At 46.1% G+C, this 72,089-nt stretch overlaps 1 pseudogene across 1 annotated transcript; it reads right to left on the bottom strand.

Moving 5' to 3' along the window:
• Positions 1-310: 310 nt before the first annotated feature.
• Positions 311-56,138, bottom strand: LOC308436572 (annotated as a pseudogene). Its single transcript has 3 exons — positions 55,999-56,138; positions 55,371-55,524; positions 311-690 (listed from the first exon to the last, which is right to left on the bottom strand). The product of its transcript is annotated as an uncharacterized misc_RNA (transcript).
• Positions 56,139-72,089: the final 15,951 nt, after the last annotated feature.

The raw sequence follows: 72,089 nt of genomic DNA on the forward strand, positions 1-72,089 counted from the left end.
CTAGAAGTCTTAAGATGCCGGAAGGGTCTCTGTGCTAGGTGTCCCTGAAGGAATGAAGCTAGTTCCCAACCCTGTTGTGCTTTTGTGAGGCCTAAACCTGGTCATTTCCCAGCATCTCTAAATTTGCATAGTGCTCATAGTTCTGGCTCACAGGACAGGAAGGAGTGCTGCGTGTGAAGTATTTGCCGTTTTCTTCAAATGCTGGGTTCTTTGCATACAGCATCTTTTGGGGGAGGGGACCACAAAGCTACTTTTCATACTTTGGGGTGTGCCCCGCAGGAAACACTGGGAAGGGGTAACCCCCTCACCCTTAGGAGTGGCCCAGAGGGAGAGCAGCTCCAGAGGGGAAGGAAGCACAAAGGGAACCCACTGCAGACTCAGGGCAAAGGGGATGCCATCGGTGCGGAACCTGTGAGCACTACAGGAGGAAACTGGAGCACGGTGGGACTGGATCCAGGCACACAGGTGTTGGGCAAGAGGGTTGGACACAAAGCCACAAAGCTACCTGGGTTTCTCCTCCTTCTTGTTTGCCTTTTTCTGCTTCTGCTGCACAATTCCCAAGTTCTCTGCTTGTGGGGGTGGGGGGCAGAGGGCAGTAGAAAGCCAATCATCTCGGCTCTTTCCCTTAACTGAGTCACTCTGTTCCTTCATGTTCTTCCGGCGGGCAAGCTCTCGCTGGTTACCACATGGCTCATGGCGTCAGCAGAGGCTCCAGCCTGCCTCCGTTGAGTCCCCTCGATCGGGCTGACCTGCATAACGGATTCTCTTCAGAGCCCTGAAAGGTAGGCATTGCTATTTCCTCAGATCCTACAAATACAGAGTCCAAAGGAAATAGCGTCTTCCTGGTTCTATCACTAGAGAGAGCTTCATACAAACACGCTCCTACTTCTAGGCCACGCACGGTCCTAGACCACTGTCTTTCTTGGTGACTTAGCTGACCTGACTCTGACAACTCAGGACAATGAGTGATGCAGCCTGCGGTGGAGAGGGAGCCATGAGGTGACTTTTTAGAGCAGGTCTGATCATGGATTGGCTGGAGGGATACTCCAAGAAACAGCTCAGAGAAGGTTCCAGATCTGTCTGTCCTCAAAGACTTGGTCCTCATTGTAGTGATGTGAGAGGTGGTGGGACCTTTAGGAGCCAAAGGCCTAGTGAGAAATCCTTTGACCCTCGGAAGGGATTCTGGGGGTCTGAGCGACACCTGACTTCCAGTTGGTAATGCTCTCTGTATTGGCTGCCCAGAGGTCTTCCCCAAAGCCAGGTACGTGGAGATGTATGAGTGAAGACTCTGCTCTTTAACAGCTCAAACCCTAGCATGCAAGTGAGTGTGTGTGTGTGTGTGTGTGTGTGTGTGTGTGTGTGAGAGAGAGAGAGAGAGAGACAGGGAGAGAGGGAGAGAGATACTTACACATATAGGGAGAGGGGAGGAGAGAAAGATATACAAATACATACAATGCACACATACATCATATACATAAACATATACACACATATACATACACACACATGTACATCATACACATACATATACAAACATACACATATACATCATATGCATATATACACATACATACACACATACATATAGGGAGAGAGGGAGAACGAGATACACATTTAGGGAGAAAGGCGGGAGGGGAGGGTAGAGGGGGGAGTTTGGTTCGAACATGGATGTAGAACTGGGGTCAGAAGGGTCCCTGGTGGCTGCTGAGGAGGCACGTTGGCCTAATACCAATAAAAGTGCTTGAACGTTTATGCCAGGATCCTGGTGTGTGTCCTGGGGGTGGGAAAAGAAGACACCTTTGAGAGACAGAGAGTGGAGAAGGAGAGACTAAAGTATCTTCTGCTCACAAGGAACAAAAATTCCCCAAATGGCTCAAGAGTGAAGGGCAGCTCATGAATCGAGGGTGTGAGAGACAATTGTCTGGGCCTGGGATCATGTCTGTACCTACCTCACGTCTGCATCCCCGGCTGGCATTTCTTCCCCTTTCAGAACACACGCTCCTCTGGCCCTCTAGAATTTTCACTTTTACGGCGCCGCTGCTTGGACCTTAAAGCTACAGGGCTTTAATTCTAATAGCAGTCTGAGGAGAAGAGCTCTCAAAGCTGCAAGACCAAGGGAAAAAGTGGTGTTGCTGGTGGCTGACAACCTGACAGAAAGACACTTGCCATGCAGTAGTCATGTGAATCAAGAGCTGTCCCAGAAAGGGTGTGACCAGCCCAGGTCTAAAATAAGGAGTTGACAGAATGTGGGGGTTGACCACAGGGCCGAGATGTTTGTGCAAACATGAGTCTGTGAAGGTTTTGGGGGTGAGATCTGCATTACATTGTTAGACTCTGAGGAAAGAAGGTTGCCTTCTGCATTCAGGGTGTGTTTAGCCAATCAGATGAACATCTGACTGACTGAAATGAAAGGGCCAAACCCTAAGCAAGAAGGAAATCCACTAGCCAAAGATGGGGTTGAGCCACAGCAGGAGCTTATATGGGGGTCTCAGCTCAGTGCCTTCAATTTCAGGGTTGCCATCCTCCACGGTTGTGTGGGCTGATTTCTTCAGATACACCTCTGGAGGCTGAAGAGATATCTCAGCTCGGCCATCGGTCCGAAGAGTGCTGACTCAGCTTTCCTGCTAGGACTTCCTTTTATGGTGAGCCCTAACCCATCTCCTACCAGGGTAAATCTTGCCCTGCTGGAAGGTCAAGGTCAGAATGGGTGGCTAGATCACTGGCTCCTCCGTGAACTCCTGCAGCTGTGTATATTTACGTTTAAAGTGCATGTCACATGGTTCTGTTGGGGCAACTTACCCACATGATGTGTGTTCTGAGAGGTCAGGAAGGAAGGAGGGTAGGAGTCAGGGCGATTTGTCCCTCTCAGGGCGCTTCCACTTATGTCTCAGGGCCCAGGTATAACATGTGGCTTCCCCTGGTTTGAAGAAAGCCTTGCAAAGTGACAACTCACTTCACCAGGCTCTGTAGTACAATATACAGGGAAGAAACCCAGGGACGCAAATCTTCCCTTTGATGGGAAAGTTGGAATATTTTTTAGAATTACTTATTTTATGTATATGTGTATGCACATGTGTGTGTGTGTGTGTGCACATGTGTCTGTATGAGTATATGCATATGTGTCTGTGTGACAGTGCACTTGTCTGTCTGAGTGTTCATGTGTCTGTGTGAGTGTATGCATATGTGTCTGTGTGAGTGTGCACATGTGTCTATGAATAGATGCATGTTTGTGTCAGTGGGTGCACATGTCTATGTGTGTATGCAGGGGCCTGGAGAGGGTGTCAGGTGCCCCCTCCTACCTCTCTGTGTATTCCTTAGAGGCAGAGTCTTTCCCCATCCCAGGCTCCCTCCTTCTCAGACTGGAAGTCAGCAAGCCCTACCAATCCTCTCGTCTCCACGCTCCTCAGAGCTGGGCTCATACGTGTGCATGTGTCTGGCTTCTTACATGCTGGGCTTCGGATGAGGCCACAGTAAGCCTTTTTAACCACTGAGCCATCTTGTCCACCCCAAGCCTTTTGCCTTTTTATTCTTAAAAGCTATGACATTAATTGTTAAGAAGCACTTTAAAAAAAAAAGGCAATAAAACTCATAAACAATCAAAACATGTACTTCAAAGTGAGTCTCCTGAACTCTTCTGTTCAGAGATCTTATAAGCTATTGATCAAATTCAGGAATGTAATTTTATATATTAAAAATTTTAGTCATTTCATTGTAAATAAAGTCCTATTACGTATTCTACATTCTGCTTTAAGGTAAGAATAGCAGTTTCTGATATTTTATACAAATAGATATAACTTTGCTTCTTAAAGTAGGATGGTTCTTGTATTAGTTACCTATTTCTGTGTAACAAATTGCCACGTTTGATGGCTATTTGTTATCTCACAATTTCTGTGGGTCAAGGATGTGTACATGTACTAGTCGCGGTCCCCATCTTTGGTTCTCTCGGCTGACTGTAATGAGTGAGGGTGTCTGTAAGTTTGAGTCCTCTCTGAAAGCCTGACAGGGCAGATCTCCTTCCCGGGTTAGTGGTGCCCAGAGGGCTTGAGTCCCTCAGTGGCTTTTGGGCAGATGAATTAGCCTCAGTTCTTTTTCATGTCGTCCTTCGTAATATGGCGGCTTGCTTTTCCAAAGCCGGCAAAGCAGATAGAAGCTAGAGCTCTTTGTCAAATTGCACAGGTAGCATCCTCTTGAATTGAGACATCCCATTAGTCAGAAACAAGTATTGGGTCCTGCCCACTTTCCAAGTAATGATTTGAAAGGTAGGGGTAAACCCTAGGGATCAGGGACATGGGGACCACTGTCTGCCACGGTGTTTGTCCCCTCATTTGCTAATGAACAGTCAGGCTTTTGACCGTTTTCACATCACTGTAAACAATGTCATCATCCCACCAACTGTACCTTCACGAACTGACTCAAGATGTTCTTGGAAAAATACCTGAAAGCTAAGTTTCTCATTCTAAGGCAAAATGATTGATGTTGACTAAGCACTATATCAAAGGTGTACCAGAAGTACAAGCTCAACAGCACTGTGAATGGGAACACACACACACACACACACACACACACACACACACACACGAATGCTGAGCATTTAATCATCTGTTCAATAGTTTTTTTGGTGTGGTATGTAATGGCTGGTGTCTGTGTCTTAGTATGTATGCAATTGTGTCTTAGTTCAATTGAATTTTTTTTGTGTGTTATCAGCTACTTGTCTGATGCTTTGATTAGCAAGCATAAAAATCTATTTAAACCAAAATAGGTATTAAAATGAAAACTCTTGGTTCTCCAAAGAGAAGATAGCAACTTCCTGAACCAATAGTTGCTTTTCGTCATGGGATGAAAAGCAACATTTATCCCAGCGTCTAGAAGTCACCCTCATTTATTGTCTACACTCTGTGGACCCAAGAGAACTCATTCCTCTATGAATTCCTTCTTCTGCTCTGTTTTCTGTTCTGTATTGACTGGCCCTTCCCCTTACTCAGAGTAAAGAGACTCAGAGCTTCCTTTCTGATTCTAATATAAGATGTTTCTAATCACAACATCAGATGCAAAGGACAAATGTCACATGCAATCTCTTTCCTACTCCCTTCTTTTAGATGTACTGACAATTTAAAAAGTGTTATGAATCTCTTAGGTTTGTCTTAGTCAGGGTTTCTATTCCTGCACAAACATCATGACTAAGAAGCAAGTTTGGGAGCAAAGGGTTTATTCAGTTTACACTTCCACACTGCTGTTCATCACCAAAGGAAGTCAGGACTGGAACTCAAGCAGGTCAGGAAGCAGGAGCTGATGCAGAGACCATGGAGGGATGTTACTTACTGGCTTGCTTCCCCTGGCTTGCTCAGCCTGCTTTCTTATAGAACCCAGGTCTATCAGCCCAGGGATGACACCACCCACAATGGTCTGGTCCCTCCCCGATTGATCACTAGTTGAAAAAATGCCATACAGCTGGATCTCATGGAGGCATTTCCTCAACTGAGGCTTCTTTTTCTGTGATAACTCCAGCTTGTGTCAAGTTAACACACAAAACCAGCCAGTACAAGGCTGTTTTTTCGGGGTTTTTTTGTTTTTGTTTTTTAACATTTTACTTGCATGTCATGATGATGCTGAGATGAAGGGAGATGGCGGGGATTAAGATGCTGGTGCTACTGCTGATGGAGGTGATGGCAACAGAGGTGGTGGCAGTCACAGTTAGTGAGCAGCTGCTGAGTGGCTGCATTCTTTTAATAGTGTGGCATGCTTTCCCATGCTACAAGAGGTTTATTGTTTATCACTACCGAGCCTCTGAAGATCCTGAGCAAAGCCCTGTTAAAAATCAAATTATAATCTGATTTATATTACCCAAATCATAAAACTTGTTCCTGGATGCTCTCAGGGCATCGACCCCTACTCTTGCCGAGGACTCAGCTTCAATTTCCAGTTCCACGAGATCTGGCGCCCTCTTCTGTTCTTTGTAAGTACTGCACACACACGGAGCACATACGTTTCTGCAAATACGCACATAAAATAAATAAAATCTTTTAAAAATTAACTATTTATTTCCCCCCATTACTTTTATTGTGACATTGAGATAGACACCCAAGTAGCCACTTCTAAGTGCCATCCTTTCTCCATCCACACGGGTTTCACAAAGACTTAGTTTCTTCACCTCCAACCTCTGGCCATGTGGCTTTCAATAAGAAGCCGAGATGATATTTCTGGGCTCATGTTCTGACTTTCAGAGTGCAGATGTCAGGGTTTAGAGTCTGGGATGCCAGGAGATGCGAGAGGTGTTACATGTGCAAATCATTCAGGTGTCTTCAGTTGCTGCTTCCCAAGAATAGTTTTTCTGTGTCCTGGAAGCACAGCATAAACCCTCCCATTCTGTAGCACGTTGCAGAACAGGGGAGCTTAAATATCCATTGAAAGAATGGGTAAGTAATGTGAGTGCCCCTCCTGTGTTTCTTTCTTGGACAGTTTTCTAACTACTTTTGGACATTATTTTACTCAATTTAATTTTAATTGCTTTGTCAAGATCTTCTTCCAAGGGCTAATGAGGTTAGGTCTTTGTTTGTTTGTTGGCATTGCAGCAAATTAATGGGGCAATTTAAGGCGAATTGGCCACCAGGAATATGGTCATTTTCTCTGTACATCTTTCCTAAGCACCGGGAAGCCACACGGAGTCATGGGTGTCTGCTATTTCTCTTTACCTTTAGAAACAAGCTTCACCTCAGCTGTTAGGAGCTCTTGGCTTTGGAACCCAGCAGATCCTGTCCTGAATCCACTCAAGGTGGGTGTGACCTTGAGAAACTGCCTTGTCACTCTGAGTCCTGGTCTCTGGTGTGCCCATGTGCCTGTGTGCTGCACAGCCTCCCTGATTATGATCCTACAGGGAATGCTTTTCCGGGGCTGCCTGGCATGGTAGAATTGCACAGCAGTGCCTTGCCTTCGGGTTACTTCCTGATGTTACAGACATACACACTTTATAACTGTGGGCAGTGTACTACTGCCTGACTCTCAGCTCTCTACCTTCATTCCATGGTGGCCAGGAGACTACAGCAGGTGCTACATACCTGTGCTGGGTCCCCAGGTTAAGACCGTCTAGGATGCTTGAAGGCTGGAGGTGGAGGTGTGGAGAAGGATGCTGTCCTGCCTAAGATGGGAAGGAGGCAGGGTGACAGCAGGACCTCTCAGGTAAAGGGAGATGTTCTTAGAAAGTGGCAGAGGGAGGCAGCAACATGGAAGAGATGAGAGCCCTAGATATGATAAATATTTGGAAGGGAAATCCCTGCCCTACCTCCACCGACTCCACTCCTCTCTCTCCTACAAGCAGGGAGATCTGAGACTGTCCACATCCCTAATCTCAAAGGCCTTTGAGCCTCATGGCAGGGCAGCAGGCCTGGCCTCTCAGGAGCTGCTGCCTGCTCCTCATTCAACTATATCCCTTGCAGGGCCACACTCTTAGATCTCCTATGGGCCACATCCCATGGATCAATGATGTCCCTGCCTCCCGTTCCAAGTGCAGGTGTTGAGAGTAGAACTGCTCCCTCCATGTTGTGCCTGGTGTAGTCCCAGGGAGCCCTCCCTGGGGGAGCTGAGAAAGGCTGCAGGGTGTGTGGAAAGAGGCCAGATCCTGGCTCCCTGCCCTGCCTTTGCTCCCTGATGGCTTCTCCAACCGATTTAGCTTTTCCATGATGACAGGGGGCTTCCTCAGGCCAGAAGGTCTGGGTGACCTTTTTTGAAACAGGGCCAGTTTCTAGTTCTGCACACTTAACTGCTTGTTACCACCACTCCTCGAGAAGACGTTGTCTCACTATGCACTCCCCAAGTGACATGGCATAGTCAGAAAGTGTCCCTGCAGGAAAGAGTGGACACACTCTAATGGGATGGTTTACAGAGTATAGGAGAGGGGCTTTTTGCAAAAGCACCAGTGAGCTTGTGGGTACCATGAAAGCCAGTTCTGAGCTGCCGCTGGGCATTGGTCCTCCAAGGCTGACAGGGGAGGGTCCAGAGCAAGTCCAGGCAGAGAGAGGTTGGTAGAGTATGCCTGAAAGCAGCAGAGAGGCTCTGAAGGTTATTGTCACCACAGAGAAACCACACTCCAGGGTCCACAGAGCACCGGTGCATATGGCCCTGAACCCAGCTCTGTTCGATGTACCTTTCAGTAACTTTTTCATCCTCCTCACAACTCTCTGAGGCAGATAACAACATCAGTCGCATCTCTATCCCACCAGAGATGTCAGGTATTTGATTGTCTTGGATACCATGCTGCTGGTACCTAGCCACAGATTGCCTCATACCAAATGACATTAATCAGGGGAGTTCACCACTATCGTCTTTCTTTTCTTTTCCATGACAGTTTCTCTATGTAGCCCTGGCTTTCCTGGAACTCTCTATAGAGCAGGCTGGCCTGGAACTTGGAGAAACACCTGCCTCTGCCTCCTGAGTGCTGGGATTAAAGGACTGGACCACCATGAATTGCTCACTGCCGTTGTCTTAGTTGGCCTTTCCACTGCTCTGATAAAAAAATTATATATATATATATATAAAAAAAAAAAAAAAAAAAAAAAAAAAAAGCTGTGGAGACAAGGGTTTTTACTTCATCTTACTATTCTATATTATATGGGGAAGCAGCCAGGAACTTGAGGCAGGAACCTGGAGGTAGGAATTGAAGCAGAGGCCCTGGGGAATTGCTGCTTACTGCCTTGCTTGCCCATTGCTTGCTTTGAACATCCTGGCTGGGGGAAGCACAGTGAGCTGGGGCCCTTCACAGCACCATTGGCTAAGAAAATGCACCGTGGACTTGCCTACAGGTGCATCTGCTGGAAACAACTTCTTAGTTGAAGTTCCTTCTTCCTCTACGACCCTGGCTTGTATCTAATTGACTAAAACTCTAACCAGTACAACTGTGTTAATGGTCTAAACAATTAACAGTTAAATATCTACTGACTGGTTTGTTGGCAAGCATTACTCTGTGTTCGCTCATCCTGAGCTTACTGTTTCTCTTGATGACTTGGAGTGGCATCGCATTGAGGCTTTATGTGGTTTAACATGGAACAGCCTCATCATGTGTGTCTCGGGGCGTGTCCCATGTCTCAGGGCATGTCCCAACTCTTAAAGCAGCTCCAAGGTGCAACCGAACTTTTCTTGACCACACTGGGAACTACTGCTTTCGTATCAGCTCGGGATGTAAACCTCCTGGCCAGGGCTCCCACCCAGGCTGGACTTTAGCATCCCCTGGAGTTATTTCTGATTCCACTTGAGCCTGGGACTCTCTAGGGGAAACTCATTTGAATCTTAGGAGTGGGGTAGGTGTTCAGTTGTGGTTAGAGGTGCTTTCAGCCTCTGGGAGTTTCACTTTGGCTGGAGAGACCTAGTTGGCTCTTTGACGGTGAATGCTAAAACCCAGAGTTTCTTGAGGGAAGGGGAGTGGTCTGGGAAAGGTCGGAGGACTCCCTTTGCAGATCAGAAAGGAAGTCCACAAACATTTCACAGACAGGAAGCCCAAGGCAGGAGCCTGTCTGACGGCTGCCTGAGATAGGGCCGGCCACATGGTAGGGCTCTGTAAATATTAGCTTAAGAGAGAGGGAATGGGCATGTGCCCTCTAAAAGGCTTAACTTGTGACTCAGTATTTTTTTGTATTCTGTATGTATCCTTTTCTTGTGTAACAAAATAACAAGAAAAGTGGGTGGTTCACAGGACAGAAATCCACAGTTCTGGAGGCTGGAAGTCCTAAACAAAATATGTGGAGATCAGATCTTTCTTCCCTGTGGCCCTCCCCAGGTTTCAGTTGCCATGGCATTCCTAGGCTCATGGGTAGTGAGTGTTCTTTTTCTGTTTCTGGTCATGTTTCTGTGAGTCCAGTAATTCCTGCTTATCAGGGCTCTCAGTGATCAGTCTGTCCCAGACGATCTCATCTTCATCGTCTGCCAAGACTTTGGAACGGTTTGGACACAGTTGAACACATCTCTTTAAAACGTCATATGCTAGTAGCCTGCCCTTGGGATAGTGATGCTGAGAGGCATTGAGGCCTATGTAGAAGGTGTCTAGGTCAAAGCCAGTATTACCCTGAGAAGTGATCGATGCTGGCTTTGTGGAGTGGGTTCTCACAGGCGGCAGTTAGTATGTGTCTGATCTCTTCCACACTTGGCTGTTTCTCCTCCTCCCCCTTTCCTGCCATGTTATAATGAAGTGAGAGGAGCCTTGACTGGGGAATACCAATACAATGGTCTTAGGATTCTGAGCCAAATAAACTTCTTTTCTTGGGGGGGGGGGGAGGGAATAACATTTGAAATGTAAATACAGAGAATATCCGATAAAATAATTAAAAAAAATTATCCAAGCTAACGTATTTTGTTTATAGAAAGACAAAATGAACCAAAACGAGCTTCTTCACAGATGAATCAGTTACTGATGTTGACTTGAGTGTCTTTTGATTGACACAAGTCATATGACCTTGTTAACTAGAGAACTTCGAAACCTGATACCTCCCTTTATACCTCTGTTGGGTATGTGATGCATGCTGTGTCCTAGATCTTGCAGGTCAGTTGGAAATGAGCAAAGACACTGAATACTGGTACCCTGGCTCCAAGGAGCTCACAGCCTCCAGAATAGCATCCCCTTAAATAGGTAAGAAGGCACTGAAGAAAGAAGTGATGGAGAGGGCTGTTGGGAATGGCCTAGGCCAGAGGTTCTCAACCTTCCTAATGCCGTGACCCCCCAATATCGTTCCTCATGTTGTGATGACTCCCAACCATAGAATGATTTCCACTGCCATTTCATAGCTGTAATTTTGCTACTGTTGTGGATCTTAATGTAGACATCTGTGTTTTCCGGTGGTCTTAAGCAACCCTAGTCCACAGGTTGAAAACCATTGCTCAAGTCTATTCTGCTTCTTGAGTGAAAAGACCTCAGCAAATCTATGTTCATTTATATCCAAGTGTGCCAGCTCCTGTTTCCTAGGCATCTGGAGGGTGGTTCCTTGCTTCGGTGTAGGAAAATAAGAGACTGCCAAATGCATACCAAACTTATCCTTCTGATTAGATCTTTGCAACAACTTTCTCAGAATCTGAACCTTGGGCACTGGTGCCTTAAAAACTCTTACCCTGAACCCTGATTCTGACTCATGACTTGCCACTGGAAAAGGACAAACTCCGCCAGGCTGGTTCTACAGTGACCCAGGTCTCAGCAGCCCAAACTTCTGCCGGTTAGAGGAATGCCTTAACCCAGAGAGTTGGAGTCACCCGTGGCCCCTGGGGATTAGTCCATGCTTAAGATCTGGAAGGGGTTCTTAAGTTCTGTTTCCCAGCAGGGTCCCAGGGGCAGAGAGTTTCTGTGGCTCTCTGACTGTGGCACAGCTGAGCTGGGCATGTCCCCACTCTCTTCCTTTCCCTGAGCACAGCCCACTGCATTTCAGAACTGCTGGCAAGAGCGGAGGAAGTGACTGGCACCAAGATTGATTTAATCCTGGGCCAGGGACATGGCTGACCTCCAGGCTTGCTCTTCATAGATCTCCGCGGTACTGGTTTGCAACCAGCCAGCCAGCCAGCTTTGCCTTGCTTGCCCCTATGACCTCCTGTCTCAGACCTTTACGAACTTCTCCAAGCACTGGGAAAAGGATCTAGACTTAATTTAACTTTTGTGGTCCTCTTCTGATTTGATTCACCATTCATTAAAGGCAGTCCATGACGTGTGTGTGTGTGTGTGTGTGTGTGTGTGTGTGTGTGTGAGAGAGAGAGAGAGAGAGAGAGAGAGAGAGAGAGAGGAGAGAGAGAGAGAGAGAGATCCTGACTGATTATCACCAGAGAAGACAAAAATACAGATACTAAAATAAAACAAAAAAAATATTCCAATAAATGTAGTCAAGTAAAAAAAGAAAGCGCTGAGATGTTGTGCTTAAGGAATGTATAACTAGAAATATTGAAAGGGGGGAAGAAAAATGAAATAAGGTAGATGCTTTCATCCTTTGGATGACACAGCATCACTAGGCAACCAGTGAAGAGGGCCTGATACTACAATGGTCACATGGGAAGATGCTCAAGACCCGCCTCTGTGGAGAGCTGCCACTCGAAGGTCTGGAGCAGGTTTGGCATAAGGACAGAGGTTTATGTCATTTGCTGCCACAGGAAGAATACATTTGAGAGGGATCACAGGATGGGTTAGTGAAGGGGGACAAATTAAGGAATTCTCTTAGAAATTGTGGGTTCTACTTTGGAATCCTAAGACGGGAATAAGGAAGCAGGCTCTGCAATGGGTGTTGCCACAGAGCTAGAAAGTCTGGTGAAGGGCATTCATGCTGTCCCTAAAAAAGCATCTATGATTCACATCACCAAAGGAAGGGGGAGCTTGGTAATTTATGTGTCCACAAAATGGCTTTGTCTCTGACTCGCTTGAAACACAGATGCAGTGCTGTTGGGCTCAGTTCAGATGCTGCACGCATGGAGCTGTCTTTAGGCTCTGGTGGGAACATCATGTCCTGCTTGCTGATGAGGCTGGCATCCTCTTTCTTGTCGTTAGTAGAGAGTGGAATTTTATTTCATATTTTGGGAAAACTATACATGTTCGTACATATAAATGCACACACATGTATGAGCGTAATAATAAATACTCATGTTGGCCTTTAATATATGTTTTTTCCTGATATAAAATAATAAATAATAAATAATAAATACTAATAAAAATTTTAAAAGCCTAAATATAGTAGGACACTCTAGAAATTGGGGTTTTGCATCTCTTGATTCATACCTTCTGGTGTTTGAACTTGGAAAATCTTGTTAGGATGAGCTGGAACTGGTCATGACCCTCAGGAAGGCTCTGTTAGTAAGGGAAAGAGTCGGAGTTCAGAGGAAGAACTACATCCGTGTAGCTTGGAAACAACCACTTTGGTTTGCGGTCCCTTAGTAAAGAAGAGCTGAGTATTCAAATGCGCTCCCTGAGAGGCCAGCTGGTGCCTCGTGGGGAATATTGAGATGCCAGCAGCAGGGGAGGGTGGGTTAGAGCTCTGACCAAATAGAGTGTGTATACAGACACCAGACATCCCCAGGGTTGTACAAGACTGGTATTCAGCAGTGACCCCATGTGGCCATACCAGAAGCAGCCATACTTCAGCTACTTCACAGGCTATGTGGCTAATGGGACCCCAAGATCTCTGAATAAAGACCACACAAAACCACACTCAGAACCTCAGCAGTACTTGTGGGGTGGACACAAAATTAATTCAAACAGGCTGTGCAAAGAGGAGGCACCAATACAGACACTGGGAATGTTTCATCCTCTCCTTCCTTCCTCCCATGATTCTGTGACTTGGCTGCTAATGCTTCCCCTACCCCTCATCCCGGACAGATGAGGAAGTAGAAGACAGGCCCATACTCAGCTGTCAGGAAAGACCAGCCAGCTCAGAAGCTCTGTTGCTCTTTGTAAGGTTACCTTGTAACACAAGAAACAAGAGGACCCAGAACCTCAAGCCCCAGAATCATGAAGAAAGTCCCCAGCCAGTTTGACTCTTCAGAATAATCAATTCTCTACCCCCAGCATGCCAAAAGTCTCTGCCCCTGACAGGTGGAGGCAAGTTCTGGAAAAGGTTCCAAACCTAGGGCTGGAAGACCTTGAAGCAGCAGTGGGAGGGGCCAGGCAGACTCAGGTGTCTTTTAGAAAAGTCCCCAAGAGCTGCATTCATAGGATATGGGAGCACAGGCTTGGCATGGGATAAAGGCTTGCCACGTGGAAGTGATGGCAAGGACTTGTTCAAGGGCAGACTAGTTCCAGGGTTGTATAGGACCCCAGAGTACATCTCTTTAACTGGTACCTTTCTGCTGCCAGAGGATGTCAGAAGGGGGCCTGGTGCCTGTTAGTGTGGGTCTTAGCATAATCATTACTCAAGGACCAGGAGCCTCTGAAAACAGTGCACTTTGTCAGAACAACCTGTGCCTACCACCTCCCCTGACAGCTAAGTGACTGGACAGCATCCTCCCCGTGAGCACCAGAGCAGAGTGAGATGGATCCCTTCATTGGCTGTCACTGGACTGAGTCCCTGGGTGTGGGGAGCGAAGGGTTACAGACCCGTGAGTGGCCTGTGGGTCTGACTCAGATCTTTTCTGGACTTGTTCCTCAGCTCTTCCATCCTACTGCACACACTGGATCAGAGAAAAAGCTACGGGGACCACAGGAGCCAGAGGGGTACAAATGGTGGCTCCTGCTGGCAGGAGAAAGATGGCATACCTTTCTTTTGAGGTGGGTTCTCGCTGTGTTAAAGAAGCTGGCTCCTGAGTCCTGAAGGAAAGCCATTTTCTTGCCTCAGACTCTCAATAGTCAGCACACCCAGATGGAAAAAGATGGAAATAAATTCTTTTAAATACTAGCTGCCAGTCCTTTCATGGCGGGGCACCACTGGAACAGCGGTGACCACTTTCTCAGTGTGTCAAAGACACAAGAATCCCAGTGGGAAATTGTGTCCCTTGTTGTCTCGTTGTTACCAAATATCCACTCTCTGCTAACCCTGCCTTCTGGGCTCATGGATAAACAGTTCTAGTAACCAGATGGTGGCTGTCACCAGCACATGGTCCACTGTCATTGAGAGCACTGGAAAAGGAGTCTTTCTGCTAGTGACCTCACGGGAAAGGTCAACATAGCTATGTTCCAAGAATCCAGAGTCTGAAGGAGCTAAGTGTGTACAACGAAACCCAGCCCATGATGGGGAGCACTAATGGTGAGGAGAATCAGTCAATGATGGGAACACCGATGAGGAAAGCCAAGCCAGTGATGGGGAGCACTGATGGTAAGGAGAACCAGTCAATGATAGGGAGCACTGATGATGAGGAGAACCAGCCCATGGTAAGGAGAGCCAGCCAGTGATGGGGAGCACCTATGGTAAGGAGAGCCAGTCAGTGATAGGGAGCACTGATGATGAGGAGAACCAGCCCATGGTAAGGAGAGCCAGCCAGTGATGGGGAGCACCTATGGTAAGGAGAGCCAGTCAGTGATAGGGAGCACTGATGATGAGGAGAACCAGCCCATTGTAAGGAGAGCCAGCCAGTGATGGGGTGCACCTATGGTAAAGCCAGCCAGTGATGGGGAGCACCTATGGTAAAGCCAGTCAGTGATGGGGAGCACTATGGTAAGGAGAGCCAGCCAATGAGGAGCACACCGACAGTGAGCAGAGCCAATATCTGAGCAACACAAGTAGGAACCAGTGCTCACCTGCCTTGGAGAGTTAAGCTGGGCAGGGGAGACAGCAAATCTGGCATCTGGGACCAGCAAAGGTCAGCTCAGGCTTGTGAGTAACCCTGGCCTCACTCTAGCTCCTCAGAGTTTCCGACTCAGACCTTCAGTCCCCATGTTCCTATTGCTGGACCTTTCTGTCCCTGTGTCCACTTTCAACTTCACCCATATCCCACTCTGCTCCTTTAAGGGACCCTCCTGATATCTCTTAATGTCTTCACTGGCACAAATTATGCCCCAGTCTTCCAGGAAGGTGGGGACAAGGCACAATCTCTTGGTTCCTTGCCCGTGGAAATTAAACAAAAAATGTGCTTGGTTATTTTGTTTGTTTTGTTTTTTCCTTTTTTCTTTTTGTTTGTTTTTTCTTTCTCTTTGCTTCCAAAAGCTGCTTTTTTGGAACTTAGTACAAAGGTTAAGTCAACATCCTATATGGTTAACTGATCCGTTTCTTCAGAAGCAAGGGTGTCTGGCACAGAGGCAGGTGCTCACGTGCATGTGCACACAGCCCCACCAGCTCATTCCCTTTATCTCACCAAGTGAGGGCCAACCAAAGTGAAGGCTGCTGTGAACTGGCCTTCAGTGACTGGGCTGAAGGACTCACTCCCTGAGAGTCACTGGACCCTATTGTTTGGCAGTCATTGTTCTGTGCCCTGGGGATTTGGCAAAGAAAGACAAAAGACCGGAGTCTCAATATCAACAGAAGAAGAACCTAGCTATCTAAAAAGATCTTCTGGCCAAGGAGTCGGTGCCTGAGGTGGGATGAGCAGAAAGCTTGCAGCAGAGAAGCCAACTGTTGTGAGACCAAGTCAGAGAGACAGCGAGGCTTTAAGGCCTGAGCCTGGTATCATGCAATCTACTGAGACTGCCCTTCCTTCTGAACCGATCTTTCTCACTGCAGTGCCTAGGGCATGCTCCTCTTCCCTAGACCCAGCTCACCTCTTATTTTTCCTCTGGGTATGAATATCAGCTTACCAAAAGTTTCCTAAAGACCCTGATGGTTTCCCCAGAGAGAAGGGAGGAAAGTCTTGATTCTAAGCCCCTGGGAAGTAAGGAAAGACTTGGAAGTGAAGTGGCTCGCAGAGTGAAAGGGAAAGATATCCAGTTGTGAGGAAATCTAATCTCCTCACATGGGGCACCAATGTTGTTAAAAGATGACATCCGGGGTTTTGGCACCAATGATAGGAAAAGGATGAAGAGAGTGGGGGGGGGGGTGGTATGGCCCATGGAGGTGTGGCGAGGCCTGGGGGCAAGGGAGATGCCTCTGGGGGGCCCATGCTGGGAATCCCTTCCCCCTGAGGAACCGGCCACATGACAGTATAGTACAGAATAGAGTTTATTCAGGTCATGGGAGGAGTTAAGAGGGTAGTAGAGGCAGAGAGAGAGAGAGAGAGAGAGAGAGAGAGAGAGAGAGAGAGAGATAAGAAAGGAATAGAGAAGTAGAGGAGTAGAGGCCGGCTATGAGCACATGGAGAGAGAGTGGGAAGGGAATGGGGAGAGGAGGAGTAAGGGTGAGAGAGCCAGAGAGCAAAAAAAGAGGAGAGCAAGAGAGAGAGGAGGGGGCAAGCAGTCCCTTTTATAGTGTCAGGTAACTGGGGCAGAACATATCTGGTTATTGCCAGGTAACTGGGGGGGTGGAGTTTACAGAATCCCAACACATGGGGCCAAGTGCTCTGAGAAACCCTTGGCAGCCAGCATCACCCAGGGTGTGGGAGATGGGATGTGGGGATGGGATGTGATGAAGTTGGACACTTGGGGGGCTGAGTGAAGAGTGGTGTAGAATGGAGTAGGGGCTACAAGGGAGGTAATTAATCTTGGGGCATGGAGTTTCAGAAAGGAGGCAAGAGCTTGGGGAACCTCAGCCAGGCCAACCACAGGGTAGTCTGCTTATACCTGCCTCCCATTGTCTCCTGCCTTGCCTCTCAGCGGACTCTGGGTGGTCCCCATGAAGGTCCCCCCCCTGCTGTTTCCCAACTCACAGGTCTAGGGTGGGACTCTGTACCTGCTTAGTGCTTTGGCTGGCATGGCAGAGCTCCTGCTGGGACAGGCTGTTATTTATGAGCATGTCTGAGCTCAAGTGCTCCTGGGGGACAAGGTTCAGGCTATTTTTTTCCTTCCTGCCTTGGAACCTGGAGATGGCTTGGCACAGTCAAGTTCTCAAGGCCAGGAGACAGAATGGTTTAATCAGCTCCCTACAGAGAGGGGCAGGCATGGTCACCACACAGGGCCACAAACCAGGACCACATACATCTCTGGTTCTCATGGGAACACTGTGGCAGCTGATTGGAGCAGTGGGTAGCAGAAGCTTGCGGAGATAACCTAATGCAAACTTAGAGCAGATGGTAAACACTGTCCTAGGACATGAAAGCCCGTTAGTCTGATGGATCCCATAATATAGGTAGCCGTCACTGAGCGACAAGTTGTCCCCAAACTTAGCAGCTCAAAGCACAGAAATCTTACAAGCTCACACCATTTCTTGGGACAGGTCTTTGCAAAGCTTTGGGCTGGGTGATCTGTCCTGCAGGCTTTGGTCAGAAGCAGTAAGTACTGGCTAGAGACCAGACATCTTTAAGCCTTGGGGTATACCAGATGGCACAGAGAATTAGACCTTCGGGCAGAGAGTAGCTCTGAGGCTGTACCTGGAGAAGGATGAAAGTCACCAGCCTTTCTAGTTCTATGTAGCCTCCTGTTGAAAGTAAAAATTGTAGCTGGGTATGGTTGGTGCACACCTTTAATCCCAGCACTGGGGAGGCAGAGGCAGGAAGAGTTCGAGGCCAGCCTGGTCTACAACATGAGTTTCAGGACAATCAAGGCTACATGGACAACCTCTGTCTCAAAACAACAACAAACCCCCTAAAAACAAAACCAAACCCAAATAACCCCCCAAAACAAACAAACAAACAAATGCAAAACCAATAAAAGAAACAAACAAAACAAAAGAAGGAAAGAAACAAACAAGAAGCTAGTTGCACACTTGATTTCCCGAATTAACAAAGGAAACACGGGCAGTGGGAACTAACCGACTCTGCAGCTTTTGTGGTAGGTCCAGACTTGGTGCTTTATGTTTTCCTTGCAGCAGCCCCATGCTGCAAAAACTCAGAGCTAGGGGATTCAACACCCAGCCTCACAGATTGGGGCTGTGACTCTGGGCAAGCCTAGACTAGAGATGTAGAATGAACTTCCAGTTACCTTCCTTCTCCAGGGCTGAGCATGGGAGATGTGCTTTGTTTCTTAGTCATTCAGCATCTTGCAGCTGCTCTGTAGCCTGCCTGCCTGGCTGCCTAGCCCCATGCAGGACTGCTTCAATCCTGTTTCCACCCAGTGGCTTAAATGCTCTTAAAGCATCACATCGAGTCAGTGAAAATACATCATCTTCCCTCCTGAGCTCAAGCTTCCCATTAACATCTCAGAAAGCATCACTCACAGGTCCTCATTTCCCAGTGACCATGTAGAACAAAGTAATGATGTCTCTTCCTTGGATCTGGGGGCTCTGGCATTTCCAGATCTTCTTAAACTCCTGGCTGGGCTCTAAAGCCCTGAACAACCATACCATCCCCATTAAATGCCATTTTCCTCACCATTAAAACAGAGATGGCAGCACCCACCTCTCAGAATTTTGATGAGGATGACATTAAATGAGATAATTATATGCAAAGTGGCAGACGCACGGCAAGCGCTCCTGAACGGGGGCTATTTTTACCTCTTATAAATGCATCTTCAGACTGAGCTAGGCTTTCCTGATGCTCACCCACTGTGAACCACTACTGGCTTTGATAAAGCCAGAACACTGGATAAACCAGGGTTTATCTGCTCACGTCCCTTTGCCAATACCTCCTTTTCAACACTGGACTTCATGTGGTACATCAGGGAAACTGAAGTTTAAAAGAGGTAGATGTAGGAGGAGGGACTCTGACCCCCTCATCAGATGCCACATTTTGGGGTAGCTTTTTAAAATATGTATTTTTACAAATTCTTCTTTTAGTGTGCATGAGGGGGCATGTAGGCAAATGTATGTGCATGCATGCCATGCTGTGGGTATGAGGGTGGGGGTGAAGGAGGGTGATGGAGGGCCCTAAGACAGTTGTCTTCTCCCACATGGGTTCTGGGTATGCTGGGTTCACTCAGGGAAGTGTAGTACCATCAAGCTACATTCATAGTTTTTCCTTTTAAATAAATGATTTCTCTGCTCAAGGAAGACACGTAGTCATAATATTTTAAGACTCAGGTACAAGAGAGGACTTTCCAAAATGGATTCCAGGAGAATAGGGAAGTATTCCCAACGATTGACAAATAGGAATGCAGGAAAATGACAGGCTACTGTGCGGCAAAAGAAACAACCATAAAAAGCCAAGAGACCGTCTGCAGAACAGAAATCTTTAACTGGCTATGAACCCAACAGGGTGTTAATATCTAGGATCTGTGAGACTCCAAACACATCTCAACAGTAATTAGGCTCATGAACTACATAGACAGCTCTCGACGGAAGAAATACAAATGGCCAATAACTGCTTGAAATTGTTTGACGTCTTTAGCTAACAAGGAAATAAAAATTAAAATTACATAGAGATTTCATCTCCTCCAGTCAGAATGATTTTCGTGAATAGAGGAAGTGTTCACCTGTAGACCTAGCACCAAAGCTGTTAAAAGAAGGGTGTCACCATGACTCTGAGTTCTGGTCTAGCCTGGGTTAAAGAGTGATAAACTGTGGGGGAAAGGGGTTGGGCATGTAGCTCAATCAGAGTATTTGCCTAACATGCACACAGCCCTGGGTTCTATTCTCAGCTCCACATAAACTGGGCATGAGCTCATTCATAAAGCAAACACTAAAAAGGTGGTGGGAATCTTGAGTTCAGCGTTATCCTGAAGGAAATGTAGAGTAGGCCAGACATGACATAAATCAGTGTGGAGGTTCATTATGTATAACTGTATGACTCAGCTACAGTGCCCCTGGGTGTGTGCATGAAGAACTCTAAGGCAACACACATCAGGGATGCTTGAGCACAAGTGTTTATTGCTTTCCTCTTCATGATGGCCAAGATATGGCACCAACACAGAAGTTCATCATCAGACAATCAGAATAAAAAGAAACGTGGTACATGATACAGTGGAATTGTATTCACCTGTAAATCATGAAATGTAACAGTAGAAAAGTGGATGGAACTGGAGAGCCTTGTGTTCATTAAGAGAGAGAGAGAGAGAGAAAGAGAGAGAGAGAGAGAGAGAGAGAGAGAGAGAGAGAGAGAGAGAGAGAGAGTGAGAGAGAGCACATATTTTCTCTCATATGCAGAATCTGGAGTAAAATTTAGGGGCTAGAGATATTGATTAGCGGATAGGAGCTGCCGTCTCTTGTAGAAGACCCGGGTGTGGTTCCTAACACCCTTCTGGAGATTCACAACTATCTGTGACTACAGTTCTGTGGGATCTACAGTTCTCTTCCGACCTTCATGGGCTCATATGCATACATGTGGTGTAAATGTGTGTACTCGGGCACATGCACAAAGTAAACGTTTAAAAATATGCATTGCATGAACTCATGTATGTATGTGTATATGTGAGAGAGAGACAGAGACAGAGACAGAGAGAAAGACAGAGAGAGACAGATAGACAGAGAAAGGTTACATAGAAAAGGGGACTGAGAAAGAAGGAAGAAACCTAAAGGTAGGAGACAAGAGAAAATAATTAGATATACATATCACAAAAACAGAAGGGTCTACTTGATAGGCGGAAAGTGACCAGGAAGAGAGGAGGATGGGGGCTGGGGAGAGCAGAAGAAGGCAATAAAAGCAAAGTGTAATGCTATATGTGTGAACATGTCCCAGTGAAGGTCACCACTTGGTATACTGTCCCAAAACAAAACATAAAACCATTAAAAAAGAAAAAAAAAAAAACTAGACCCTTTTAACGATGAATTCCTCAGCAGGCTGGCAGTTGGAGTGTGTCTTAAGAGTTCATTAACAGCAGATCCTGTGAAGAGTCTTTTGGTGCCCTTTTATCTAAAACACAGAGGCTGTAATGAGCAGGTGGGCAGTGGTCACCTTGGAAAGCGGTTCTGTAATAACGGATGTGCAATCTGCTTGGTTCACGGTCTTCTGCGACATGACAGAAAAAGCCAATCCGAGATCAGGATGTTCTGCTTGCCTTCCATTCAGCGAGTACTTACTGAGCATCCATTGTGTGGGCTGGGTTCTCTGACAGCAGAAACGGGATTAAAGCTAGCAGAAGAACAATTTAGCATTCCCAGAATGGACCTTCTCCATACCCCGCAATTTCTCTTGCCCCAATTCTCTGCTTCTGGCTTGAAGACAGCATTATCAGACCCCGTGCTTGGCAGGGATGCTGGGAACATTTGAGGCAGACCCTGATTCCACTCCCACACGGGAATGCAGGAGAAAACTGTTAACTGTGCCAGGGAAACCAAAACCTGAGCCTTGCTCATTGTAGAACTGAGCTGGGAACTTCCCTTGTGTTCTTTTGCACCTTCTTGCTGGCATCCTTGGCAGAGTTCAGCAGTAACTGATCATTGTTGTAAGCAGAGGGTTACAGTCCCCAACCTAGGCTATTCAGTTTCTTGAATCTTCACTCTTTGTCCCAGGATTATCAAGTGATTCTAGGGACATTTCCTGCCTTTGTTCTGTTTCTGCCACCTCTGGCTTCTATCCGGTTGCTAGCTGGGAAGGTTGTTAGGACTCCACCTTCAACTCTGGTCCTGGCCTGTCTAGCTCCTATTCCAAGCCTTCTTACTACAGGACTCCATCCCCCTCCTGCCACATGCAGAAGAGTAAACCCTTGAGGGATGGATATCCAAAAGCACCAAAACATGCTCAGAGGAAGGAGGTAAACTACTTTACCATACATATAAATCTAAGCTTAGAAGGGGATGGGACTACCCGAGGCTGCAGAACTGCTTAGGGTGTACACAGTGGGGTTTAGCTGAACACTTGCTTCCAGTGCTGATGGAGTAGAATTTAGATGTTGAAGGGCAGAGGCAGGGTGTGTAGGGATCCAGGTGAGGCTGGGAATAGACACACATGTGTCTTCCTCCCTGGGCTGGTATCTCTAGAGTCCTGTGGATGCTCACAACCAACTCTGGTAAATGGGGTCAAAGCTGCTCATTGGTAGGGCAAAGCTTTTGCAACCTATAATCAAGGAAGGCATTCTTTGGAGGAAGGTGACCTATGTGGGTGGTGTGGGTTGATTTTAAGGTGATACATGATTGGATAGTGGAGAGACAGGAGGAGAAAAGGAGGAACGGAAGAGGAGGGAGGAAGGAGGAGATTGCTGGAGGAGATGGAGGCGAATGTTTGTTTCTCAGTGCATCTTTTTATAAATAAGGTTATTATGAATGTTTTATAAGGGATGGAATTGTATAAGATCATTTAATTTATCTAGGTGGGCAAATTATATTTTACCAATTAGATCAGAGTGTTTTGGTGTTTTCTTTGATGTGGCAACTTAATTGAGTTCAGAGGGTGTACTGTTGGGACACAGAAAGCCCACCACGGAGTTAGGCTATGTGTGTGTATGTGTGTGTGTGTGTGTGTGTGTGTGTGTGTGTAAGGCCTGACAACAACACGCCAAGGGGAATTGTGTGAGAACAACATGTTAGGGCGGTCATATCCACCCAGGACAGAAGCATCAGGGTTGGATGGAGTGAACTGTGCCTGAGTTCACAGAGGCAGCCTGGAGCCACTGAGACAGAGATACCCCTTAGTGCCATACGGTCCCACAGGAGCAGACCCTAGCGCAGGACAAAAGGTAAATACCTTTTAATATTTACCAAAACAGGTGGAGTAAGGCCATAGGAAGGAAACAGAACTATTATTAGTCAAATAATTTTGTATCAGGAAGCTTATTTACTTTCCATAACCCTTCGTCTTATTTCTCAGTCCCTGAAAGTTCCTCTTGGTTTTACATGCAATGGAATACACTAGGTCAGAGGCTAAATTTAAGAAAAATTTTCTGGGGCTAGAGAGACGGCTCAGTGGTTAAGAGCACTGTCTGCTCTTCCAGAGTTCAATTCCCAGCATCCACATGGTGGCTCACAACCATCTATAATAGAATCTGATGCCCTATTCTGCTGTGTCTGACGACAGTGACAGTGTACTCATATATGTAAAATAAGTAAATATTTACTCATATGTGTAAAGTAAGGAGGAAAGATTTTCTAATGATGGTCTGATCTGTTCATTTCTATATTTGTTTACCAGGCTTTGAGTGTTTACCTCCATGATGTTTTTGAAGTGAGGGTGCCTAGTAGATGGGCATGCTTCTTTGTATGTGATGTCCCTTTACAGGCTGGCTGAGGGGATCCCCTGAGACACACAGAAGCTACTCAAGAAAATTCCAATCGGGCTAGCTCAATCTGAACTGTCCTTTGCTATGTGGAAGTGGGACTCTCATCTGGACTTTTTCAGCTTTTTGGGGGAGACAGAAGTTCAGTTTTCAGGACTGTGAATGCTTCTGGCATTTGGGGAGGGGGGACAAAGACCCCTGGATCCTGCTGCATTTGTGTGGGTCCCATACAACCAGGCACAAAGACTCATGTACAGTGCCCATGTTAGCATATCCCACCAGCTGGACATCAGAAGGACAATTAGAAAATGCCGAGTTGTTTTAGATGGTGTGCCCAGTGTTAGTAACTTAGGAGAAGGTTCGTGTGAAATGAGGCCGTAAGTGGAGGGGAGATACTGTCTGCAGATGACTGGCCAGTATGGCTGGCTCCCCCTTCAGACCCACTGTGCTCCTGCCTCCTGGGCAGGTGAAATGTTTCCAGCTAGCTGTGGGGTACTACAAACACAGCCAATAGTATTTGTAGCTGGCAAAATCTGATTTCTTAAAAACAGGCTGAGAACCAAATTGCATTAAGTTAGTGCAGATATATGAAATGTACACATCCCCACGACACCTTCATGGATTTCAAAACTATTTGAAATGAAGAAACAAGGTTCTGGGAAACATTTGCTTCAGACATGCCTGCTACTTTCCCGGGCTTCGTCCTGGGGGTGGGGGTGTGAGCTGACTACATGACTTGTCTAGAATAACTGTTACTCTCTTCTTTTCCACCCCACACCCCACGCCTTCTTTCTAAGGAAACAGACGCCCAGGCCTTCAAGACAAAAACGTATGCTCCGCATGTCTAAAATGTCTAATCAGGACGTGGGTTTTCTGAGAGTTCCTCATGACACATCTTTGTTACTGCTACTCTTCTCTCTGTTTGCCTGAGCTTGTCAGCCAGACTTAAGGCGATCCCTTCTCCCTTGTCTGCCTTAGTTAGGGTTTCACTGTTGTGAAAAGGCAACATGGCTCCATTATAAAGTGGCAACTGTTATAAAGAACAACACTGAATTGAGGTTGGGTAACAATTCCAGAGTTTCAGTCCATTAGCAATGTGGAGTGGAGCACGGCAGCCTGCATGGTACAGGAGAAGGACCCAAGAGCTCTGCATCTTAATCTGAAGGCAGCCTAGAGGAGACTAGATTCCACAATGTGTAGGCTTTATGCATGAGAGGCCTCACCTGCCCCACAGTGACAAACTAGGCCACACCTCCTCCAACTATGCCATGCCTCTTAATAGTGCCCCTACCCATGGGCAGTCTGTGGGGGCCACACCTATTTAGAACATATCAGGTAAGAACAAATCTGGTCTCCAACATTATCAATCTCATTCCCTCTTCTTCTGTTTCTCTACTTCTTTGTGTTTCTTCTCTCTCTTCCTCTTCCTCTCTCTTCCTTCCTCCCTCCTTTCTTCCTTCCTTCCTTCCTTCCTTTTTTTTTTTATTTCTTTCTTTCTTTGTTTTTTGAGACAGGGTTTCTCTGTGTAGCCCTGGCTCTCCTGGAACTTGCTTTGTAGACCAGGTGGACCTTGAACACAGAGATCTGTCTGCTTCCGCCTCTCAAGTTCTGGAATTGAAAGTATGCAGGTGCCTACCACCTGGCTCCACTTTTTTCTTTTCTTTTTGAGACAGAGTCTCACTGCATAGACTGGTGTGGCTTGAAGTTGCTACATTGACCAGGACTGGCATTAGCTTGTAGCAATTCTCCTGCCTCTTCCCCAAGTGCTGGGGTTGCAGGTGTCAACTACCATGCCTGGTTGGTTCTCTGTCTCTCTGTAGACTGTCTCCCTTTCTCTTTCTCCTTCCCTCCAACCCCTGTCTCCCTCCCTCCCCCAACCACTGTGTGTGTGTGTGTGTGTGTGTGTGTGTGTGTGTGTGTGTGTGTGTGTGTGTGTGTGTTTGACAGGGTCTTATGTAGTTCAGAGTAGCCTCACACTTGATATGTATGTAGCTAAGGATCATGAATTCTTCATCCTTCTGCCTTTCCTTCTTAAGTATTAGAATTACAGGCATGAGCCACCGTGCTTTGTTGTTCCTAGCTCCTATGTCTCATACACAGCATCTGTCTTCTTTGTTCCACTTTAATCAAACATTGACACTTGGGTAGAAACTGTCAACTCATTAATCATGTGTGTTCTTTAAGATAGTTGTGGCCGAGCCCTTAAACGGAAAGAAGGACACCCTCCTGAATTGTGTTTATCTATTTTTGCATTATTATACAGAACTGTGTGAGGCTGGGCGACTTACAGACTAAAGAGGTTGATTTAGCTCATGGTGACAGTGACTGATGATCCAAATGTTATGGTTTGGGCAGCTGGGCATGGTGCCAAAGTGGCAGGAACACTTCTGAGAGAGAGAGAGCTCTCTCACATAGGAAGTCAAGGAACATGAAGAAGCCAGGCCAATCTCCTAAGAGCTGCCAGTTACTTCCAAGGGCCATGCCCAATGACTTTGGAGAGCACCCTGAACTACCTTGTATGAAGCTGCATCTTTTCAAAGTCCCCACCACCTCCCAACAATGGGACACACTCAAACCACAGCCTGAACCAGGAACTGTGTCACACTGTCAGAATTGCCCTGGCCAGCTTAAAGACATTCTAAAAAAGACACTCATGACCCTCCCTTCGTTACAAGACTACAGACACACACAGAGAATTGAATTTTGCCCAGGAATCCCATGCTGGATGAAGGAAAAGGCTGAGGCTGCCTGCCTGTCAGAGGAGGAATTTGCCTCCCTAGAAGCGAAGTCACAGTTTTGACCACTTAGCTGGCCATCTTGCAGGAGGTACTGGAGCTCAGACAATGTTGTGTGGAGGATAGGCAGTCCTTGGCCAGGACTGCTTGCTTACCCAGAAGGCTTGTCTTCTCAAACCTAAGCCCCATGGACAAAGATGGATTGGGAGGCCAGCAGCCCTTCTTTCATTTGTCCTTGTCCTCAGGGTGGTCACACTGAAAAGAAACTCTTCTTTCTCTACCTCTCACTGTTGCTGGATGGCTGAATTGGTGTTTAGAGGACAGTGGTCAGGACACCTCTTAGGTCCGCCAGGACCCAGGCTTTTATCTTAAATCCCCAGTGACCATTTTGGTGAAGCATAATGCAAGGGAAGCATGTTTTCGGTGTTAACCATTCACAAGTGGAGCATGGAAAGGAAGGGAAGTTCAGTGGTCCTCCGCAGCTGCGGAGAGTCTTTAGTTTCCAGGATTCTTCTTGTTTTATTGCTTCACCTGTCAATTTCATTTCACACCTATCTTCTGGAGAGAAAGCTGTAAAAAAAAAAAAAACAAAAAACAAAAAACAATCCATTTTTTCTGTCCAGCCCCTGCAATGGTGACTCAGACTAATTATTTATTAATGAATGCCTAGGCCATGAGCTTTGGCTCCTTCCCTGACTAGCCTGTAACTTATTAAAGCCATTCAGACTATTCGATGTCTACCACTTGAGTAGTTACCTACCTCCTTCAGCCCTGGCCTGCTTCTTTTTTCATGCCTTCCTCAGCATCTACTCCATCCTGAGTCCAGCTCCTTGGCCACAGGCTTTTTTATTGACCGGTGTTGCTCACAAGAGATTCTCTCTACAGAGAACTGAATCTTGAGACCTTACAGGCCGACAGTCGAGCTCGATAAGTTCTGTGAGTGGCAGGTACAGTACACCAGATGCTTTCTCACCTCAGGCGAGGGTAACCTCTCACTACAGAGGAGCCAGGGTCCTGGTTTAACAATGGCTGCCAAAGCCGGCTGGGCCGATAGCTTCCAGACATACTGTCTTCTGACCTTCTTAGATGACAAAGGGGTGAGTTTTACAAAGAGCTTTCTTACAGGTGAAAGCTTAGAGGAAAGAGAGAAAGCCCAGCTGCTCAGCAGAAGCGAGTCCCAAGGATGGTTGCCACCTGCACTCTGGCCTAAGAGTTAATATGGCTCTGAGAGGCTGAAGGTCGGAAGAGGAACTGCCTGGTCCAGGTGTCTTACCCATAAGGCATCTCTTCTGCATCCTAGTGGGGTGGGGCTTCCGGTGAGCCCCCAGGCCTATGAAGAACCAAACAGCACTGCATGGCTGTTGGGGAGCTTCAGTTCTTAGATGGTTGTATAGACAGAGAAGAACAATAAGAAACCAGAAGGCAGTTCAGCCTTGCTAAGCATTTCTTGCCTCTGGACAGGACAGAATCCCTACATGGAAGGTCATGTCTGGTGTCTGGTCAAGACAGAACTGCTTGTCAAAGACAATAAATAAGCAGAGATGCTTGTTTTGTGGTTTCAGACTTAAATTGCCCAACCTCTTCTTCCCTCCCTCCCTCTTCTCCCCTCCCTCCCTCTCCCCCTCCCCCTTTCTCTGTCGTTGTTTTACGAGTTTCTCTGTCGTTGTTTTACGAGTTTCTCTGTGTAGCATTGGCTATACTAGAACTCTGGACCTGGCTGGCCTCAACTCAGAGATCCACCTGCCTCCTAGGGACTAAAGGCATAAGCCACTACACCCAGCTCAGTTTAAAAAAAAAAAAAAATATATATATATATATATATATATATATATATATATATATATTTGCATGCTTAGGAGCTGGAGAGATGGCTTGGGTTAAGAGCATTGCAGAAGATACTGGCTCAGTTCCCAGAACCCACATGGTGGCTCACAAACATCTGTAACTCCAGTTTCAGAGCATTTTCTAGCCTACGAGGGCACTGCACACACATACTATGCATATAGACAAGCGGACACACACATTGGTTCATAAATAAAAGTAAATATATATTTTTGGGGGAAATATGCTTCTTACAATGTTATTTATTTTATTGAAAATAGCTTTTCTTTGGTCACATGATATATCTTGGTAATGGTCTCTCCCCCGTTGACTCCCCCGAGCTCCTCCCCACCTCTTGTCCCATCTGAATCCACCGTCTTCCTGTCTCTCACTAGGAAACAAACAGGCTTCTAAGGAATGATAATAAAATATGATATAATGAGATAAAACAAAAAATAATGCATTAAATAATGCAAAGCAGACACATAGAAGGAAAAGAGCCCAAGAAAAGGTGCACAAAGCAGATACAGACAAAGACCCACTCATTCACATGCTTAGGAATACCATAGAAAAACACCAGGCTAGAGGCCATAATATATACACAAAGACCTGTATGGTCAAAAGAGAAAGAACACACAAACACACACACACACACACACACAGAGGGAGAGAGAGAGAGAGAGAGAGAGAGAGAGAGAGAGAGAGGTGTACGTGTGTATATACAAAATAAAATAAAGTAAAAATAAAAAAAGAGCATGACCCAGCATCATGAGACAGGGAGCCTCTAATGATGCTGTTGAGTTTGCTTTCTTTTGGCATCTACAGCTGGGCACACAGCCTACCCTTGATAGTAGTTTGTTTCCCCAGTGAGACTCCCTTGGAGATAGCTGAATTTTCATTTGCAAGTGGTTAGCAATTAGAGAGGGCTTCTGGGTGAGGGATGGGGACATGTGTCCACTTCTTTGACTCTAGGGCTCCATCTGGTGCAGACCCTGTGCCTGCAGCCTCAGTCTCTCTGAGTTCAGGTGTGCACCAATCCTGCTGACTCTGAGGGCTCCTACATTCTTCCTGCCCCCTCTTCCACAGGGTTCCCCGTGACCTGAGGGGAAGCATTTGATAGAGACATCCCATTTAGGGCTGAGTATTCCAAGGTGTCACTTTGATTTAACTTTTTGGTAAGTGGTATGTATTAAATAAATGGTCTGTTTCTTTTAGGTTTTTCAAGTGGTGGAGTACAGATTTCTTTAAGGGACTTATTAATTTCTTCTTTAAGGGCTGTTATTATATTCATAAAGACTATTTTAAGGTCTTTGCCTTGTGTTTCAGCTATGATGCAGTTCTCAGGGACTGCTGTGGTGGGGCTGCTAGGCTCTAGGGGAGACATATTATCCTGGATGCTATTGATAGCATTTTATGCTAGCATGTAGGCATCTGGGTTTGGGAAGCTTGTAATTCTGGGTGCTTATATCTGGTTGTATCTTTGTTGGGTGGGTGTTTTGTTCCTTGGTTTCTGTTGCCCTCCCTGCTTCTTAAGAGACCATGGTAGCTTGTGTACTGCCTGGTCTTCCAATCTTCTGGGACCCTGCTAGGTGTGTCCACCTCAGGTTCCCAGTAAAATATGTTACTAGCATTGGAAGATGACAGCCAGGAATGAGAATGGGTTGGGGATGGTGCTGAGAGGATCCACAGATAGGAAGAAAGCAGGATGTTCTACCAGGATCTGCTTAATCCCCTGGGACTGAGGAGAGGCTACACTAGGTAATCTGCTTCAGAGCAGGGGATGAGACTGGGGTGGGGGTGGTTACGGAGGGAGGAGGGTGTGTGGGGATCAGAGGCTCACCTACCTGCTTTGCTGGCCTACTTCCTTCTCTGGCAGGTTTGCCTGGCAGGTTTCCAGGGAGTGTCTACTGGCGTTGGGGGCTGGGTCATGCAATGCCTTGCAAGGGAAGGAAGTTTGGAGGGAAAGATCTGTCTGGTCCACGGGAGGTAAGGGAAGGGGGAAAAGGGGGTCTGTTATTGAGCTGGGGGTGAGACTGGGGATTGGATTTGGAGGAGCTGATGGAGAGGTGAGGACCTGCAGTTAGCCAAACTGCTTCCCTGGCTAGAAGAGCTTGTGGGTTCCCAGGATAATCTATCACTTTTAAGTTAGAAGAATCCTATTATATGAGTCATCTTGTAACATTCCTTTTACTTCATAAGTCCTTTGTAAGCACCTGTAGGCATACATTTTCTTTGCAATTACTTTTAATAAATTTTCAACCTCCTCTTTCCCATCACCCACCAGAGGTAGTGGAAGAGAAAAGTTATTAGGCAGTGGGGGAAGTGGATGCGATCAGCAATAGTTTTGGGGGAGTAAGCTCAATCTTCTTGGGCAGCAGTTCAGTCCCTATAGCAAACACCAAATATGACTCTGCAGCTGCAGACCAGTCCTATTGGCAGGCAGACACCATGCACAAACAAGAAGCTTGAAGAAACCACACGGCTTGACCACCAGCTAGAGGCGAGGCTGTCTCATGGGCATTTCTTGGGCAAGTGTCTTTCAGTGGTGGCATTACCACAAGTGGAGCTCAACAATGCTCTGCGAGGCGAACCAATACACACATGTTGTTAGCGAAGAAGAGTGAGGTGTAGCTTAGTGCTTGTCTCCCACTGTCTGTAGGGTCATATTTATACTCCTTCATCAAGTGACGGTCTTTGAAGTAGAAACTCAAGGGTCCTTTGGAAGTCCATTGGATGGTGTTTTGCTGGGGCAAACATGTGAAGGACTTGAAGCAGACACAGGAGAGAGAGTGTTCTGCTAAAGCAAGCATGTGAAAGGACATGTGATGAAGGATTCTTTGCTAATGACACACGTGTATTAGTCTGCCTTACAGTGCGTAGCTGAGCTGCATTTGTGGGGACTCCATAGAGAGAAACACACCAAAAACTTCTGGTGGTGTGCTGCAGTTTCTTGCCACTTCTGTGGACTGATTGGATGTACGTACTAAGTCAAGACCCACGAATGACGAGACAGAGCTTGGCTTGCTTACAGAGATAGCTATGCAGTGCTTGTGGGTGTCTGTCTTTGCTAATCTTCGCTTCCCTGAGACATGCACTTCTGGTGTCCCCCCCCGGGTCCCTTCTGCTGACTGGAACTGAGGCTGAGGCCTGGCCGTCTCTGCTAGGTCATGTCACGGCTGTTGCTCACCAGACTCTACTGAACTGGGCTGCTGGTGTATCTGCGAGGTGTTTGTAAGTGGATCGAGCTGCCGGTGCTAACCTATGAACTAAACTGCCAACTTCCAGACATCACAGACTGGGGAGTTGCTCCAAAGAACCTTTCTAAATATGTTCACTCCCCCTGTATCCTTTCTTTTTCACTACCTCTGGTGGGTGGTGGGCTACAAGGGAGGTTAAAGTGTTTAAGAACCATCATTAAAAATAAGGTTTAAAAAATTTTAAAGTTGCAGTACTTTCACGTGTCTGCTTTATCAAGACATCCTTTCACCTGTGTGCCCCAGCAAAGCATCATTTCACACAACTGACTTTCCAAAGAAACTAGAAGTTTCCACTTCAAGCACCGCACTCCGTGTACACTGGCGAGGGTCAGTAAATAGCACCCTTACGTTCTGAGGGCCGAGGGGCCTTAGAAACTGTGTCATAGTCTAGGTTACGCTGGCCTTTTCCTGTTTCTGCTTTTACCCTGGGGTGCTGGAGTTACAGATGGCTCTGGCTGCCCTGTGCGTACTGGCAACTGAGCCTGAACCTGGAGATGTTTCAGTGCTTAAGGGGAACCAAGTTCAGTTCCCAACACCCACCGGTGGGTCACAATTGCCTGTAACTCCAATTCCAGGGAATCTGATGGCCTCCGCTGGGCGTTTCATGCATGTAGTATACAGACATATAAGCAGGCAACACACACACACACTTTTTTATGTTAAAAAAATATGCATGTATATGCGTAGATAAGAGCTCTGGGAGGATAATAATTTTGAACTATATCACAGTCTATGTCTTTCCCCCTCTCTCTTCCTTTGAAAAAGTATTTAGCTAAAATGTAAGCATCAACTGTAAAATCTAGGACAGAAAATTTTTAAAAAGGCGATTATGTAAGGCCTTTATCTCAGTCAGTCCTAACCAAATGTTAACTAATTCCAGGGTTCGTTTTGAGCTTGCTGGTAAACTGACTTGTGTCTGGTTCTTTAATGTTAACTGGTGGAATGGTTTGGGTTGGCACTCTCAGACGTTAACCTGGAGAACTGAGGGTAAAGGGGAAGGGGCGAGCAGGAGGCATCTGCTCACAGAATTCACAGGAGACAGAACGGTCTGCAATAAGATTTGAAGCGCAGGAGACGGTGCTCGAACACAACTCATACCTCAAGGGGGGGCAGTTTATCGAGAAGTATGAGTGACCGTGGCCCTAGAACACAGGTTTAGGTTCAGTGCAGCATCACTTGGAAGAAGGGTTTATAGTCACAGAACAGTGACAGTTATAAACTGGTGTGAAAACGGGGTGCTTTTCGAATGCACCGATGTTAACGGTAAACAGGCGGGTGCAGTAAAGTAGGAATTCTCCGCTGCAGACCTCAAGTCTTGTCTGGTGGCCCGTGGGCCTTTGGTTGGTGGAAACTAGACTTTGTTAAGGTATTCCAGAAAGTTTCTTCTGTTAGCTACAGGATGTTGGGTCTGACACAGAGGTGGGCAGACAACGGCTAGTTCAGGGACGAAGGGCAGCTCAAGATAAATTGTAATTGGGCTCTGGAGCTGTAGCACCCTGACCCACTCCAGGGGTTCTCAGAGTGAGGTTCTCCTTAAGCTCCGAATGTGAGACTTTCTCTCTAGGCTCCTGCCTCTGGTGATGGCGATTTAGAGAGCTTTTATGATATGGGCTCTCACAGGAGGGAGTAGATCACTGAGTGTGAATGTTGTGGACTACACCATGGCCCTGGTTCTAGCTGAGTTTGTTTCCTGGTAACCTTTAAGATGGATAGGAGCAAGCTGCCTCATGCTCCTCCTGCTGCCAAAGATGACAGCTCGACTACCTGAAATGCTTCTCCGCCTTCCCTGCTATGAAGCTGTGAGCCACAGCATATTCTTCCTCCTCCTAGAACAGTAACTAATCTAGGTCCCCAGGCTGGACACAGCAACACTACCCAAGAGCATCTTAGAAGCACCAAATCCTGGTTGCATCCCAGACTCACTGGCTCAGAGAGGAAGAGACAGTGCCCAGAATTTTTTTCTTTTTTGACAAGTCCTCAGATGCTGGTTTGAGGCTCATAGCTGCTGCCCAGGACCAGCTCCAATGTTACCAGCTGGATATCCAGGGGTCGGGGCATCTGAGGAAGGGTTTTCTCCATGACCAACTTCTGTTGGTGCCCTTACCTTCAGGTTTATTAGAACTTGAAAAGAGATGGCCCTCAGGGTGCCTGATGCCAAACTAATCAAATACAATCATGGCAGGTGTTTATTATTATTATTATGAGTATGATTCTTGCTGTTGCTGCTGCTGCTACTCCGTGGCAGGCACTGCTACAGGCATTTGAGAAAAATCTGTTAACAAAAGAACCCACCATCTTGGACTTCATGGAGCTCAGAGTGGAGCAGAAATGGAGATGTTTCCCAGGCCATGAAGGTTTGCTTTAGGAGTTTTAGACAGCCTCAGCACAGACGCGACACATAATCTATAGGCTCTATAGATTGAATTTGGATCTTGGCTACTTATGTAAGAGATGATCTTCCCTGGAGATGCTGGGTGATTAACCAGGATTACTAGAGGATTACAGATGACCTTGCTCGGTCATCCTAGGAAGGTAGGTCTGCAGGGACAGCCTTGGGCAAACAACTTCAGAAGAGGCTGCAGGAGAGAAACTTGGGCTACAGGACACAACAGTTTTCTCACTCCCAAGTCTCTTACTGCATGTCTACAGACTGTGGTAGGCAGCTTTTGTCCTTCACGGACTCCCTTAATTTCCCCCATGAGAGAGAGGGCTGCCCATCTATAAGTCCAATCCTGACTGATGAAAGTCAGACTCTTTCTGCCTTCTGCCTCTTTACCTCGCACTGGGCAGCAGAGGACAGCCGACTCACACTCAGCTGCGGGTTTACAAGAGACAGTGGACGTGGAGGGCTGAGTAGTTTCACTGTTGTGGAGCAGTCCTGAGAGAAACAACTTTAGGGAGATCTATTTCGTCGGGCAGTCTTGCGGTGGGTCAGTCCCCTGTGGCAGGAAGGGCAGAGCATACTTCATGGTGGTCAGGAAGTGGGGAGCGAGGAACCGGGAGCGAGTGTGTGCCATGTCTGGCTTTCTCCTTCGCCCCTTTATCTCATAAGGTCTGCCGAATAAGGGATGGAGCTGCCTACGTTGGCTGTGGATGGGCATGCTCCTCACCTCTAGTACTCCTCTCTGGAAACATCCTCACGGACACCCAGAAACACCTCTTAGCTGCTCCTTGATTAGTCAAAGTGGCCACCACGATTTACCATCAGGAAGACTTGGAGCGATGGCTCAGTCAAAATGTTTGCCATGCAAACATGAGGACCTGAGTTGGATCACCTAGCACACATGGTAGGACATTCCTGAAATCCCAAAAGTGGAAAAGGAGAGACATTAGCATCAGGTCCCAAAGAAACCCTGGGCAAATCTCACTTAGTACCTGTAGCTCCTCCCAGAGCTTTTTACCCCTCCTCCTATCCTAAAACTCCCCAGCCCGGGGGCGGGGCTTACTGTCCATTCCTGAGGCGGGGCTTCCTGCCTCTTTCCCCAGCCTCTTTTTCTTATGCAATCCACTCTTCTGCCATGTACCCTCCTAGTCCTTGGCTCCTGTCTTGGTCTGCCCTCTTTCCTCTTCTCTCTTCCCTTCCTCTCTTGATCTCTTCTCCTTTTCTCTCCTCTCACAACCTGGTTTATGTCTGGACCCTTCCAGATGCCTCTGGCTGAATTCTCTCTCAAGCCTATAATGAAACCCTTCTCCTCAACCATAACTAGGACGGTCATGTCCTCATTTTCATTCATCTGATTCTCGATATCTGGGACTGGCATATATAAGCTTCCTTCCAAGGGACTTGGCCTCTCTGAGCCAAGCTGCTGATTTAACTGTTCGAAGATATGTATGGATTGTTTGTTTCTGGGGCTTCGGCCATCCGTCATATTTGACTTTTAATTCAGCAACATCTTCCTTCTGCTTGCTTGACCTATCTTTTCCTCCTCAGCTACTTGGTAAGTGTCCTCCCTGGCTCCAGAAGCCTGCAGTGCCCCCCTGCAATACCCATCCTTTGGGCATCTTTCCATCTTTCTGGCTCCTAAAGTCTACTATGCCTTCCATATTGGGAACTTACTCTTCTTCCTGTATTGGAGCCCTCTGCTTGCCCAACAGCCTCTCTCTACCCATCTCTTCAGCTGTTTTCTCCTCTACCTGCTCTAAGCAGGCGTCTCTCTTCTATTAGGTAAAGTGTCTGCTTTTTCTACTATCTACAAAAGCCTCTCCAATGTGCTAGAAAGCTTCTCCAGCCCTCCTGGGCCCCCACCACATGGAAAGGGATGCCTCTCCTCTGTGATTTGGGACATTTATTTTCCTCTGAGGAGTCTCAGTCAGGACTGAGTCAGTAAAACCCCCCCCCCACACACACACACCTCCACTCCCCCCCCACCCCCCGCCGACCCTGATTAAATTTCTTGTCATCACAGCAATTAACTCTGCTTTTTTGTTCTCAGATCCTTCCTGGAGCTTCCTTGACAATCTGTACAGCTTCAGATGTGCAGCTTCTGTTTGCCCTCCTGGCCTCTAAGATCCTGGAATCCTCCCTCTGGAAGAACTCCTGTCTGACCTGTTCTCTGTCTCTCAGTTTCTTGGAGATACTAGGAACCCACCCTCTGTTGGGGTTTATTACCCTGTCTCCTTTTCTCCTCAGACCCAGTTTTCCACTTGGACTTAGAGATTTTACTAAGGCCTGGCTGTCTTACAACAGCTTGGCCACAGTACAGCTCAGTGGCCCCTTCAGCTTTTAAACCCTCTCATACGGTAACAACCTCTGCCATGTCCAAACGCATGGTTCCCAAATCTCTTCTATCTAAACTTTCTCTGCTCTACACTCCCCAAAGTCTCTTATCTCTAAGGTTTTATTTTTTTCTACTTTCCATTCTTAAAACCCTTTTAGCTTTGTGATTTATTGGCTCTTTTGCTCTTAAAAAAAAAAGAAAGAAAGAAAAAAGAAAAAGAAGAAAAGAAAAGAAAAAAAATCTACTAGGAAAATAGATATTTTTAAATAGCAACCCCATGTAGTTCCATCTTGGCTGATCATTCATCCGGAGGGAGGCAACCATGTGGCTGGCAGCCCTCTTTACTAAGATTAAGAGAGAGTATATGCAATGTGATGTTACCGCCATCTTGATTGAGATGTAACATGGTACACATCAGCAAAGTGACACTTGTAAAACCTAATCCCACCCAGCCCTCTGTTTTTCCATTATATTTCCTTTTGGACTAAAGAGACAACAGCATATCTCAGATGTTTGGATTGGAATAAATTTGTGTATGACAGTACATTTCTAAAGTTGTAAAGGTGTCCTTAGGTGAACAGAACGTGACCTATAGGGGCCTAACTACTTATGTCTTTACGAACTATTCAACACCAGGCTTCTAGAAACTTTTAGATGAGTGATGCAGTATGTTTGATAAATAATATATATTTGATAAATAAGATTTAGCAATTTCTGAGGTCTTCTCAGGTTAACCCTGTTAGCATTCTGTCTAAGCTCCACCCCATTGTTACCTGGCAACAGCAAGGTATGCCTTGCACTATAAAAGGGGCTGCTTGTTCCATACTCACTCTCTTGTCCTCTTGTTCTCTTGCCCTCCTACTCTTTTAGCCTCTTTCCTCTTTGTCCCTCCACCCGTTCCCTTCCCCCACTCCTCATATTCATTGCCAACCTCCATGCTTCCTCTCCTCCTTCTCCTCCTCTGCCTTCTTCTTCTTCTTCTTCTTCTTCTTCTTCTTCTTCTTCTTCTTCTTCTTCTTCTTCTTCTTCTTCTTCTTCTTCTTCTCTCTCTCTCTCTCTCTCTCTCTCTCTCTCTCTCTCTCTCTCTCTCCCTACCCTCTTAACTCCCCTCCCCATGATCTGAATAAACTTTATTCTGTACTATACCACTGTGTTGCTGGTCCCTCGGGCAAGAGATGCCTCTTCATGGGCCCACTGGAGGCATCCCTCCTCCCCTGTACCTCACCGCAGCACCTCCATAGAACACAACCTCCCTTTCTTTATCTTTTTATAAACACGTCAAATAGCGACTGACTTGAAGCCTCTTTGTTTTTGTGAGCTTTATTAAACTTTAGCTATTTGAACAAACTGAGTCAGACAAGAAACTGATATTCTGTAATGGTATACCATAAAAAAAAAAAATCAGAAAAGTGCTCAGTCTTGCTAAGGACTGCATTTATGGCTTAAATATTTCCTTTGATACTAAAAAATTTTCAATTAAATCTTCAGGTCAAATCATCAAGGCCCAAATTTAATAAAACAAAGCTGTAAAATCTTAATCTTATAAAAACTACTAACTTATAAACTATTAAGGATTATTAAGACATGCAAGTTAATGGTTGAATGATCAAAACCTTTAATATGCTCAGAACTATGCTCACAGTCGTGCTAAATATGAATGTAATTCATTTATAGGGACAAGCTTTATTTAGTTTCCTGCGCATGTCTTCAAGGCTAAGCCTAAAGCAAGTAACTAAAAACAAGTAAAGTTTGTTTTAAATCGGGTAGACTTGAAAGATGAAGGTCTTCAAACTCTTCAAAGATCTACTAAATATGGCATAAAAAATAAAAAAGCTTCCTGTGATAGACAAAAATGCCAGCTCCTAGAAACAACCCTAAGGTCTTCAAAGAAGATGATGGGGCACCGATGACTCCATCTGAACTGTGATGATGCTCACCACTAGGAAAAACTGCTCTGTGCCTCGCCCCGCTGCCAAGGCCCTGCCCATACTGTGGGCATCCTTAAGTTGACTGCTTTACTCTGCTTTTTCACTGCTGGTCTGTTATCCCAGGTTCCTCTTCCACAGGAAAACCTCTCAGACCTTCTGCGTCTGGCAGCATATGAAGGGGCAGGCTGTTCTGTTTCTTAGCTGAACATGGAACACTGTCCTGTCTGACCTCTGCCCTCAAGGAAGGAGACCACAGGAGCCTAGGGAATCTGTCCAGGTAGCAGTAAGTCTCTGTCATTTAAATTGATACAAAGACCATTTGGATTAAACTTTCTGCTACAATGTATCCTTCTCCGGTGTTTGATGGTATTGACAACTAACAACAGTTTTATGAATCTGGCAGCAGCAAGCACCCAGTTCCTCTGGCAACAAGGGGACTGTTTGGTCAGTTAATTTTATATATAAAAATCAGGCCTCACTTTCCTGGAGCTCCTGCTGTAAAAGGAAGACTCACAGTGTCCCTTACTGGCAAGCTTTACTCTGAAAGAGATAAGCTCCTCAAATATGTTTTGATATCTCTTATAAACTAGTCTTTTATTTAAAGGACTTGTTTTGCAGTGACTGCCCTCAGTGATCAACCACTTAGGACTCATGATAAACGACCGGACAGAAAGAAAAGGTTTTAACGCTTATGTAAGTTGTGAGGGTCTAAGAAAGCAAATGCAAATTATAAAGGTCTAAGGAAGTAAGTTAAGGTAGGAGTTAGATGGAAAAAGAAATGCAAAAGGAGAACTGTTTCAGATTCCTCCTCCTGCTCTGATATTGTTCTATTAAGACTTCAAGAGTTCAGAGTTTTAGCATTAACCAGCGCCGTTCTGATAGGCTATGAATCTAGCTCAGGTAAAGTATGACCACTGCTATTGTAGTCACAGGCTTGAAATTTTAAATGTCCTTTGGTGTTGTCTTCTAAGTAGAGACACAAAAGTGCTTCTCATCATGATGCTAATAACATCTCTGTCCAACCTACGTATTCAAACCTCTGGATCTAAAGGAACCCTGTTCATGCTTTTAACCCATAATCATTTCTTGGGGATCCCAAGCTTTTGCTGACTCAGGAATACGAGTCTCTTGCGTTTTCTACTGTTGTGGATGTCAGTATAGATTACTCTTTTTTTTTTTTTTTTTTTTCAAACTAAAAAAAAAAAAAAAAAAAAATGCATTTAAGGGACTCCAGGGACTTGTATCCATCCTCTCACCGATCAAATTGACTCCAGATATGTACTCCTGTCAATCAACAGTCTTAGCTCCTCCCCCACCCACTGCCTACCTCAGAGGGTAGCTCCCCATTGCCCTGGTCTTGGGCTTCCTCCCTCCCCTAATTACCAGGACCACCAGCATGGAAGTTTCAAATGTACACCCAAGATACAAATGCCCCTAAACTCGTACCTTTACCTTCTCTCCCTAGTCTATATCTGTACCAGCAAGTTTCCAATCAACTGCAGACTGCAAAGTGGTCCCAAACTGCCTGCAAATACTCCCAGGTCCGAGTGCTTCTTCACAACCTGCATCCCAGACTGCTCCAAGGTGGCCTCCAAGGCCCTAGCCCCAGGTGCCTACAGATCCTGGGCAGTGAGCAACATTATGTCTTCCAGCCTGCACCCTTCTCCCTCTTCCTAGCGTGGACCAACATTCCAGTCTTCCTGACCCTGTTCCTTATCATCAACAAATGGCCGGAGTGTGAGGTCCCAAAGGAACAAGTCTCGATCAGAGCCTGTGACTCCTCCCAGCACTTCTCACCCTGTCTCCTACCCTAAAACCGCTGCAGCCCAGGGGCGGGACTTCCTGTTTCTTCTCCCAGCATCTCTTTCTATACAACCCAGACACACTCTTGGTTCTTCTTCCCGTGGCTTCTGGCTGGCTCACTCTCGTCCTCTTGGTTCTCAGTTCTTCTTCTCTTGTTCTCTCACCCTTCAACTCCCTCACAGTTTAATTCAGTCTGAACCCTTCCATATGCTTCTGGCTAAATTCTTCCTCATATCTATAATCAAGCCTTCTCTTCAGTCAGGAGTATCTGATCCTCAAAAACCCAAGAGTGGCACATATGAGCTTCCTTCCAAGGAACTCGCCCTCTCTGAATCAAACTGCTGACTTGACTCTCATAAGATATGTATGGATTATTTGTTTCTGCTGGTCTCTGACACCCACCATATCTGACTCCTAATTGTAGAGTCTGTCCCCTCTGTCTTTTCTATATGCTAAGATTTCAAAAGTTCAGAGTTTTAACAGGAAGAACTAACTTTAGAGCCTCACTGGCAAGCCAGTTGATTTGGTGAGCTCCGGGTTCAGTGAGTCCTGTGAGTTCTCTTGGGAGACAGGAAGAAACATCTGTTCACCCCCAGATGTGGCACCAGTGGTAGACTAAGAAATGCTTGTACTGCACTGCTGTCTAACTTGGCAAACCAGTGGGGTTTTGTTCTTGTTGTGGTTACTCACAGAAGTTTAGGGGAGGGGTTACAGGACTGGGAATAACAAAAGACCACCCTAGCCTGGGTGACAGTTCACAAGAGCCACAACCCTGGAGCTCTCTGCACCACCCAGGGACAGCTCCACAGATCTCTTCTCTCTCTTCCTCTCCCTGCCCCTCTGCCCCTCCCCCCTCTTCCCCTCCCCCCTTTCCTCCTCCTTCTCTCTCCAGCAGTACTTATAGCTTATATAACTTTGGAGAAGGTGGGGCTTTGCAAATTATGTAAGTTGTTTACTTTCTGTCTTCATGAGCCTTCCCTCAGGATAGGAATTTGGAGAGCATTGTTACTTAACACTCACTCTGGCTCCAGTGTTTCTTTCTTTATTCTACCCCCTTCTACAACGTTCTCTGAGCCTAAGGAGTATGGCAGAGACGCTGTTCGTAGCTAAGCATTGAGCAGCTATGGTGCAGCATCAGTTACTCTCTTTCAGGACCCTTAGCAGTGGTTGTGAGTCTCTCTGGCATACCATCACTGTTAAAAGCAAGGGTCCCCCCACCCCCCACCCCATGGACAATTGAGATTGACAGCAACAGTGTCCTATGGGTGTAAGCACAAATACCCAGAAGGCAGTTTGACAAAACACCAGTGTCTTAGGTAGAGTTTTACTGCTGTGATCAGACACCATGACCAAGGCAACTCTGATAAGTTCAACATTTCATTGAGGCTGGTTTACAGGTTCAGAGGTTCTGTCTATTATCATCAAGGCAGAAACATGGCAGCATCCAGGCTGGCAAGGTGCAGAAGGAGCTGAGAGTTCTACATCTTCATCTGAAGGCTGCTAGCAGAATACTGGCTTTCAGGTATCTAGCATGAGGGTCTTAAAGCCCATACCTGGGCTGGAGAGATGGCTCAGCGGTTAAGAGCACTGATTGCTCTTCCAGAGGTCCTAAGTTCAATTCCCAGCAACCACATGGTAGCTCACAACCATCTGTAATGATATCTGATGCCTTCTTCTGGTGTGTCTGAATGTAGCTCCAGTGTATTCATATAAATAAAATAAATAAATCTAAAAAAAAAAAATAAAGCCCATACCCACAGTGACTACTCCAAGGCCACACCTACTCCAACAGAGACACACCTTCTAATAGTGCTAATTCCTGGGCTGAGCATAGCAAAACCATTAACTACACAAAAGCAGTGCCTTCATCAGTGGAGCCTGTGACCTCACCAGTCACAAGACTTAATTTTGGCTTAAGGTACTAACTGTGAGTTGCCCACTGTGGAACAAGTCTTGCCTACAACTGAGAAGCGGTTGGTTACACCCATGACGATCATGTCAACACTGGAAAAGTAGGTCCATTTTGCTTGGTATGAAGAGCCCATAGCTGACCAGGACTCTTGTGGCAGTTCTCAGTCACATGTGCCGTATCCTCTAGTGCTACCAAAGCCAGCCAATAAAAAGGAACTTCCAGCCTAGTCCCAACCAGATTTTTCCACGTCTTTTATCTAACACATGTGGGGTCTTCAAGGATGGGGCCTGTCTTCGTCAGGGTTTCTATGGCTGTGAAGAGACACTATGACCATGGAAACTCTTATAAAGGAAAAAAATTTAATTGGAGCTTTCTTACAGTTCAAAAAATGTAGTCTATTATCGTCATAGTGGGAAGCATGGTGGCATGCAGACAGGCATGGCGCTGGAGAGTAGCTGAGAGTTCTACATCTGGATCTACAAGCAGCACTGAGATGGATTGAGCCCACCCCCCAGTGACGTACTTCCTCCGACAAGACCACGCCCACTCCAAGGCCACACTCTCTCCCTATGAGTCTCTGAGGGCCATTTCATTCAGACAAACCACAGGGTCTTACTGTCTAGTTACCAGTGGCAATATCCTTTTTTCTTTATGAGGCTTTGGGAGTCTCTCTAGCCACAAGTCAGATGGATATAACCCTTGCTCACTAATGGGATTTTTTTTACCCAACAAACATATGGCTCCTGAAAGTATCACTTTCCATTTATGGAGAATGTCTTTATTAAGATTCTTAGCTGTTAGCTCTATTGTTCTTATAGGTATTTTTATGAGTCTGCAAGGCACTCAGGTGTATCCAGGTGTTCCAGTTTCATTTCTGTTGCTAAAATACCCTGTTGAAAAGGGAGGGAAGGAAAGGGTCTCTCTGGCCTACAGCCCACTTAGAGTCCTGTGTTTTAGAGATGTCAAGGCACAGACTGAATGTACCATCTCCAGAGTCAAGAATAGAAAGAGGATAGGTAAGAAGATCCCTGCTTGCTGGCATTCTTCACTCTTGCAAGGCTCAGAGCCCAGGCAAGGCAGTGATGCAGAAGGGTTAGCGATACGAGGGAGGACTAGAATAGATGTCTGACTCTCTCTCTCTCTCTCCCTCCCTCCCTCCTTCCCTCCCTCCCTCCCTCCTCCCTCCCTCACACTCTCTCTCTCTCTCTCTCTCTCACACACACACACACACACACACACACACACACACACACACACACACACGAGAGAGAGAGAGAGAGAGAGAGAGAGAGAGAGAGAGAGAGAGAGAGAGAGAGCCTCCTAGAGGGCACCAGAGAGACAGCAGTCTGAGGATCTCTGTTCGGATTCCTGGAACCCAAGTAGAGCCAGAGGCAGGATCCTTTCACAAGACGGGAGGTGAAGGAGGTGAAGACAGGAGAACCCTTGGAAACTCTCTAGTAACTACCCTGTCCGACGCAATAGTGCATAGGAGACCCTGTCTCAAACCTGAGGTTATCCTCTGACCTCTACACACATGCTATGGCAACACACACTCACATATGTCATTGAGACAGGGGTGGGGAGCAGATAGAGGATCTGGGACCTACTCCCTCCAGAGATGTGCTGGTCCCATCTCCCAGCATGGCTGCACAGACTTTGGCTTTTCAGGAGGGAAGTTAGGAAGGAGACAGCATGCTGAAAGCTGCTCTCAGCAGGCCACGGACCCTGCTTCTCTCCCTGGCTGCTCTGCTCTGCTCCTGTATGAAGTAGGAGGCGGGGTTCAGGGGTGTCGCCTTTATCTGAGCACTGTCAGTCCTCCCTTTATCTTTCCCCCCTATGCCATTGCTTCTTGTTTTTTCGGGAAGAGGGGGGAACCATGCCCCCTGTGCATTGCTAGCACCAGGGTGGGCAGTAGGAGTCTTCAGATGAGACCTGGGTAACCCCAGGCCCAGGCATATGGTTAGAGCAGTGGTTCTCAATCTTCCCAATGCTGTGACCCTTTAATACAGTTCCTCATGTTGTGGTGACCCCAATCATAAAATTAGTTTGTTGCTACTTCATAACTGTAATTTTGCTATGGTTACCAATGTAAATATCTGATATGTAGGACAGCCATTATGTGAACCCATGAAGAGACGTCGCACTGGTTCAGAACCTCTAAGTTAGAGGCTCACTATGAAGTGTTTTCCTTGCTAAGCTGTGGGGTGCAGATGGGTAGCCAGCTTGCCCTGACACAGGAAAGCTCTACTCACGAAGAAAACCAGTGTGGGGCAGCAGGTTGGAGAGACGAGAGACCAAGGAGAAGTCCAGATGATGAGGACCAGCCTCAGAGCTTAATGTGTCCTGACCTTGTGTGTGTGTGTGTGTGTGTGTGTGTGTGTGTGTGTGTGTGTGTGTGAGTGAGTGTGTGTGTGTGTGTACAGAAGCTAAGTTGAATTGGTTTTTTGTTGCCAAGTCACTGCAAACCGCTCCACCACCAAATGGAAGCCTTTGTGATATCCTCAGTAGGAGTAGTCCTTGGTGCTCAGCTACTTAGGGCTTTTGTCTTCTCAAACTTGGGCTGGGAAAATTGCTCTTCTGACTGGCTGACCCTCACAATAACCAGCACCACTAGGTGCTTTAGCTTCTTCCTAAGTGGTGTGTGGTTGTTAATTGGCTGCCTGGAGAGTTTGTTAAGAAATCAGTAGGAAAGAATTCTGAGTTTGATTAGTTATGTCTGTTGTGGGGAATCATGCGTAGGGAGGGCAGATTCCTATGCAGCAGTAGGGAAGGATGCTGAGCTTGATTAGTTATGCTTGTCTTAAGGACCATACATAAAGAGGGCAGATTGATGTGCTACAACCCACCACAGGGTGTGTGATTCAACCGTTGCCTGGTCTCATCTATGCCAACATTATCAACAGAAGGGAGTCTTACTGATTTTCTAAAACTGGTTTCCCAAATTGGTGCCATTTATCCGCCCAACTAAGAAATTGGAGATGGGAAGATATGTAGTTAGAGGCCACTGAGGTGTTGGAGTTGAGGGAGAGACATAGGAATGTGACTTCTTGCCAGAGCCCACTTCTTGCCTCCAGCACCTTCAGGAACAATTATTCCTCTCCCATGACACCTGCCTATGAAGCAAAGGCCCAGGCTGCTCTGCAAGGGCTTCACCTGCCACCTGAGCCAGATCCTCTGGTGTCTTGTTTCTAGCAGATACTATCTGTGTCCTGTGTTTGTGTCCCTGTGAGATGCTGTGGTCAGAATAGGTTTGGCACCAATAGATTCATGTGTTTGAATGCTTACATGGCCACATGGACTGGCACTATTAGGAGGTGTGGCCTTGCTGGAGAAAGTGTGTCACAATGGGGTTGAACTTTGAGGTCTCCCATGCTCAAGCTCAATTAGTGTGACCCACAGTCTCCTGCTGCCTGAGAATCAAGATGTAGAACTCTCAGCTCCTCCAGCACCATCTCTGCCTGCATGCTGCTGTGTTTCCCGCCATGATGATACTGGACTGAACCTCAGAAACTGTAAGCCAACCCCAGTTAAATGTTGTCCTTTATAAGACTGGTCATGGTGTCTGCTCATGGTAGTAAAACCCTAACAAGACAGATGTTACTCTTACTAACTCTTAATCATTCCTCGGGACCCTGCACCACTGTCCTCTAGCCCTGCTGTTACAATAACATTGGAAGTCCACTGAAGGAACAATGCCAGCTCCTAGTCAGTGGAATAAAATCTACTTCTAAGCATCTCTATCTATGTTTCATTGTCTCCTCACTCAAGAGCTAATCCAGGGGACCAATGGACCAGCCCGCAGGAAAGCACATTTACACTAATTCATCCTACAGCCATTATGTAGCTGGTCTTTGCTACTTTGTGGGTTCTTCTTTTTCCCACTCTTTATCCCCCAGATTCACTCCCTATCACTAGATAGGGGAAGAAAGTAGGACTTGGGGGGAAAGGGAGAGAGAGATCTGATTCTAATTTCTTTTTCCTTTATTCTTTGGGCAGGACTACTGAAAAATTGCAACCAACCTCCTCAATGACCAACAATCACCTCCCCACATACACACCTATCTGGGCTCTAGCATCCTCTGAAAAGTTCCAAGATTTCCAAACATCACATGCAGAAACAATCTGCAGCTGGCAAAACCATAACCCCTGGTAGAGCACCAGGAAAATCCCTGTCAGCTGCTGTGGACAGGCCAAAGCAGCCCCACATCACCACCTCTGGGATTAAAACAGAAACACATTCTTATAATATTTCTGTGCTTATTTTTTTAAATATTTATTTATTTAATGTATGTGAGTACATTGTAGCTGTCTTTGGACACACCAGAAGAGGGCATCAGATCCCATTACAGATGGTTGTGAGTTACCATGTGGTTGCTGGGAATTGAACTCGGGGCCTCTGGAAGAGCAGTCAGTCAGTGTTCTTAACCACTGAGCCATCTCTCCAGCCCCTATTTCTATTGTTTTTTTTTTTTTTTTTTTTTTTTAGAAACCAAAATATTCCAGAAATCCCATTACAAGATAGGGGGAATAATTATCCCTTCAGTAAGATAATCCTTCCCATAGAGTACGGCTGCTTTTCCAAACTTTTTGGGAAGTTGTAACTTTTCCTTTTATTCTTTTTATCCCCTTTCTGTGCATTCTCTTCCTAACATTTTGAGCTTTGTCTTTCTTCTAAGCCTCCTTTCCCTACCACATGGTCACCTGCCCATGGTTGACCTTCATGCTAGCCTGCCTCAAATAGAATGGCCTTTTCTCCATCTTCTTCCTCTGGGAAGCTGCTGAGATGTCCGGCTTATTTGTTCTGGGTTTTCTTCTACGTTCCAAAAAAAAAAAAAAAATCCGCCCTTGAGATTCCTTTTGGGTTTATTATTAAATTTTTTATCAAAGAAATTAAGAGCCCCAAGAAGAGACCCCGATTTCTCAATAACATGTTGGCACCACGGAGACTCTTCAAAACTTCCAGTTACACGTGATAGGGTGGTTTAGAGTCACCCACTGGGATGGGCTATGCTGTCCTGAGTCTGTGGCCCCGATAGGCCGTGCATCCTGATCTGCTTTGGTCTTGCTCCAGCACCTGGCATGAAACTTGGCTCAGCCCAAGTGTGCAGGCAATGTTTACTGAATGGATAAGTTTGTGATTCCTTTACAGACACAGAAGGCAGCTGAGAAACCCAGGAAGAGGACAGAGGACCTCTTTCCTACAGGACTCTGTGGCTGTCTGGTCCTTGCTAGGCGGTGGCCCTATCTCTAGACCAGCCTTTCCCTCTGAAGGCTGGACAGCCCTCTCAAGGACGAGGACGCTGCAGTCAATCCGAGGCTATGTTTACATGAGAGAGCCTGTTTTTCTCCGAGCTTCCTGCAGATTGGACTGGGTGTGCTAAATGCATAATGAATCTGCTAAACTCTTTAATGCAATCGTAATTCTCATTGATTTCCTTGATGATTACATATAATTTGCTGAACTGATTTCACTGTGTGACTTGAAAGGCATTTTGGGGGGAAAAAATCTCTGTAATTTGGTGCTCAGCTCACCCTGGACTTTAAAATGAATGCAAAGAGACATATTAAGAAAACATACACGGTTGTAACCTGTGTTATTCTTGGTGGGATGGCCCATATTCGATGAAACAATTTTTTTTTAATCGAGTTCTATTCATGTGCCAGACCTCATGGGAGCACCCAAAGTTTCACTGTTGGGGTAAGCTTCTGGCCCTGGGGTGTTCAGAATTGGGGAGGGGGTTTTGGGGAGGGTAGGCAAACCCACAGGTGCTTATGGACACAGCAGTTAAACTCATCTGTCTCCCGTGATGTTACCTTTACCAATTACCAATTACTCATCTTCCTCGGAGCCCGCTGAGGTGTTCATTCCTCTTCCATCAGACATGTTGAGTCACAGCCATCTCTTGAACAGAGGTTAGGCTGTGGCTGCACCTTCAGAGGGATGATGTGGTTTGAATATGAAATGTCCCCACAGGCACATGTGTTTGAAAAGTTGGTCCCCTGCTGGTGGCTCTGTCTGGGAAAATTATGAACCTTTAGGAGGTAGGGCCTCACTGGAGGGGGTGGATCACCCGGTGCAGCATTTGAGGCAGCAAAACTCTGTCCCACTTCCTGTTTCTCTCTTGCTTCCTAGATGTAGATGCCATGCATGTGGTCTTTTTCCACCTTTCTGCCTGTTGTGAGAGAGAAGCCAGGGATATGTTTGATGAAGGAGCATTATGGTGTGGGGGAAGGGGGTGCCTTTTCTAGTTCATGCTGAGAAGTCCCCCCACCCCCACCAGGTACCAGCCACATGACATCAGCATTTATTTAGGGAATGGAGAGGAGAGCTGAGGGAGTAGTAGAGACAGAGAAAGGGGGGTGGAGGGGAGTAGAGGAGTAGAGGTTGGCCATAAGCACACGGATCAGGGGAGGGGAATGGGGGAGGTGGGAAGAGGGTAAGGGGCAAGAGCAAGAAAGAAGAGGGGACAAGCAGCCCCTTTTATAGTGAATCAGACACTCCTGGCTGTTGCCAGGTAACTGTGGGGCGGAGATTAGACGAAATGCCAACACTGCCCATGCCACCATGCCTCCCCTGCTTGCTGCTATGTTTACCATCATGGTTGGTTGTAAGCCCAAGTAAAGCCTTCTATCTTTAAGTTGCCGTTGTCAGGGAATTTGCTTCCAGCAACGAAAAAGGAAGCTGGGACAGATGGTGACCTCGGAGCTGGTTCTGAGGGAGACTCTCCAGGAGAACCAGTCACAAGTGTGAGAGCCAGATGCCGTTTTCACCTCCCACCATACTCAGTCTTCCTTCCAGACCTTTCTGCCTTGTCCTGTTCCTTGCCCTAAAGGGTCCAGGTGGAGCCAGGTGTGGCATCTTCTAAGGACAATGGACAGCTGAGCTCAACTGATCTCATCTGGACTCTCAGTCCAAAGTCCCTTCCAGGGTAACTGAACACAGACTCTTGAGAGCCTAGAAGCAGAAAGGATTACTAAGCTGTTACTAATGCCTACAAGAAAAGAACTGGGCGCTGGGTCAAGTTCTGGCTAAGTCCGGTAACAAGGGTAAAGAGATGGAAGGCTGGAGAAGGGCCCACTAAGTCTAGAACTACTGGAGGGAAGACCTATGTTTCTCTTCGTTGGCAGAAGGGAGGGGCATGAACATGGGATGGGAAGAAGGGGTAGAGGGCATGGGCATTCTGGGATGGGAGAAAAGGGTGGAGGGCATGGGAATTCTGGAGTTGGGGGAGGGATGAGCAGAGAAGTACCTGCTGAGTCAGGGCTCTTTGCAACAGTGTCTAACTCACATTCAGGAGTCCCAGGTGGCCTTTTCTTTTTGCTCCTCTGGATAGCTTTGTCTCTCCTCCCTTCCATCCCTATTACCCTCAGAAATTCTCTTATCAAGGCCCATTGGAGACTCAGTAGCTGAAGTTAGCTTTATAGTCAGAGCCCCAAAGTGAAGTATTATTATGAGGTGGGGGGTTCATGGGGAAGACACACTCTCTCTTCTCCCAATTCTTCCCTAGAAAGAATGGATCCATGCAAATTTTTCAGCCAGGCACCGCAGACATTTCCAAAGCATGGGTTTCTATTCCTACATCTGTCCCCAGCTTCTTCCCCATCTCAGCAGAAAGTATTTCTATTCCTCCTCTGTTTAAGCACTTTATTACCTGCCCTTTTAAAAATTCTCTCTCCACCTGACTGCATGCTTTGAATATGATTGATCTCTGAAGAAATCATGTTGGCGTTTTAGCCCATGATGATGCATTAAGAAGATAGAACAAAAATCCAACTCTTGTGTTAGAGGGTGTCTTTGGAGGTGGTGGGAATTAGATAAAATCATCTTCGGGCAGCCCTGTGACTGGACTCTTTTGGGCTACTTTACTGGGTTCTCTTACCTACCACCTTCCTCCACCTTTGTTTCTCTATAATCCTTTCCAACCCCCAACACTAGGTAGGAGGGAATAAAGGTTAGAGGGAAAGGGGACATAGATCTCGTTAGACTACTTCCTGCTGATTAGGGGCATGGAGTTCTTAGGGGCAAGTCTAACCTTTGTCATCAGAATATGTCAGTCATCAGTTCAACAAACCAGTAACCAGCAACCAACAACCAGCAATCCAACAATCGAAAAAAGAAGCAAATGCAGCAGCAGCAGCAGTCTTCACAGGCTCTCTTGGAGATCTTGAATTTATACCCTCTCAAGAGACCCCAGAATTCCAAATGCAAACTATCTGCAGGTGGCAAAAAAACCATAGTTAGCAGCCCCATAACCCACACTTGAGATTGAAACAAAAACATAATCACACAACTGTTTTTATTTAAACCAAAATCCTCAGTAGCCCATAATTGAATCCTGGAAGCTTTGCAAGGAGAAAGGCCAGAGAGTACATGCACACTGTCTCAAGCTAAGCAATGGCCTGAGCTTTGGGACTATGGTGTCAAATTTTGGATTGTCAACTTGACTACACCTAGGCTTAACTAAAATCCAAGTGGCTGGGTATACCTGTGAGTTTTCCTTAAGTTATTTGAAGTGGTAAGACCTAACTTTAATCTGGATATTCTGAGGTGGGAAGATCCACCTTTTATCTGAGCCACACCTTCTGGTGGCAGTCTGTATAAAAGAGTATGAAGGACAAAAAGCTGCTTGTTCTCCATCTCTCTGGCAAGTCTGTTTCTTCGCTGGCATTAGATGCCACTTCTGTGGGATTCTTTCTTATACTGAAGACCAGCCGGACCATCCTGCCTTGTGGACCGGACAGCTACTGGATTCTTGGACCTTCCATTGTTAGACAGCTGTTGTTGGGCTAGCTGGTCCATAGTCTGCAAGACATTATAATAAACCCCATATATTCATTTCATCAGTTCTGCTCCTCTAGAGAACCCTGCTGCAGAAGGTTGCAGTCCAATACATCAGTCAGCTCTACAAGCTTGGTGTAGGATGGAGGACTCCCTTCCCCAGCATGGATTCCTACTTTCTGACTGGTTTTATTTGGAAGATGTTCCTGAGCATGTGACCTTTGACACAGTTGCATGTAAATGCTCTCCCCCACCCCATCTTACAGATGACCTCTGACACAGTTCCCTGTCTAAAAAAAAGTTTTGAGGTGGCTCTATGAAACCAATCCTAGAAGTCTGTCATTCCACTGTACTTAGGGACCGTCAGGACTGCTTGCTCTGATTCTGCTCCCCTTACTTACCCTTGTGGGTTAGTGGCCAATGAGCCCCAAGGCAACGGGAGACATACCATTGCCTTTGGACTTCCAGAATGAGGCATAGTGATCTGGAAAGGTTTTTGTTTTGTTTTGTTTGTTTGTTTGTTTGTTTTTGGTTAACTTGGTACAAAGCCTAAAGTCATCTTCGATAAGTAAACCTAAATTGAGAAAATACCTCCACGAGATCAACCTATAAGCCACCTTGTGCAACATTTTCTTGATTAATGATTGCTGTGAGAGGACCCAGCCTTTGGTGGTTTGAATAGGAATGGTCCCCAGAGGCTTGTATATTCGATACTTAGTCACCATGGAGTGTCACTGTTTGAAAAGATTAGAAGGTTTGGGAGGTTCGGCTTTGTTGGAGGAAGTGTGTCCCTAGGGTTAGACTTTGAGTGTTCAAAAAGCCCATGGCAAGCCTAGCCCCCCCCCCCCCGCTCTCCCTCTCCCTCTCCACCCCACTCGGCTTGCAGATCAGGATGTAGCTCTCAGCTAATGCTCCAGACCCATGGATGTCACCACCTTGCTCTGTCATAAAGATAATGAATTAAACCTCTGAACCTGTAAGCCAGCTCAGAATGGAAGGTTTTCTAAGAGTTGCCTTGGTCCTGGTGTCTCTTTAGCTTCCATGTGCAATGTGATCAAGATCAAGAATGAGACAGAGATATCACATGGTATAACAGAACTCTGAGTAGGATACAGCCCACTGTGGATGGTACTACCTCTGGGCATATGGCCCTGAGTTGTATAAGAAGCTGAAGGAAGCCATGAGAAACAAAATCAGTAAGTGGCACTCTTCCATGGCCTCTGGTTCAGTTCCTGACTTCCTCAGGGATGGGGTGTAACCTGAAAAATTGGAAGCTGAAATGAACCCTTTCCTTCCCAAGTTGCTTTTGATCATATGATAAACATATCAAAGCATCAGAAACCTAACAAAGACACCAGGCAACTCACAACGGAAATACACCAAGAGGTTCTCAGATAAGGACCTAGATCTTGATCTGTAGTAACGTAGACATGGGACTGTAGGGTCTCTGCACATCTTAAGGGTCAGTGTATTTTCTTTATAATCTAATGACAAAGATGCAGGGTCTCCACATAGCTAAGAACTGAAAGGCTGAAATCCCAGAGCCCAGGAAGTGGCCACTCTCTAGGTAAGGTGCAGAAATACTCAAGAGCCTCTCTGAAGGATATGGGTGAGAGCATGCCGCTGGAGTGATGGCTTATGGGTAGAGGACAAGAGTGGGAACACCAGAGGGGTCTCTCCTACCAACTGGTAGTGTTTAGACATTAACAGATGCTGGGGGTGGAGCCACAGATAATGATCCCTATATCTGTGTCTTGTTCTTTCCTTCTTTCCCTCTCTCTGCTTCCTCAGAGTTGACTCCATTCTCAGACCTCATGCCACAGGATGGTTGCACTGGCTCTAGCTTATCTACTTTTTTCTTATTTTTCTCCCAATGGCAAGAGCTTTAGTATATTTCTTAAGAACTTAACTCTCTCTCCTTGGCCCGGGTTCTCCACTTCCACCCACCCATGGTGGCAAAGATGATAACTGATTAGTCAGACTTGGGTAAGTGATTCTGCAATCAGAGAAGGATCCAGCTTTACTAGAAGCCAACGTACTTCTAGTTGCTCAGAAGGAGATGGGATGAGCCTGTTCCTTATTACTTATTCACAATCTGCAGACAAGTGTTCTGCTCCCAGCGGTGGGCAATGGGAAGCCCCCATCTTGTGTCTCTGTGGTGGAGACCTTAGTTTGAGGACAAGGGAGAGAAGGGGAATTCATGCAAGAGAACATCATAGGAGGGATGCTGTGGTGGGGGGCCATTGGAATTTGCTTCCTGGGTGACTTCTGACATGCGCTTATTTTCCTGTCTGATTCCTAACCTTGAGTGCATATGGAAGGTTTCTGTCAGAGAGCTGGAGAACTTGGGCAGTCCTCAGCTCAGCAGGACAACTTCACACACTGTAATGACCCCTATAATCCTTACTTCCATAAGAGACTCAACTCTAGGTGAATCATTGATTCAGAAAGCTTTTGGAGAGGGGAGGAAAGCAGTCATATCCCTTGCAGGAAATAGCTTGAATTTGTACCCATGAACCACATCCTTTCAAACCATTGACGGGAGTAGTGAAGAAGATGTCAGGGAAAGGTACAGACCTGGGGGGGTTCGGTGCTGTTACTAGGTGTTGATAGGGTCTATTACCCCAAGGCATCCATGCCCAGTGGTGTCCTAGGCTCATCCTCTGCATGCTTCTCTTTCTGTTGACTCTTTAGTGTCTGGAGCTCAGAATTATATCCACCCCCCCATCTACATTACTTAAAAAACAAAGAAACAACCCCCATTCATTTGCATTCATATTTCACCCTTGCCCCTAACAATAGCTCCTTTACCATTTTCCCTCCACCCCGTTCCGTGTCAGGCTTCACTGCCGCTGGAATCAGCCTGTAATTTCCATTCTGTACCCTCTTCCCCTTTGGGTGATTACCACTCTCCCCCATGTAATTACCAGCCTCCCTAAATAGAATTTTAATGACCGTAAGACATTTCATTGTGTGTCTGGGATTGTTGTATTTAATCATTTGCTATTTTTTGAACCTTCGGTAGTTTCCAAGTTGTCACTAGGGGTTGATCACTTATCAGTGACTCATCTTTGGGGAAAACTTATTTCCTATCTCTGACAACATCTCTAGAAAACAATCTCGGATGCAGGAATGCTGCAAGGAAGATTGGGACCTGTCTTGGGCTCTTCAGAAGTCTGTCAACACTATAGCCTTGCAGATAATGTCAGTCCTGTTGGGAATGTTGTGTGCACCTAGCTGTACTTGCAGAAACAGGAGCATGCCCATGTTCAGCATTTGCAGCAACGCCTGTGTACACATGTAGTGTCTGCTGCGAGACCGGGAAGCTTTGTAATTAGGAAAGCAACCCTTTAAAATCTGCCATCTGCAGATTGGGGTGGGAGGAATCCACGGAGGTTTTATATGGTTGACACTAACTGATGCTTCCAGCTCAGACACCAGACTAAGGTTTAACCGAAAATTCCCTGTGCAATTAAACAAAGCTGTGAGCTAAAAGCCTTCTCTCCCTTCCCTGAAGAGTGGCACGCCCCCAGGCCACTCCTCCCTCCTAGGCACAGCTCCACATTTCCTTTCTGGCTTTTTTAGTCCTCAAACCACTCTCAGGGATGCAAGAGAACATTCCTTCCTTCGTTTCTTTGTTTGTTTCTTTCTTTTGTTTTGTTTTCGGGACAAGGTTCCTCTGCTTAGCTCTGGTGGTCTAAACACTACCAGTTAGTAGAAAAGACCCCTCTGATGTTCCCGATCTTGTCCTCTGCCCGTAAGCCTTCACTCCAGCAGCATTTTCTCACCCATTTCCTTCAGAGAGGCTCTTGAGTATTTCTGCACCTTACCTAGAGAGTGGCCACTTCCTGGGCTCTGGGATTTCAGCCTTTCAGTTCTTAGCTATGTGGAGACCCTGCATCTTTGTCATTAGATTATAAAGAAAATACACTGACCCTTAAGAAGTGTAGAGACCCTACAGTCCCATGTCTACGTTACTACAGATCAAGATCTAGGTCCTTATCTGAGAACCTCTTGGTGTATTTCCATTGTGAGTTGCCTGGTGTCTTTGTTAGGTTTCTGATGCTTTGATATGTTTATCATATGATCAAAAGCAACTTGGGAAAGAAAGGGTTCATTTCAGTTTCCAATTCTCAGGTTGCACCTTATCCCTGAGGAAGTCAGGGACTGAAGCAGAAGCCATGGAAGAATGCTACTTACTGGCTTGATCCTTATGGCTTGCACAGGAGCTTTAGATCAGGCTGACCTCAACTTACAAAGATCCTCCTTGCCTCTGCTTCCTGAGATCTGGGGTTAAAGGTGTGTGTGCCACACTACCTGCCAAAGGCTTCATATTTTTGTACAGCTTTTCTTGTGTGAAATTTTATCGATATTCAGGAACACACACACCACATGTGGCACAAATAGGGATCCTGGTGAACAATATTTCACAGAGCATCCTGGGTACCAACTCCCAGACCAGCAAATCAAATAGGGGCCAGTCTATCAGGATCTTCTTGTCTTGCCTTAATAGTGCAGCTCTCTGCATTTGGTTAAAGCGATGGAGCTCCTGTTGCTCAAGTTCATGTTTTCATTACGATGCCCCAGAAAAATGTGGCTCAGCATGCATGACTTGGGAATTCCTATAAATCGACTCAAGGCTATATATCATCTTATCTTTGACCTTCCCCTGCTCCAAAATATGTACCTAATATTTATGTATTGTAGTGTTACATTTTCAATGTATATTGTACTATTTTTAAAATTTGAGTTTTCTTTAGAATATAGTCAGGGCTCCTCCTCCTCTTCCAAGAAAACTATTATTGCCATTTTTCTCAGGCTAAGCTGGCTGAGTTTTTTGCTTTGAGGGGATAAGTCAGAGACCAAATCCCACAGCCTTATCTGACCACCCCCAGTCTTCTTGGCTTCAGCCTTCCCTGGGGCTGTGGGTACCATAGGAGCACCAATGGTGGTGGCAGCCTTGGGGGCAGCGGCCAAGAATGCAAATGGATCAGGTACAAAGGCCTTGACCTTTTCATCCGAGTTGCAAAGTGTCCTCAGTCTCTGCAGACAAAGCCGGTATCTGCAAATACCCACTGATGACCAACTGTGGAAAATGAGGCAAGAGTTGGGTAACAGGTCTGCAGACAAATGCTAGCAGCCATTTGGAGACCCCCTCCCCCCAAGGAATCCAGAGTTTGTTCTGTGATGTCACACAGCTCCAGAAGGCAGATGCTGCTATTGTCTAACACCTGCTGGGTAATCAGCCCAAAGGAGAAGGCAGAGATGTTCCGTGTGTTCTGTAGTATGGCTTCCCTGGCTGTCCCTTTGCCTTTGTCATCAGCTCACATGGCTCAGAGTTTCAGTGGTGCCTCTGGAGACTTTAGTGGTCATACTTAGGCCTGGACTAAAGAGGCCTTCTTCCACCCCAGACCAGTGTTCTTATTGCTGGGGTGGGGATGGTAGCCTGCACTTTACTGGCCGGAAGCATGTCCCTGATTTCAACAGTTTCTTAGAGCTGGGAAGTTTACTGGTGCCTCCGGATAGCTGTGTACATCCTGGGGTTTATTCTCATCAGCACCATAGCCTTTCCAGTCTGCTGCTGTCCCGCTTAGAACCCACATCGTCTGCTCGTACAGTGAAGCATTTTGAATAATTGTCAAAAGGTTGGATGATCTTAAGGAAGTAGGTGGACTTCCAGATTGCCTTGTCTTTCCTCATAGCATCATAGCAGTGTATCAGGGACTGCCACACAGGGTTTAAAGACGATGTCACTTTAAGGAAGATGCCTGGCAAGAGACCTTTCTCATTTCCCCTATGGTAGTGTTCCTTGCCTAATGGTGGAATGTGTGATCACAGGAACGGCACAACACCCTAACATACCTGTTCCTCTGGCCGTGAGTTCCACATCTGAGGGCTTAATCAACTGCAGATCAAGAAATCCAGGGAGGAAAGCCAGAAAGTCTGAACACAGACTCTTTCCTTACTCTTTCCATTATCTCTGGAACAATGCGGGGTAAAGTGCTCTCCCAGCATCTGCATTGCATTAGAGATCCTAAATAATCCAGAGATGGCTCAGAGTCTACAGGCAGAAGTACTCAGCTATATGCAAACAGTATTCCATTTCAGATAAGGGACCTGCTTCCTCCAGTCCTGACTTTGGGTGGGGATCCTGGAACCAGTCCCCATGTGACAACTGTACAAACTCTTGGCCCTTGTCAGAGTTTGTTGACCCATACATTGCACCATTGATGGGCAGCTAAGCTGCTTTCCAGTTGGAAGGTGTCCCCAAGAATTCCTCTAGAACCTGTCAACCTTTATCTGATACAGTTGCTCAAGCCTGTGGCCGAGAGATTTGCCATATTCTCCTTGTCCACTGGCTCTTAATGCACTACATCTTTCTAGCGCCCTTGTGTGGCCAGACAGTAGCAGTTTTTCGAACCCTTAATTGAGAACTAAAATCTCGCTTTCTTTTGCTCTTCACTAGGTAATGGTGGTGACGGGTTTTTTGTTTTGTTTTGTTTTTGCTCATTTGTAAGTTGTCATTTGTTTGTTTTGGGGGAGCTCTTGCTGTTTCATCTCCTGTGAGTTTCTTGCTTACTTTTTCAGCGTCTTCATTTGGCTATTTGTCCTGGGAATGTTTGCCAGAATTCAAGTGGTATCATGTCTGTCAAACCCTAATAAAAAATACCCAAAGAAACAACTCAGGACCCTGGGATTCCACACACATACACTCGGTGATAGAACGGTAACTAGCTACTCGGCTAGGGCTGTGCACACAGCACTACAGCCTAGCAGAGATGTTGTTGCTTCTGCAAGGACCCTGCCTGAGGAGCCTGCCTTCACCTGTAAGTCACACACTCACCTGAGAACAACTGCTCTATGTGACCCTTTGCAAGTCCCCTTTACAAACCGTTGCTCTGTGGATACGCCCTCTTGAATTTCCCGTGCACGTGCCTTCCTGGGTCGGTTCAGAGACTGTCCACTTGCTGTTTAGGTTGGCAGTCTTTCCATACCTGATTTATAGAACTCCTTTACAACATCCTGTTCTCCAGCGTCCCCGCCTTCGGCTACTCACTCCACCTTGTCACTGACCACGTTCACTCAGCGGCTTTGGATTTTAATCAAGTCAACTCGTTCCCCTGTGGTTTGTGCCTTTTACATTAAAAAAAAAAAAAGTGAAAATGAAATTTTTCTTAAAGAAAACTTCTTATTGATTTATTGTGAATTTCACAACCTGTACCACCTAATCCCGCTCATTTCCCCATCCCTCAATATCCACCCTCCATCCTTGCAGACTCTCCCACTGCTAAAAAAAAAAAAAAAAAAAAAAATCAGAAAACGAAAACCAACAAACAAACAAAAAACCCCAAAAACCCAAAAGTCAAAGATAAATCAATCAAGCAAACAAGCCGAAACCTCTGTGGAAGCTGTACTGTATCACACAGTACACTCTTTTGCCCAAACAGATTTACTTTCGAATGTTCATTATAATTCGTCCTCAGTCTGGCTTCAGGCCCCTGGCTTCTGTTACTCAATCAATTCTAGGACCTCGCTGGGGCTCCTCTCAGATGTCCTGTTGTTGCTCTGTGTCATAGAGAGCCTGCAGCTTTGGATCTGCAAGACTAGCCCCTTCACACACTCCGGGGCTTCATAGATGGGGTAAATGTTTGGGTGGGTCACCTCAAAGCCCTGGATCTAGGCCTGGATGGGAGATGATGGTGGCTGAGTTTGTCAGCCTACCAGCTCTTCCAGGCTCATGCCACCAGGGTCAGCTCTGCAGCACCGCCCAGGCGAGGGGCGGGGCCGGCTCTGCAGCACCGCCCAGGCGAGGGGCGGGGCCGGCTCTGCAGCACCGCCCAGGCGAGGGGCGGGGCCGGCTCTGCAGCACCGCCCAGGCGAGGGGCGGGGCCGGCTCTGCAGCACCGCCCAGGCGAGGGGCGGGGCCGGCTCTGCAGCACCGCCCAGGCGAGGGGTGGGGACAACTCTGTGCAGCCTTTGGACAACATGGCCTTTGCATCAGCCCAGACCAAGAACATCAGCATGGCCTTTGGTGGTAACATGGACCACGGACATCTACACAGACCCCTGCTCCTGCAGGGCCGTGGACCGAGACATGGTCCTTGGCAGCAGCAAGAGCCAGGACCTCACCATGACCTTAGGTGGCAGGGCAGGCTACTCACATCAGGCTGTTTCTCAGTACCCTCTCTTCACTGTGCACACATTGTTCCGTGTCTCGTTCTCTCCCATCTCTCCATTGCTTACTTGCTCATCTTAATGGCACCCAGGCCTCTGAGAGTCCTCTACCCTACCCACACAGCATGGCAACAGGCTGAGGTTCAAAATTAGATTTTTTTTCCCTACACTACTTCTGATTATGGTTTTTCCTCCTCCAATTCTTCCCACTTTTTCATTCTTTAAAGAAAAACCTTTTCCATTTAAAAATATAAAATGCTTCATGAATTTGCACACCTTTCTTGCACAGGGTCCATGGTCATGAGTTTGCACATCTTCTTTGCACAGGGTCCCTGCTTGTGAACTTGCACACCTTCCTTGCACAAGGTCATGCTCATTCTCTGTGTCATTCTGGGTTTTCTGCCAGGGGTCCGAGCTGGTCTTTTGTGGTTTGGTGCTGAAATGGAACACAGAGTTGGACAAAATCCAAAAGACTTATGATCTCCATAACTCTCTTTATCTGTGCTGGGGGCGCGAATCTGCTGGCCTCTGGAAACGTAACGCTCTTGCTTATTCTGTGGATGGAAATCTCTAGCTTCATTTCTCTTTCACTCTCTGTGTTTTATTAAGTGCTAAGGACTTAACTCTTTGTGCTTAAGTACGCACTAATCTCTTATTTTATAATTCTTTTATTATTTGTGCTTAAATAAGCACTAATTTCTGGTGGTTAACACATGCAGTGGGGGATTAAGCAGACTTTATTGCTAGTGCGCCTTTCCCTGACTACAGCTAGGAGCCCCTCACAGGCCAGGCAAAAGGTTTGGGGCTCAACCCCAGAGAAAAGAAAGGAAAGAAGTCACTCACACAGACAACACACAACAACTGAAGTGGAAAATGGCCGCCCTATTTTTCTTTATTGCTTTCAGCTTTTTATAGCTTTTAGACAAAAAGTTCTCCATGCAAGAATTATCTCATGGATGCAATGTTACAAAAAAGGTATCAATAACAAGTTCAAAGCAGTGTTTCATAATGTAAGTTCATTATAAGTTCAAAGCAACCATTTTTTTGTTTGTTTGTTTTAACATGGCCTTCCTTGTCTTATAGTGCACACCTGTGGCTTCACCCTTGAACCTGAATGGTTTTCCTTGAGCATAAATTTGTCCCAAGCTTATTTTCTCTTTTTAGCATAATTATGAAAGCTCATTGTATTTCTTATTATGCAACCTTTACTTACTATTTATGAGAAGTGGGCACATTCTATTCTTGATTTTACCGTTATTACATCGTTCTAGCAAAGCAACAAATACCATCTCTTAAAACTTTCATTCTAAAATTATTTGAACCAAATAGGGAATTTTATGAAATCATCAGTTCATTTAAGTAGGATTAATTCATGAAAGTTCATCTTTGTGTTGATCTGCATGAAGTTTGCCCTATAGACAGTCTGATGCCTAGGAATCATCAGACTTTGTAATCATGATAGGAGAGGCATATCAATAGCAAGAAGCAATCCTGGGATGAAGTCTCTTGGGGCCGTGCCTCTCAGAGCTCACCTATCATAGACCATACCAAAAATGGTGGGCCATCTCCAGTCATCTGCTAGTCGTAGCCTTTTCTCGATGGCTCCTGGCAGTTTACTATCTGTGCTGTTAAAGCAAACACTTTCTTATCCCATTTCTAAACCAAAAAGTACCTTCTTATCTGGACATTAGAAAGGATTTTTCTCTCATGCAGTCTAAGACATTCTCGGCTGGATTCTGGTGACAGCACGTTGGATTCTGGTGACAGCACATTGGATTCTGGTGACAGCACGTTCAGTCCTTGGGTAGTTTTGTGCAGGGCAGCTCCGTGTTCTCTGTCAAGACTGGGAAGCTGAGAGAGGCAATGCGCTTCTCAAGGTTCACAGCTGAGAATGACAAAACAGAGAGAGAGATCTGTGTCCACAGTAGCCCAGAACTTGCTCCAGAATCCCATAGCCACAGATTTTCTTCCTTCTTGATAGAGTAGGCAGGGACACTCAGTTCAAGTCATTTCTCCAGCGGAAGGCAGCTCATCTCAGAGAAGGAAGTGGATTCTGGTCACCGACTAGAGTCAGTACGACTTCCTACCTGTGCCTTTAAGGGGCATGTAGTCAGGTGGGGAACTACTCTGGGTTCTTGGCACGTCGTTATCATGGTACCAGGCAAATGCCAGCTTCCTTCCCATATGGCTTTGGGCTCTGGCCTGGCAGGTGCAGCCTTCCCTTAGGGCAGGTGGTGGGCTCATGGCTTGTTCATGGCTGAGTGTGAAGGTGGCCCCTGTAAAGTGCCTTCTTTTGTTTTGTTTTTCTTAGACGTTTGTGTTTTGCCCTTTAGCCTGGTGTCCCGGGCCCGGGAAGCTCCCATCAGAGTGGTGAACAAACTTCTGAAAGTGGTGTGCAGAGAAGAACCACTTTTGAGTGATCAAAGGGATCTGGACCCCTGAGGCACAGTCTCTAGGCTAGCTCCCCATAGCTCTGGCAGGACACAGAAGTAATCATGTAGGTGTGCAGATTTGGCTTACTTTGATAATAAGGTGCTCTTTGTTTTGCAATGAACATTACATCCTCAAGTGGTCAGCACACTACTTATCTTTGGTCACAGGACCTAAATTTAAAACTTCCTCTGGTAGGCTCATATCCAAGCCTTTCCCCCAAATCTGAGCCTTTTCCTGTGCTCACTTGGATACTTCATGACATAAAGAAACTCACCATTTGACATTATAGGTCTCAGTTCAGCAGATTCTCATAAATGATCATTGAACTGTCATGACAGGTGAAGATATCCTAAGGACACACACATACATACATATATACATACATACACATACACACACTCACACACACATACACACATTCACTCACACACATACACACACACATACACACATTCACTCACACATACTCACACACATACACACACTCACATATACTCTCACACACACAAACACACACTATACTCTCACACACACACTCATGCATACAGATACATAGACAAACACACAGACACACACACACAGACACACACATACACACACACACACACACACACACATACACACACACACACACCAGCTATCAGCCTACTCAGACAATAAAACTAAAGAAACTGGAATTTCCCAAGCATCTCGTGATGGGGAAGGAAAAGGCTTGGCCGTGATGCCAGGCAAGTAGGGAGCTTGTCTCCTGGAAAGAGTCCACAAAGTTCTCATACGTCGTCAGAGCAGCTTGCAGGAGAGGCAGGAGATGATGACAGCAGTGGGTCATCAGAAGGACCACATCCTAACCAGGACTGCTTAGCTTTGCATGTCTCCGACCTCTGCTTAAACCAAAACCCCTCATGGGGACCCTGGAAGACAAACTCAGACTCAGTGGACTTCTCCTACTTCCTAATGTGGTCACTTGGATACATTTCTTTTCTCTGCTTTCAAGTATTTGTTTTTTTTTAACCGGTCTATTGTGGGAAGGTGGCTAAGCCTAACCCAACAGGGATATGACTCAGGCTCTGGTAACAGATAATGACACATTTGGGGTGTCATCTACTCACAGTTGACCTCCAGTAGGAAGAAAGGTCATGTTGGTATTAGAAACCACTCTCGCTCCAGCAGCTGTCATCAGGTGACAGGGACCCAGCAAATCGTTGCCATGGAAAAGGCCAAACATTCCCAGTGTACACCAGTTCAGATGCCCACCTACACCTGGGAGCAAGTGACATCACAGCCCACATAAAAGGCCAAACCCCTCTCTTTCTCTTTCTCTCTCTCTTCTCTCCACCCCTTGTCCCATCATTTCATTAGACCTCTCTGTGTGGAACTGTGTTGGCCTGGTGTGGTTTGTCCGGATGTGAGCCTCAGTTTCTATCCCAACAGGTAGAATGTCTGGAGTCACCTAATTGAAGACTTTTCTTCCCCCTAGTCACCATCAGCTGCCTTTTGTCCTTATTTGGTGAACAGAAATGAGTGTTTGAACTCCTCAAAAGTCTGAACCTTGGTAAGTCTTTTTCCTGTTGGTGCACCTTGGAGTTCTGAGTCATGCCGTGCTGCTGAGTAGTTTGAGGTACTACTCCAACTGTATGACAGGCCTTGTCAATTGGGAGGAAATGTAGAATTTAGATTTCGGCTAAGTATCAGGGCATCTTCCATCTGACCAGAAGGGTGAAGTGTGTTTCTCTTTGGGGCTTTTCTGAGTTCCTGTGTTCTATTGACCCACTAGCTTCACAGAGAAACGAGGTGTTCAAGAGAACCTGACTGTGTTCTATTGACCCACTAGCTCCACAGAGAAACGAGGTGTTCAAGAGAACCTGACTGCTCTTTGCGGAGCCATGGATCATAGTAAGTGAGCATTATCGTGATGTCTCTTAGGAGACTTCTAAGTGACCCGTCTTTTGTAAACTCATGGTGATTTGTCCAAAAGTACACTTTGCATTAGTGTAATTACCTTTTGTGTCTAAAGCAGCCTGGGAACAAAGCTAATTGGTCCTCACAGCAGAAAAAATAATCTTCATATAGGATTTTTGTGATCAGATAGTTGTTGAAAATCCTATGTTGAAATTTGTCTGAGAATGAATATTTTCAATATGCAAGAGACAAATATGAAATGGGAATACCGTGCTGTGCACATAAAACCACAGCTCACGTACAGACAACCATCTTTGAGCTTTATTTTCTTCACATGTTGGGCATCCAAAGGATGCAAACTCTATCATTCTTCAGCACTAGGACAAGCTTTGTGCGCAATAGGCATACTGCTATATTGTTACATGTCACCCAAGATAGATAACTAATGTCTTTCCCTTAAGGAGTGATTAAATTGTTAACACACTCAGGAAATATCTAAACTGATTTTTGTTAGGCAGATTTAAAACATTTCTTTCTATATAAGGTGGCTTATTTTTGTTTTTGGGCATGGTTTCTGAGCTCTGCCCCATATAAAACACACATCTGTTTTGTCAGTGTTAGGAGGAGATAATTTTATTATTGGATAGTAAAGTTGTGCTAAGATTAATTCTAATGCTAAGATAGTGTATCACTAAGAGACAATACATTTTGCTGTAAATAATATGACAAGACTGAATAAATATTTGAGTTGGTGTATGTGTATTTTATTACGCTGTTTATGGTTTTGACTGGCTTTTTGTTACTCGGGAAGCCATGTTCTAGCAGAGTCAGGGTTCACTTCTATACCTGCTTATGTTAAGGTCTTTTAAATGGCCACTTAATAATTAACTGTTTTAAAATGATTTTTCTGTAGAGATGTGTGTATGTGTGTGTGTGTTTGTGTGTGCGTGTTTATATTTGTGTTTGTGTGTGTGTATGGTTGTATTCATACACACACACACACACACACACATATATATAAGCAAATTTACACAGCTGTATATCTAAACTTTGTATACATGTAAAAGTGTCTAAAGATTGGAGAGATGGCTCAGTGGTTAAAAGCTCTGGTTGCTCTTCCAAAGGACCCAGGTTCAGTTCCCAGCACCTACATAGTTCCTCACAACCATCTGTAATTCCAGTTCCAGGGGATCAGGTGCCCTCTTCTGACCTCTGCAGGCATTGCATGCATGTGGCATATACAATACAAGTAAGCCAAACACTCATACACATTTTAAAGTTTATTGATGCATATTCTTAATACATGTAAGGTGGCTAATAAGGACTCCTGCTTAGACAGTATACATTATATCTGGATTTTGAATGTGCAAAATACCCAGTGATATTCTAATAAGTTGTCATTCAGGTAAAAGAAAAATTGAGATGATTCTGCTAGCTAAGCCCTGACTGAAAGTACTCAGATGTGAGGCTCCAGGGGAAACTGAGGCAGATTGTTGGGAGTAAGAAATAGATTAGAAGGGTTACTAATGGCCTGGGCAGATGGACAGTTAACAGCAACTCAAGGCCTCCGGGAAAAATTCAGGTGTCAGAGTCAGAAGTGGAATGTGTGGTGGGGTCCTCAAGAGAAGCAGGCACACAGGAGAGGGGGTAGGAATCCTTACAGATCTAGGAGGAGGAGGGGGTATTTCACAGTGGGAGCCTGCAGCCAGGGTCTCTGATCCTCAGACAGAAGGCAGGCACAACGGATGGCCACTAAAGCCTACCACCTGAAATCTGTCAGCTAGAGATCCACAGTCGGTGTCTCTGTGGGAGGCTTGTGGGTATCTGGGAGGAGTGTAGCCTCCGCAGCAATCTTGGGTTCTCACATGGCACCCAGACAGTGTCTGTTTGCCTTGACTAAATCAGTACTTTGCTATTGTATGTATATACCACACACTTGAACACCAGAGAATGAGACCGTCGTTAGCACAGTTCTCCCAAACTGAAAAGTGTCTGAAGACTTGATCTGGGTCTGTGTCATAGTCCTACCTGATCCAAGACTCTAAAGCTTGCTTCAAATGTAAAACCAGAACATTACTATGCAAAGACTGTGTGGTTTTGTGGAATGATGTTACTAGTTGCCAGTTCTTTTCTGTGTAAATATAGTCTCCTTGGTGGCGAACGTAAGTAAGCCTTCTGTAGTTCAGGAGTGTGCTTTACCAAGCTGATTTTCTCTAAGCTCCAACTGTTAGTGTGGTAAGCTTCCCCAAAGTATATCTTCCTAATCTTACTATGACGATTCTCTCTCTTTAATCAGCTAGACTTCCTCCCAACCACCAACACTGCACATCCCTAGCCGTGTCTCCTAATAGTTGAAACCCACTGGACGTTCCTCCATACTGGAGGAGTACAGCTGTAACAGGTACTTAACTTCCAAACTCATCCTCTTTAAATGTTTGCTCCAGCTGGTTGTGTTTTTGTAAGACCAGATCAGCTGTCACGTAACATTCTGCAGAAGCACAAGTCTTCTAAGAAAAGATTCTAGGACATCACCCACAGGGCTGAAATCATTAAAATGATGAAAGGAATCCAGGTGGGCTTGGCCTAAAAGGCAGTCATTCCAGTACCTTTCATTGCTCAAATTCAGCCATAAAGGGTTTTATTGGCAATTAAGTCCTTGACATTTCTTACTTGTGCTCCACCCTCCCAACCTAACTGACCCAATCAAGCCACAAGATGGCCAATCAGTAGAATGTGGTGGTTTGAATAGACATGGTCCTGTAGACTCAGATGTGAATGCTTGCTCACCAAGGAGTGGCTGATTAGGTGTGTGTCACTGGGGGTGGGCTTTGGGACTTCAGAAGCTCGAGCCAGGCTCCATGGCACTCTCTCTTCCTGTTGCCTGCTCATCCGGATGTAGAACTCTCAGCTTCCTTTCTAGCACCATATTCGCCTGTGTGCCACCATGCTTCCTGCCATGATGATAATGGACTAAACTTCTTAACTGTAAACCAGCTCCAATTAAACGTTTTCCTTTATAAGAATTGCCTTGGTCATGGCATCTCTTCACAGCGACAGAACACTGACTAAGGCATCTTCAGAGAATATTGTTCAGGGACAAAGGCAGTGGGTTTGGCAGAATGTCAACAAGTCACTTGGAGAGGCAACTTGACAACAAAGGCCATTGACACACATGTACACTGATCTATTTCTTCATTGGTTATACATTATTGAGACCCTACTGTGTGTCAATCACCCTACTGTGTGCCAATTCTCATGCCAGAATTTTGTTTTCAGGAGCTTCCTCTGAAGAACTGGAGAGAAGTAAATATGGTGGAGACACACAGGCAAGCAAGACCTCACCAGGGCTGTGAGAGAGAGAGGTTGTCCTTTCTACCAGCAGTCAGGGATAGACCAACCACAGGAACAGCAAACAAAAGACCCCAATATGGAAGCCAGCTCAGAAGCTTAAACACTGAAAAAAAACCTGGTGTGTCCCAGCAAGAGATGAGAGAAAGTGGGTATGGGGAGCTCAAACCAGGACCTGTGAGGCATGGAATGTTGAAGAGCCCTGCTGCTGAAGGCTGCAGTCCACCATATTCAGACAGCTCTCCGAGTTCAGGGCAAAATGGAAGACTCCCTTCCCCTAGTGGGACTTCCTACTCTCTCTCTGACCTTATTTGGAAGATGTCTCTGAGCAGGGATGTTTCTCACTTTTTCTTTAAGGTTCCTCTTCTCACCGGACCTCCAAATCAGCTTACCCCAAATAGCATGGTCTTTTCCCCCCTCCCCTCTTTCCTTTATCTTCTTCCAGGCAGCTTCATGAAGCTACAAGCAGCCTATGTCCTTTCTCCCTCTCCCTCTCCCTCATCCCTCTCTCTATATATTCCTAGGATGTGCACAGAAAGATAGATCAGAGTTCAGCAGGGAATCCTTGCTACCTTGGAGCTTCCTGTCTTGAAGCCTCCCTGTATTGGGTTGCATTGGCATCATGGAGAAAGAGTATTTCCTGTTGCTAAGTCGGCCAGTCAGACAGAACTGGGTCCACAGCAACCTCAGCACCTGTCTGATGTGGTCTCTAAGGAAGCGTAGAAGCATCTGAGTCTCTCCTGCAAACCCTCAGCTATCTCTTAGGACCTAAAGGAGGCAGTAGAATGAGGTGTGGTTTTGGCACACACTCAAAATAACAATGAATACTTTAAAAACTTAGCTTAATTAGGACACGGGGAAAGTAATACCGTTTGAAAAATTGCAAATTTCCCCCACCTCTCCATGCAGTCTCCTCTCTTGCCCCTCCTCTCTCTTTTTTCCCCTCTGATTCAAGAGCATTATAGCTGTGGAATTTGAATAAAAGTGCCAACACCAAATCTTGGGGGATGTCCCCAATAAATATTAATAGTTGTAATCATTTTAAGGAAACAGAAATCTGAGTTTATCATAGGACTTCCTAACCTAAAATTTGTCATATTTTAATTTTAGCAGCAATCACATTATAGGAATCCAACTGGTCAACAACCCCTAGTTAATATTCTTTACCTTTTTGAAGTAAGACATTCTACCGTTTTGGGCTCTAGAAGTTTATATTTTAAAATACGGTCATCCCCTCTCCTCACCCCTGGTGAGGTTTCATTTACAAGATTTAAAATGGGGCTCTATCAATCTGAAAACTTGATTTCCCATGTAAATTATACTGGATAACGAGAAAATCATTTTTCATGAAGGCAGTGAAAATTTGTACCTTTTAAATACAGAGACCTGGCTCAAGTGCAATAGATCTGGTGAAGCAAACAGCCATGACCAAATATGCGGCTCCCACCGTGTGTGATAATGTCGAAACTTACAGATTAAGGGACTGTAAAGCTACACAAAATCTCCAGATCTGGGAACAAATTTCCATTGTGAACCACTCAGTTCAGGTGTCTTGTTCTATCTGACTGAAACGACAAAGAACAAGAAAAAAGCCCCAGCCCACAGCCCCGGTGGAGACTGGAGCCCCTGCCCACAGCCCCCGCGGAGACTGGAGCCCCTGCCCACAGCCCCCGCGGAGACTGGAGCCCCTGCCCACAGCCCCCGCGGAGACTGGAGCCCCTGCCCACAGCCCCCGCGGAGACTGGAGCCCTTGCCCACAGCCCCGGTGGAGACTGGAGTCTCTGGAGACTGGAGCCCCTGCCCACAGCCCCCGTGGAGACTGGAGCCCTTGCCCACAGCCCCGGTGGAGACTGGAGTCTCTGGAGACTGGAGCCCCTGCCCACAGCCCCCGTGGAGACTGGAGCCCCGCCCACAGTCCCAGTAGAGACTGGAGTCCTTGCCCACAGCCCCAATGGGACCGTGGACCAGGGAAGTCTTAGTCCCACATATCACTCCAGTCAGGCCAGAGTGTCTATGTGACTCAAACCTTTTCTGCCACCCCACTGAGGACTGTGCTCAGGATGCTCCAGCCCTGCTCACCACCCAGAAGACTTCATATTCACAAGGCTTCATTCAGCTCTGCCTGTCACTCTGGAAAGCTGAGGGTGTCAAGCTTCCAGACCCTGCGTGATGCCCCGTGAGGTCAGCATACCACGCAGGTAAAGGAAGTGCGTCAGCCTCCTCAGAGTCCAGTCTCCCACCCCTGCCAATAACCCTGGTTCAACATCCCTAAGCTCTGCCCCTGCAGACACTCTGTATTGTGAATCAGGCTGTCTTGATCAGTGAAAGATCAGTGAATAATAGCATATTGGAGGGGCATTTCAGTGAGACAGTAGAGGATAAAACTCAGGGAGACCTGGATAAGAGTCGGGTGCCCCAACCACCATTACAATACAGGGCAACAACACCATAATGCTACAACCCCATCATTCCTCTTGAATAAGGGAAACACTTGCTCTGAAAGAAAAAAAAAAGAGTTAAAATAAATAAATATTGAAGAAATAAATTAATCCAGCCAATAACCTCTGTAGGCATGCACACAAGTCCTGGTACAAAAACACAAATAATGTGATAAACCAAAGCAACTAAAAGTCACCTAAAATTTACTAATCTTACAGTAATGGCCTCCAGTGAATGTTAATTAGATAAAAACATCTAAGAAATTAAAGGAAAGAAATCAAAAAAGAATAACTATAAATTTGTTCTGTTAACTTCGCTGAACAAGAGTAAAGACCAGTGACCCATTTTGTGGTGAACTGAGCAAACTTTACTTAAGTACAGAGCAGTCCCTCTAAAGCAGGATTTGAGGGGACAGGGGAGGGGAAACTTTTTAGGTCTCTTTTACAGTGGGAAAATGCAGGCTGGGGATTTCCAGAGGAAACTGGTAAAGTACGGGCTTCGAAATCAAATTACAGAAGCAGACAAGAGGTAAGATTATTTGATGGAAAATCTTGGCAGAACATGTCAAGATTCCTTGGCGGAACAGCTTATCACGAGTTAGGGTTAGGGTTAGGGTTCAGGGTATGGTCAAATTGTACAGGGTAGGAACTCTTTTTGTCTTCCATGGGATTTTTTTTTAAAAAGTCTTTTTCCTTCCTTTACTTCATATCCTAATCTGAGGTGTAAAAATCTGAGCTTTCCTTTTGAGGTCCTGATGGCCTAATGGAGCCAGTGTCCTTAAGAGTCCCCTTTATCCTTGACAGCCAATGACAAACCATCCCCAAAGCAGAGAAAAATAACTTCTAAGCACTCACTGTGGAGATACCTTAAATCCTGGTTAAGGGCCTCAACTAGGATGGTAGAGAAATCGTTGAGCCCCCGAGGTAACCGGGTCCAGCCCAGTTATCCAGATCTTCTTTCTCAGTTCAGGGTCAGCCCATTCAAAACCAAAGATGGGATGACTTAGTTTTGACAGAGGAATGAAGGAAAATGCATCTTTTAAATGAATCACAGTACAGACCTCATGCTCTGGTAACACTATACTCAGTGGAGCACAGGGAATGGGAATAATTGGGTGAATAGTCTCTTCGTGTTCACCTCCCTTAAGTCCCGTACTGGGCGCTCATCTTGGGCTCCTGGCTTTTGAACTGGTGACAAAGGAGGGTTCCAGGCTAACTGGCTTAGGGTAAACATGTCTCAAGGAGGCATCTGACATGGATCCTGATCTCTTCTCTGGCCTCTGAACTAATAGGGTACCATTTTACTTGGATGGGCATGGACCCTGAGGTCTGACTGGAACTGTGGGATATGTGCTTGGCCAGGCCAGGGGATTCTCTTCAGTCCAGACAGTGGGAATGTCTTACATCAATTGTTCTTGTAGTTACTCCTCTGGATTTTGGGTGGGCCTAGGAGGAGGAGATATTCTCACTTAAGGGGCAGGTGACAGTCAGGGCTGTGGCTAGGTTACCTATTTGCAGCTTGGGCATTTCTCCTAAGAATGAGATAGTTGCTTGGAGTTTATTCAGGAGGTCTCTCCCTAGCAAGAGAAAGGGACATTTAGGAATCACCATGAACGGATGAGTTTCGGCTCCTTTTCCTAAGTTAATCCAATTTGTAGCCCAATTTTATCTTTTAGTTTTCGTGTTGCTTCTTGCACTCTTTTGTTTTTGTTGCTGTTGTTGTTTTGTTTTTGGCAGGGAGTCTTGGGGGTTTCTGTAGCACCAAGAATGAAGTGTCCATGACCACCCGGAAGCTTATTAGCTAGCCCCTAGTTTAGAAGGTTACTGTAGGATCCCGAGGGCCTAATTTGAAAGAGCCATGCCCCATATTCCTTCAGAGTCAGAACTGGTTTTGTCTGAGGGACGCTCACCTGTGACCAGGAAGAGCCTATCTGTCTTCATCGGGGACATCCATCTTGTCCAATGAATTGTCCCAATTTCTTGCAGTTAAGCACATTGATCTATTTGAACGACCCTTCCACCCCCACCCCACCCCCATTTGTATGTAGCCTGCCCAGAGCTGGAAGGGCCAGGCCTATGCAGGGCAGCCACCATGGCTTCCTTTACTTATTTTATTAGCAGATCTTCTTTACTGCCTGTATTGTTAAACATGTTTTGGGTTATTTACAATTCTGACCTACCTTTCCCTGGAAACCTATTTCTCTTCTGGGTTTTCTTATGTATGTCTGGAGCCAACTGAGCTATAAAAGGCCAGATTCATCACCATAAGTTGTCAGGTCTTTATATATGAGTACATGGATGCTGTGCCTCCAGGAGGTGCTGGAGAAATGCTGAAGGTGACTTGTCTGGATTTTGTTTCATATCAGCGACTTTAGAAAAAATTAGTAGATTTGTGGAATGTACATTTAAGATGTTCCAGGAGATCCTGGTGGTACTTCCCTCTTCCATTCCATATTCCTATCTTAGTCACCATTCGGGTGGAACTTGGCAGGTTTCCACCATCCTCTCGTTATTATTGGCATTGCCTAACCCTGGCCGTGCCTTAGTTCCTTCTGTTAGGGTCCACTCTCTTTCTTTGGTAGTAAAGAGTGTGCAGAGATTCTGCTGGTTGTCACCCCAAGTGGAGAGGTAGTTAAAGAAAGCAACCAATCGGGGCATTCAGAGAAGGGGGTCTCTGATTTTTTTTTTTTTCAACAGAGTGTATTGACCTTCAGCAATCTAGCAGTGAGGAAGGACAGGGACAGGGGCTGCTTCTTCTTTAGGGATAGAAATGGGAACAGGATCTGCAGATTGGTTAGGGGATAAAACGGAGGCTGGCTGCCCATAAAGGCTGCCCTGATGGGTATGGAGAGGGGAAAAGGCAGTAACTGGCTCTAGCAGGAGTAGTCAAGTGGGGTGGTTGAGAGAGGCTGGGGGAGAGGGAAGAAAAAGTGAGGGGCTTAGGAGAGGTGGGTGCAAAGCAGAATAAAGAGGAGTACATTGGTGTTACTCAGGACACTCCTGCAAAACAGGACTTTTGGGAGACTTCTGGTTCAAAACTAAGGAATGGGGGTCCCTGTGCACTCCTCTGCCATAACCAGGGCATAGGCATCCTGCCCAATCCAGACAATACGAATCTTAATACATGGGAGCAGATTGGATGTTTTTTCTGACCAGGGTAGAATATACCCAATCTTGTTCAGGTGGCCAAGAATACCATGCATTGGTGGTATTGGCTATGACCCACACCAGCTGGGGTCAAAAGTACCTTTCAGAAGACATTCAATCCCAGATGTAGACCATTTGAGCTCACAAAAGGATTAGAGTCAATCTTTGATGATAGGGTAATCATATTCTGCTTAATTATAGGAGAGTAAAG

This window comes from Micromys minutus (genome assembly GCF_963924665.1).
Source record: "Micromys minutus genome assembly, chromosome: 1".
NCBI classification, from domain to species: domain Eukaryota; kingdom Metazoa; phylum Chordata; class Mammalia; order Rodentia; family Muridae; genus Micromys; species Micromys minutus.